General features: G+C 43.7%; 2 protein-coding genes across 2 annotated transcripts; both read right to left on the bottom strand.

Moving 5' to 3' along the window:
- Positions 1-12,074: 12,074 nt before the first annotated feature.
- Positions 12,075-32,249, bottom strand: LOC141099841 (polycystin-1-like). Its single transcript, XM_073587882.1, has 12 exons — positions 32,148-32,249; positions 31,558-31,689; positions 31,192-31,367; positions 21,377-21,510; positions 20,783-21,292; positions 17,682-19,600; positions 16,775-16,915; positions 16,548-16,685; positions 16,020-16,299; positions 14,713-14,920; positions 13,952-14,108; positions 12,075-13,866 (listed from the first exon to the last, which is right to left on the bottom strand). Exons 1-12 carry the CDS (start codon positions 32,247-32,249, stop codon positions 13,672-13,674), a joined length of 4,092 nt encoding a protein of 1,363 aa, XP_073443983.1. The 3' UTR covers positions 12,075-13,671.
- Positions 32,250-38,448: 6,199 nt separating this feature from the next.
- Positions 38,449-60,324, bottom strand: LOC141099892 (polycystin-1-like). Its single transcript, XM_073587979.1, has 3 exons — positions 60,184-60,324; positions 42,471-42,724; positions 38,449-39,386 (listed from the first exon to the last, which is right to left on the bottom strand). The coding sequence occupies exon 3, from the start codon at positions 39,252-39,254 to the stop codon at positions 38,580-38,582; it is 675 nt and encodes a 224-aa protein (XP_073444080.1). The 5' UTR covers positions 39,255-39,386; positions 42,471-42,724; positions 60,184-60,324; the 3' UTR covers positions 38,449-38,579.
- Between the last annotated feature and the right edge of the window lie 11,765 nt (positions 60,325-72,089).

Below are 72,089 nucleotides of genomic sequence, written 5' to 3'. Positions count from 1 at the left end.
CATGTTATCCGGGGATACGGTACCCTTTCTAACCTTTGTGCAATGACGTGCAATCCATACTGGGCCTAACACCGTCTGAGCCTGCCTCATGCTGTATAGACATATATTTTGAATGTGTACGCTATCCATACATGTTATCCGGGGATACGGTACCCTTTCTAACCTTTGTGCAATGACGTGCAATCCTTACTGGGCCTAACACCGTCTGAGCCTGCCTCATGCTGTATAGACATATATTTTGAATGTGTACGCTATCCATACATGTTATCCGGGGATACGGCACCCCTTCTAACCTTTGTGCAATGACGTGCAATCCATACTGGGCCTAACACCGTCTGAGCCTGCCTCATGCTGTATAGACATATATTTTGAATGTGTACGCTATCCATACATGTTATCCGGGGATACGGTGCCCTTTCTAACCTTTGTGCAATGACGTGCAATCCATACTGGGCCTAACACAGTCTGAGCCTGCCTCATGCTGTATAGACATATATTTTGAATGTGTACGCTATCCATACATGTTATCCAGGGATACGGTACCCTTTCTAACCTTTGTGCAATGACGTGCAATCCATACTGGGCCTAACACCGTCTGAGCCTGCCTCATGCTGTATAGACATATATTTTGAATGTGTACGCTATCCATACATGTTATCCAGGGATACGGTACCCTTTCTAACCTTTGTGCAATGACGTGCAATCCATACTGGGCCTAACACCGTCTGAGCCTGCCTCATGCTGTATAGACATATATTTTGAATGTGTACGCTATCATTACATGTTATCCAGGGATACGGTACCCTTTCTAACCTTTGTGCAATGACGTGCAATCCATACTGGGCCTAACACCGTCTGAGCCTGCCTCATGCTGTATAGACATATATTTTGAATGTGGACGCTATCCATACATGTTATCCAGGGATAAGGTACCATTTCAAACCTTTGTGCAATGACGTGCAATCCATACTGGGCCTAACACCGTCTGAGCCTGCCTCATGCTGTATAGACATATATTTTGAATGTGTACGCTATCCATACATGTTATTCGGGGATACGGTACCCTTTCTAACCTTTGTGCAATGATGTGCAATCCATACTGGGCCTAACACCGTCTGAGCCTGCCTCATGCTGTATAGACATATATTTTGAATGTGTACGCTATCCATACATGTTATCCGGGGATACGGTACCCTTTCTAACCTTTGTGCAATGACGTGCAATCCATACTGGGCCTAACACCGTCTGAACCTGCCTCATGCTGTATAGACATATATTTTGAATGTGTACGCTATCCATACATGTTATCCGGGGATACGGTACCCCTTCTAACCTTTGTGCAATGACGTGCAATCCATACTGGGCCTAACACCGTCTGAGCCTGCCTCATGCTGTATAGACATATATTTTGAATGTGTACGCTATCCATACATGTTATCCGGGGATACGGTACCCTTTCTAACCTTTGTGCAATGACGTGCAATCCATACTGGGCCTAACACCGTCTGAGCCTGCCTCATGCTGTATAGACATATATTTTGAATGTGTACGCTATCCATACATGTTATCCGGGGATACGGTACCCTTTCTAACCTTTGTGCAATGACGTGCAATCCATACTGGGCCTAACACCGTCTGAGCCTGCCTCATGCAGTATAGACATATATTTTGAATGTGTACGCTATCCATACATGTTATCCGGGGATACGGTACCCTTTCTAACCTTTGTGCAATGACGTGCAATCCATACTGGGCCTAACACCGTCTGAGCCTGCCTCATGCTGTATAGACATATATTTTGAATGTGTACGCTATCCATACATGTTATCCGGGGATACGGTACCCTTTCTAACCTTTGTGCAATGACGTGCAATCCATTCGGGGCCTAACACCGTCTGAGCCTGCCTCATGCTGTATAGACATATATTTTGAATGTGTACGCTATCCATACATGTTATCCGGGGACACGGTACCCTTTCTAACTTTTGTGCAATGACGTGCAATCCATACTGGGCCTAACACCGTCTGAGCCTGCCTCATGCTGTATAGACATATATTTTGAATGTGTACGCTATCCATACATGTTATCCGGGGATACGGTACCCTTTCTAACCTTTGTGCAATGACGTGCAATCCATACTGGGCCTAACACCGTCTGAGCCTGCCTCATGCTGTATAGACATATATTTTGAATGTGTACGCTATCCATACATGTTATCCGGGGATACGGTACCCCTTCTAACCTTTGTGCAATGACGTGCAATCCATACTGGGCCTAACACCGTCTGAGCCTGCCTCATGCTGTATAGACATATATTTTGAATGTGTACGCTATCCATACATGTTATCCGGGGATACGGTACCCCTTCTAACCTTTGTGCAATGACGTGCAATCCATACTGGGCCTAACACCGTCTGAGCCTGCCTCATTCTGTATAGACATATATTTTGAATGTGTACGCTATCCATACATGTTATCCGGGGATACGGTACCCTTTCTAACCTTTGTGCAATGACGTGCAATCCATACTGGGCCTAACACCGTCTGAGCCTGCCTCATGCTGTATAGACATATATTTTGAATGTGTACGCTATCCATACATGTTATCCGGGGATACGGTACCCTTTCTAACCTTTGTGCAATGATGTGCAATCCATACTGGGCCTAACACCGTCTGAGCCTGCCTCATGCTGTATAGACATATATTTTGAATGTGTACGCTATCCTTACATGTTATCCAGGGATACTGTACCCTTTCTAACCTTTGTGCAATGACGTGCAATCCATACTGGGCCTAACACCGTCTGAGCCTGCCTCATGCTGTATAGACATATATTTTGAATGTGTACGCTATCCATACATGTTATCCAGGGATACGGTACCCTTTCTAACCTTTGTGCAATGACGTGCAATCCATACTGGGCCTAACACCGTCTGAGCCTGCCTCATGCTGTATAGACATATATTTTGAATGTGTACGCTATCCATACATGTTATCCAGGGATACGGTACCCTTTCTAACCTTTGTGCAATGACGTGCAATCCATACTGGGCCTAACACCGTCTGAGCCTGCCTCATGCTGTATAGACATATATTTTGAATGTGTACGCTATCCATACATGTTATCCAGGGATACGGTACCCTTTCTAACCTTTGTGCAATGACGTGCAATCCATACTGGGCCTAACACCGTCTGAGCCTGCCTCATGCTGTATAGACATATATTTTGAATGTGTACGCTATCCATACATGTTATCCAGGAATACGGTACCCTTTCTAACCTTTGTGCAATGACGTGCAATCCATACTGGGCCTAACACCGTCTGAGCCTGCCTCATGCTGTATAGACATATATTTTGAATGTGTACGCTATCCATACATGTTATCCAGGGATACGGTACCCTTTCTAACCTTTGTGCAATGACGTGCAATCCATACTGGGCCTAACACCGTCTGAGCCTGCCTCATGCTGTATAGACATATATTTTGAATGTGTACGCTATCATTACATGTTATCCAGGGATACGGTTCCCTTTCTAACCTTTGTGCAATGACGTGCAATCCATACTGGGCCTAACACAGTCTGAGCCTGCCTCCTGCTGTATAGACATATATTTTGAATGTGTACGCTATCCATACATGTTATCCGGGGATACGGTACCCTTTCTAACCTTTGTGCAATGACGTGCAATCCATACTGGGCCTAACACCGTCTGAACCTGCCTCATGCTGTATAGACATATATTTAAAATGTGTACGCTATCCATACATGTTATCCGGGGATACGGTACCCTTTCTAACCTTTGTGCAATGACGTGCAATCCATACTGGGCCTAACACCGTCTGAGCCTGCCTCATGCTGTATAGACATATATTTTGAATGTGTACGCTATCCATACATGTTATCCGGGGATACGGTACCCTTTCTAACCTTTGTGCAATGACGTGCAATCCATACTGGGCCTTACACCGTCTGAGCCTGCCTCATGCTGTATAGACATATATTTTGAATGTGTACGCTATCCATACATGTTATCCGGGGATACGGTACCCTTTCTAACCTTTGTGCAATGACGTGCAATCCATACTGGGCCTTACACCGTCTGAGCCTGCCTCATGCTGTATAGACATATATTTTGAATGTGTACGCTATCCATACATGTTATCTGGGGATACGGTACCCCTTCTAACCTTTGTGCAATGACGTGCAATCCATACTGGGCCTAACACCGTCTGAGCCTGCCTCATGCTGTATAGACATATATTTTGAATGTGTACGCTATCCATACATGTTATCCGGGGATACAGTACCCCTTCTAACCTTTGTGCAATGACGTGCAATCCATACTGGGCCTAACACCGTCTGAGCCTGCCTCATGCTGTATAGACATATATTTTGAATGTGTACGCTATCCATACATGTTATCCGGGGATACGGTACCCTTTCTAACCTTTGTGCAATGACGTGCAATCCATACTGGGCCTAACACCGTCTGAGCCTGCCTCATGCTGTATAGACATATATTTTGAATGTGTACGCTATCAATACATGTTATCCGGGGATACGGTACCCTTTCTAACCTTTGTGCAATGATGTGCAATCCATACTGGGCCTAACACCGTCTGAGCCTGCCTCATGCTGTATACACATATATTTTGAATGTGTACGCTATCCATACATGTTATCCAGGGATACTGTACCCTTTCTAACCTTTGTGCAATGACGTGCAATCCATACTGGGCCTAACACCGTCTGAGCCTGCCTCATGCTGTATAGACATATATTTTGAATGTGTACGCTATCCAAACATGTTATCCAGGGATACGGTACCCTTTCTAACCTTTGTGCAATGACGTGCAATCCATACTGGGCCTAACACCGTCTGAGCCTGCCTCATGCTGTATAGACATATATTTTGAATGTGTACGCTATCCATACATGTTATCCGGGGATACGGTACCCCTTCTAACCTTTGTGCAATGACGTGCAATCCATACTGGGCCTAACACCGTCTGAGCCTGCCTCATGCTGTATAGACATATATTTTGAATGTGTACGCTATCCATACATGTTATCTGGGGATACGGTACCCTTTCTAACCTTTGTGCAATGACGTGCAATCCATACTGGGCCTAACACCGTCTGAGCCTGCCTCATGCTGTATAGACATATATTTTGAATGTGTACGCTATCCATACATGTTATCCGGAGATACGGTACCCCTTCTAACCTTTGTGCAATGACGTGCAATCCATACTGGGCCTAACACCGTCTGAGCCTGCCTCATGCTGTATAGACATATATTTTGAATGTGTACGCTATCTATACATGTTATCCGGGGATACGGTACCCCTTCTAACCTTTGTGCAATGACGTGCAATCCATACTGGGCCTAACACCGTCTGAGCCTGCCTCATGCTGTATAGACATATATTTTGAATGTGTACGCTATCCATACATGTTATCCGGGGATACGGTACCCTTTCTAACCTTTGTGCAATGACGTGCAATCCATACTGGGCCTAACACCGTCTGAGCCTGCCTCATGCTGTATAGACATATATTTTGAATGTGTACGCTATCCATACATGTTATCCGGGGATACGGTACCCTTTCTAACCTTTGTGCAATGACGTGCAATCCATACTGGGCCTAACACCGTCTGAGCCTGCCTCATGCTGTATAGACATATATTTTGAATGTGTACGCTATCCATACATGTTATCCGGGGATACGGTACCCTTTCTAACCTTTGTGCAATGACGTGCAATCCATACTGGGCCTAACACCGTCTGAGCCTGCCTCATGCTGTATAGACATATATTTTGAATGTGTACGCTATCCATACATGTTATCCGGGGATACGGTACCCTTTCTAACCTTTGTGCAATGACGTGCAATCCATACTGGGCCTAACACCGTCTGAGCCTGCCTCATGCTGTATAGACATATATTTTGAATGTGTACGCTATCCATACATGTTATCCGGGGATACTGTACCCTTTCTAACCTTTGTGCAATGACGTGCAATCCATACTGGGCCTAACACCGTCTGAGCCTGCCTCATGCTGTATAGACATATATTTTGAATGTGTACGCTATCCATACATGTTATCCGGGGATACGGTACCCCTTCTAACCTTTGTGCAATGACGTGCAATCCATACTGGGCCTAACACCGTCTGAGCCTGCCTCATGCTGTATAGACATATATTTTGAATGTGTACGCTATCCATACATGTTATCCGGGGATACGGTACCCCTTCTAACCTTTGTGCAATGACGTGCAATCCATACTGGGCCTAACACCGTCTGAGCCTGCCTCATGCTGTATAGACATATATTTTGAATGTGTACGCTATCCATACATGTTATCCGGGGATACGGTACCCCTTCTAACCTTTGTGCAATGACGTGCAATCCATACTGGGCCTAACACCGTCTGAGCCTGCCTCATGCTGTATAGACATATATTTTGAATGTGTACGCTATCCATACATGTTATCCGGGGATACGGTACCCCTTCTAACCTTTGTGCAATGACGTGCAATCCATACTGGGCCTAACACCGTCTGAGCCTGCCTCATGCTGTATAGACATATATTTTGAATGTGTACGCTATCCATACATGTTATCCGGGGATACGGTACCCTTTCTAACCTTTGTGCAATGACGTGCAATCCATACTGGGCCTAACACCGTCTGAGCCTGCCTCATGCTGTATAGACATATATTTTGAATGTGTACGCTATCCATACATGTTATCCAGGGATACTGTACCCTTTCTAACCATTGTGCAATGACGTGCAATCCATACTGGGCCTAACACAGTCTGAGCCTGCCTCATGCTGTATAGACATATATTTTGAATGTGTACGCTATCCATACATGTTATCCAGGGATACGGTACCCTTTCTAACCTTTGTGCAATGACGTGCAATCCATACTGGGCCTAACACCGTCTGAGCCTGCCTCATGCTGTATAGACATATATTTTGAATGTGTACGCTATCCATACATGTTATCCGGGCATACGGTACCCCTTCTAACCTTTGTGCAATGACGTGCAATCCATACTGGGCCTAACACCGTCTGAGCCTGCCTCATGCTGTATAGACATATATTTTGAATGTGTACGCTATCTATACATGTTATCCGGGGATACGGTACCCCTTCTAACCTTTGTGCAATGACGTGCAATCCATACTGGGCCTAACACCGTCTGAGCCTGCCTCATGCTGTATAGACATATATTTTGAATGTGTACGCTATCCATACATGTTATCCGGGGAAACGGTACCCTTTCTAACCTTTGTGCAATGACGTGCAATCCATACTGGGCCTAACACCGTCTGAGCCTGCCTCATGCTGTATAGACATATATTTTGAATGTGTACGCTATCCATACATGTTATCCGGGGATACGGTACCCTTTCTAACCTTTGTGCAATGACGTGCAATCCATACTGGGCCTAACACCGTCTGAGCCTGCCTCATGCTGTATAGACATATATTTTGAATGTGTACGCTATCCATACATGTTATCCAGGGATACGGTACCCTTTCTAACCTTTGTGCAATGACGTGCAATCCATACTGGGCCTAACACCGTCTGAGCCTGCCTCATGCTGTATAGACATATATTTTGAATGTGTACGCTATCCATACATGTTATCCAGGGATACGGTACCCTTTCTAACCTTTGTGCAATGACGTGCAATCCATACTGGGCCTAACACCGTCTGAGCCTGCCTCATGCTGTATAGACATATATTTTGAATGTGTACGCTATCCATACATGTTATCCGGGGATACGGTACCCTTTCTAACCTTTGTGCAATGACATGCAATCCATACTGGGCCTAACACCGTCTTAGCCTGCCTCATGCTGTATAGACATATATTTTGAATGTGTACGCTATCCATACATGTTATCCGGGGATACGGTACCCTTTCTAACCTTTGTGCAATGACGTGCAATCCATACTGGGCCTAACACCATCTGAGCCTGCCTCATGCTGTATAGACATATATTTTGAATGTGTACGCTATCCATACATGTTATCCGGGGATACGGTACCCTTTCTAACCTTTGTGCAATGACGTGCAATCCATACTGGGCCTAACACCGTCTGAGCCTGCCTCATGCTGTATAGACATATATTTTGAATGTGTACGCTATCCATACATGTTATCCAGGGATACGGTACCCTTTCTAACCTTTGTGCAATGACGTGCAATCCATACTGGGCCTAACACCGTCTGAGCCTGCCTCATGCTGTATAGACATATATTTTGAATGTGTACGCTATCCATACATGTTATCCAGGGATACGGTACCCTTTCTAACCTTTGTGCAATGACGTGCAATCCATACTGGGCCTAACACCGTCTGAGCCTGCCTCATGCTGTATAGACATATATTTTGAATGTGTACGCTATCCATACATGTTATCCGGGGATACGGTACCCTTTCTAACCTTTGTGCAATGACGTGCAATCCATACTGGGCCTAACACCGTCTGAGCCTGCCTCATGCTGTATAGACATATATTTTGAATGTGTACGCTATCCATACATGTTATCCGGGGATACGGTACCCTTTCTAACCTTTGTGCAATGACGTGCAATCCATACTGGGTCTAACACCGTCTGAGCCTGCCTCATGCTGTATAGACATATATTTTGAATGTGTACGCTATCCATACATGTTATCCGGGGATACGGTACCCTTTCTAACCTTTGTGCAATGACGTGCAATCCATTCTGGGCCTAACACCGTCTGAGCCTGCCTCATGCTGTATAGACATATATTTTGAATGTGTACGCTATCCATACATGTTATCCGGGGATACGGTACCCTTTCTAACCTTTGTGCAATGACGTGCAATCCATACTGGGCCTAACACCGTCTGAGCCTGCCTCATGCTGTATAGACATATATTTTGAATGTGTACGCTATCCATACATGTTATCCGGGGATACGGTACCCCTTCTAACCTTTGTGCAATGACGTGCAATCCATACTGGGCCTAACACCGTCTGAGCCTGCCTCATGCTGTATAGACATATATTTTGAATGTGTACGCTATCCATACATGTTATCCGGGGATACGGTACCCTTTCTAACCTTTGTGCAATGACGTGCAATCCATACTGGGCCTAACACCGTCTGAGCCTGCCTCATGCTGTATAGACATATATTTTGAATGTGTACGCTATCCATACATGTTATCCGGGGATACGGTACCCCTTCTAACCTTTGTGCAATGACGTGCAATCCATACTGGGCCTAACACCGTCTGAGCCTGCCTCATGCTGTATAGACATATATTTTGAATGTGTACGCTATCCATACATGTTATCCGGGGATACGGTACCCCTTCTAACCTTTGTGCAATGACGTGCAATCCATACTGGGCCTAACACCGTCTGAGCCTGCCTCATGCTGTATAGACATATATTTTGAATGTGTACGCTATCCATACATGTTATCCGGGGATACGGTACCCCTTCTAACCTTTGTGCAATGACGTGCAATCCATACTGGGCCTAACACCGTCTGAGCCTGCCTCATGCTGTATAGACATATATTTTGAATGTGTACGCTATCCATACATGTTATCCGGGGATACGGTACCCCTTCTAACCTTTGTGCAATGACGTGCAATCCATACTGGGCCTAACACCGTCTGAGCCTGCCTCATGCTGTATAGACATATATTTTGAATGTGTACGCTATCCATACATGTTATCCGGGGATACGGTACCCTTTCTAACCTTTGTGCAATGACGTGCAATCCATACTGGGCCTAACACCGTCTGAGCCTGCCTCATGCTGTATAGACATATATTTTGAATGTGTACGCTATCCATACATGTTATCCGGGGATACGGTACCCTTTCTAACCTTTGTGCAATGACGTGCAATCCATACTGGGCCTAACACCGTCTGAGTCTGCCTCATGCTGTATAGACATATATTTTGAATGTGTACGCTATCCATACATGTTATCCAGGGATACTGTACCCTTTCTAACCATTGTGCAATGTCGTGCAATCCATACTGGGCCTAACACAGTCTGAGCCTGCCTCTTGCTGTATAGACATATATTTTGAATGTGTGCGCTATCCATACATGTTATCCAGGGATACGGTACCCTTTCTAACCTTTGTGCAATGACGTGCAATACATACTGGGCCTAACACCGTCTGAGCCTGCCTCATGCTGTATAGACATATATTTTGAATGTGTACGCTATCCATACATGTTATCCGGGGATACGGTACCCCTTCTAACCTTTGTGCAATGACGTGCAATCCATACTGGGCCTAACACCGTCTGAGTCTGCCTCATGCTGTATAGACATATATTTTGAATGTGTACGCTATCCATACATGTTATCCGGGGATACGGTACCCTTTCTAACCTTTGTGCAATGACGTGCAATCCATACTGGGCCTAACACCGTCTGAGCCTGCCTCATGCTGTATAGACATATATTTTGAATGTGTACGCTATCCATACATGTTATCCGGGGATACGGTACCCTTTCTAACCTTTGTGCAATGACGTGCAATCCATACTGGGCCTAACACCGTCTGAGCCTGCCTCATGCTGTATAGACATATATTTTGAATGTGTACGCTATCCATACATGTTATCCGGGGATACGGTACCCTTTCTAACCTTTGTGCAATGACGTGCAATCCATACTGGGCCTAACACCGTCTGAGCCTGCCTCATGCTGTATAGACATATATTTTGAATGTGTACGCTATCCATACATGTTATCCGTGGATAGGGTACCCTTTCTAACCTTTGTGCAATGACGTGCAATCCATACTGGGCCTAACACCGTCTGAGCCTGCCTCATGCTGTATAGACATATATTTTGAATGTGTACGCTATCCATACATGTTATCCAGGGATACGGTACCCTTTCTAACCTTTGTGCAATGACGTGCAATCCATACTGGGCCTAACACCGTCTGAGCCTGCCTCATGCTGTATAGACATATATTTTGAATGTGTACGCTATCCATACATGTTATCCGGGGATACGGTACCCCTTCTAACCTTTGTGCAATGACGTGCAATCCATACTGGGCGTGAGAACGGCTGGCGAGCTGTTAAGCAAGCTACAGCACCTGTCCAGACAAGTACAGGGATTCCCTAGCGAGGAGACTTATTTGATTGTTTTCTATGTTGGGACAGCAATTTTTGGGGAGCACTATACTCTGGAGAATGATAGATGGGGCCCACCATACACTGGAACATTCCAAAGGTGGACATCAGACACTGGAGCAGCATTTACAGGGCCCATTATACACTAGAGCATTAGAAATGGGGCCCATTATGTTTGGAGCATTATTTGGGCCCATAAGACAGTGGAGCTTCATCCATGGGGACCAACATATACTGTAGCATTATGTGGAGCTCATCATATACTGTTTCAAACATTATATGGGACCAATGATTCTGTATGGAGAAATAGATGGGCCTCGTCATGAGATGTAAAAAGTGAGGTATTTTTCATTGTACTATACCGCTATTTCTCTGCCGTATCGGAGCATGATGAGTTGTGGTATGTGTTAAAGGGGCGCTCTTTCGCCCAGGGCACATGAAAACCTGCAGCCAGCCCTCCCCCCCCACAACTTTAGCCAAATAACCCCCATTTTTCAGTGCGTAACTTGTATTATGAAGTTAATTAAGGTTGACAAGCTAAAGTAAGAAGTATTGATGCTTTTGGCATTCAAATGGGCACGGTAGGTGTGTTTCCTGTCCTCCTCTCACTGCCGACTTTTATTCCCCATTGACTTACATTGGGTTTCGTGTTTCGGGACGACCCCGACTTTTCCCTATAATCGGACGATCTTGCTCGACCCGACTTTTGGAAAAGTCGGGTTTCACGAAACGAAACGCGACCCTAAAAAAGCAAAAGTCGCTCAACTCTACTTATGACATTATTATGTTTCTTGACTCTTAGTTCCTCTTACCAAGCAGAGTGAGAATATTTTCTTGAATATCACTTTCAACTCTTTGACCCTTGTTGCTTTCGATATTTATCACATAGATCATCTTCTTAGTGAAGTTCAGGACCTTGAGAAGCACTGCTGTATCCAACTCTAGTTGATGGTACTTTGGGTTATATCCATAGTTACATAATTAGTAAGATTGAAAAAAGCCATAAATTAATCTGATCAATACCTATTCTCTTGCTAGCCAATCTTTCTTATAGGAAAATTCCTTCAAAACTCAGAGTAAATGCATATAATAACACATCCATATGACAAAGAATACTGTAACATAGAACTGTGGACACATGAAGATGTGCTGTAGCATGATCGAGACTGGACAGAAGCCGATTATCTGTCTGGCAGCTAGCTCTACCGACTCCTCTATACACAGTAACACTTGCTCTGCCCATTGCTCTTTTGTTCTTTATGACAGCGCTGCTGTCAAACACCTCTGGCCGTAGGTTACTTACCTCATGGAAAAGAAAATGATTGGCAGCCCAAAATCAGACATATTAGATCTTTATCTTCTTTACATTTTCTGTCGGAAGAGGGTCAAGAGGCCACCATACAAATTATACTGTCAGCAGAGCCTCTAATGTGTATGTGGGACTAAAAAGAAGGTTCTAAAGAGTTAATGGATTCAAGAGTTACTTACATTGGGAAATGAGAAGTTAATGAGTTTATCCGTGACTAATTTATTTTTATATTATGGGCCTAAGAACTAATAGGCCGTTAGTTGCTAACTACCTGCCTGTTGTGCCTGCTGCCTATCTTCGCTGGTTCAGAGCAGTCACAGACCGCTTCTGCTAGTGATTCTGCAGTTTCTCACGTTGATAGAGTAGCTGCTTTGTTTCCGCTCTGCTCTGTTGACAGGGCGTGACTGAAAATGTCATGCCGATTGACATCCGAATGCCTGCTGCCTAACTGTGTGAAGCTGACTGCCAATCCAAGTGACATTGGCAGTCACACCCTGCCGACAGAGCAGCTTGGAAGAGGAAGAACTGCTCTGTTGACACGGAGCAGCAGAATTGCTGGCAGGAGCGGTCCGTGACTGCTCTAAGCTGGCGCCGGATAGAATTGTTAGGTAGTTAGTAACTACCTGCCTGTTAGTAAAATGCAGAGTAAATGCATAGCAAATTAAATAAAATACTGTAAACTCATAGTAAAATAAATAAAATAGTCACAGAAAACACCTTTAATGTAATGGGTGAGGTTCTTACATGATACTAGGAAGTGGTGGGTCTTTTCATTCCAAGATCCAGCAAGCATAGAAACGTTCCCAGCTGCTCCTTCTATTTATAAGACACTTGTCTACTTTTAGTAGTAATAATGGGGTAGTTGATGAAGTAGTCAATGCTTGTGTGCATGGTTTGGTGGGAGAAGTGGTAGTCATCTGAGCATTGTAAGGGGGGCACTCGTAACATAAGGGCTAACATTAAGAGGAAAACCCATGTACATTGTAGGATACCAATTAGGGCATAGTCAAACACCATGATATATCTACCAGAATAAGGTGTCCACAGGCATATTGAGCAGCTATGGTGAGGTAATATTTCTGGAACCAGGGGAACAATGGGAATAAAATGAGAACAAAACTAGTCACATTTGGCTGGGTGACAGGTCCTTTTTAGGATGTTGGAACCTTGTTTAGATTTGGAGGATGCAACATATCACAGTCCTGCCATCACATATCACAGATACACATACCACACACTGCGTCAAAGCTGCACTGAAAGCAGCCACTTCCCACAGATTGGAGACATTACGAGAGCACAATGCATCGGTCACGCTGTTACGTAGGTGGATATGGTACTTATGCTCCTCACTAGTCACAGCATTGTCCTGTGTAGACATGCAAGAAAAGTAAGCAAAAAACCATGATAATTGGCTTGCACTATTTCCATAAAATTCCACCTGTGTTTCTCACCAGATTCATAGCTGACACAATTTCCAGGGCATGCTGGAGCAATGATGTGCTGTCCCCTACTACCTGCATGTGCGCCAACATGGATTCACTGTGATTCCTCAACCACTGAGCCATTGAGACTTCTTGGTATAAGAAGGGTACCATAACTGACAGAGAGCTGGTGGTGAGAGGAGAAAAGAACCAAAATATCAATACAGCAGTATATGGTAATAATGGCTTTTATGCTACACCTTTACAATGGAATTAACATGACCATTATTATTTAATATAAGACAGGAGAATGATATTGTCAGTATTAACATTCAAATTAGAACCTTCCAGTGCACCAAAGAAAGCTTAACTATTCCAACATTTTATTGTCTGGAGTAGAGGTGGCAAACCTATGGCACACATGCCAGAGGGGGCACACAGAGGCCTCCCTGTGGGCATGCGCACCATCAGTGGACTGGGGCCGGCGGGTGGGAGCCCAGCGACGCAAGCTCCTACTTTAGCTAGATGTGTATCCAGATGAAGTGTATTACAATGCATGTCCGTCTGCCGCAATACATGGTGCTGGTCAATCAGAGGCCAGGAGCTGACGTCGGCATACTTACGTACAAAATACTTACGTGTAAATGAGTCCTAACCAGAATTTATATTTTTTTACTGACTACATGTTAAGTGATCAGACTGAAACCTTCCACAGGATTTACAAATCCAGACAAAACAGAACAGAATTGAGGATTTGAAGCATAGTGAATGGTGCGTGCTGTCCATCTCACCAGTTTAATGCCATTGTCCGACCTCCCTGCATGTCTTCCACTTCCATGTGTATTTGAATATCTCCACCCTTAGGTGCTGCAGGCACCCAAACACTGTGCGAGCTCTTCAAACCGCGATATAAGAACAGTTTTCGACAATTCGTGACTGAGCAAGTTTGTACTGACAGGAGATAAAATAGCTGACTGCCCGTATCTGGGTCCTTCCATCCTGGGAAAGAATAAGATTCATAATTACAAAGTTTTGTATTTAAATGAGAAGGAAATGAGTATGGAACTAACTATGTTTTAAGATGTTCTTACTGTAATTCAAACTGGCTCCGGAAAATGGTATTTTCTTTCATTTAGGCTACTTTCACACTTGCGTTTTTTTGCGCTGCGTGCGCAGTGCAAACGTGCTTAAAAAACGCGTTTTCTTGTTTTTTGCGCATGGTTTTTACAAAAAAAGCATGCGTTTTTAAACGCTGACGTGCGCATGACTATGCGCACGTCAGTGCTGCCATAGACTTTAATGTGTTTTTGGGTGAATTCCGTGCGCATGCGTTTTTTTGAGACAGGTCGGACGCACAAAAAATGCAACAAGTTGCATTTTGTGTGCCTGGGCGCACACTACAAAAAAACGCATGCACATACAAACGTGTACAAACGCATGACAATGCGCACCCATGATAAATATAGGAAAAAGAAACACATGCGCATGTTTGCGCAAAAACGCAGTGCAAAAAAACGCAAGTGTGAAACCAGCCTAACTCTATTTTTCTCACAACCTTGTGTAAGGTGGCAGCTGGACAGGTCGTGGATGAGAGGTTTGTGTCCCCGAGGTGCCAAGCCTCGGTGATGTAGGACCTGTAAAAGCAGGCTCCAGCACATAGTGTTCTTAGATGTTTTAATGGGCCCAGATTATGGGTCCGGGTTTTTACGAGGAGCTGAAAGAGCTGGGTGGGATCAGCTGCTTACTTACCTCCAGTCCAGGTCTTGGAATGTGCGATTTAAGGCAGCTGGGGCTGTGTCACATGGTCTGTGTGTGTTGCAAAGTGAGGAGGCCTTGTATGTGCTTCTCAGACTCTGGTGAAGTCTGAGTGAAGATTTACCATTCAAACGAGTGAGCTCGTGCTTTGTATGGACTGGTTATTTTCCATTTTTGTGTTTTACTTTGTTAACCAGATGGTTTATGGAATTTAATAAACCGCCTGTTTTTTTGAACCAATGAACTAAATCCATGTGTGTGAACAAGCGCCTACCACAGAGCTGATCCCTCACACTTGCTACATACTTAGTATGTTAATGGTCTAGTGACAGTGACTACTGACCTGTGCAGTTATATTCCAGAGGGGTATCTCGCCACTTTATAGTAGTTTGGGGAAGTAGTGAGCATTGGCCTCCAGTTGGAGGATGGTTTGGGGTTAGCGTAATGCTGCCTTCACCCCATCCTGGTGCCATCTGCTGCATAACATGAAGGGTGAATGTATAACCTTGAGTATCCTGTAAAACCCCTTTCTGAATGACAAGTCTCTGAGAAGAGCTAGTAGTAGTTGTATTCTTGTCCAAGGTCAGAGGATTCCCATAAGAGTCAACAGCGCTCCACCTAAACTGTATAAAAAAAAATGATTTATTTATCTAAATATAAGTACAAGAAAGAGTGATCTTATTCAAGCAAGTGCTAGATTGCCTCCTTGGGAAGAAAAAGAGCCATTGTGGACAAAGACTTTTCAACTAATTGTCAAAAATGCATACAATAATGGCAGGGTACTGTACTGTATATCCACACACTTCTATATTCAAATTTCCCAACAGAAGTTAGAAAAGTTATAGAAAGGATTATATCAAGAATTTCTCACCACCGTGTCATTATCACACTTGTCACATTCTCCATACAGGATCACAGGAATCCTATTGCTGATATAAGTTGAGGGGAATAAATTACAAGAGAGGCACTGGACAAAGACAGGGAACACAGAGCCGGTACGAATAAAAACCTGTGTAGGAAGAAGAGGGTTACGGTAACTACAGCTGTACAAGACTGTAAGTGGAATAAAGAATATGGTAACTTTGAGATTGTACTTACTGTCTGTCTGGCAGTTGCTGGGGTTCTGCCTGGTTTTAAAATAGTCAATGTAAAGCTATATGATATATTTACACAGAGTTTAGACCAAATAATTGTAATTGTTGGAAGACCAGGCAAGAAATTCAGAAAACATGATCGGTCCTGTGGGATATGGACAGACAGTTGAAAGTTAGGAAATTGACTGTATACCAACACGTTCTAGTGTTCTCATATTTATAATTTCTCTGCACCTATAATAACTACACTGTGACACAACATAAAATAATTTTTTTTAACAAATTATAATTTTACTACACAATACAGATGTGTTCACCTATGCCTTTCAACAAATTTCTTAAAGGGAATCTGTCAAAGATTTTTGTTATTTAATCTGAAATCAGCATGATGTAGAGACATACTGTATACCCTGATTCCAGCAATGTTATTTACTAGGCTGCTTGTTATAGTTTCAATAAAATCAGTGCTTTATCAGCATGTGATTATTCCTATTCGACTAGTTGTGTCATGACATGTAGTTCCCCTTCTCTGTGTAACCCCACCTATATTCTTGGTTGGTAGGTTTCTGCCTATGCACAGTGTACATAGAAAGCTGCCAATCAGTGGTGTGAGCGGGGATATACAGAGCTCGGCATTCAGAGAACTGCTAGATCTTTAGCAGAGAAAACAGGAATATTACAATAACTACACTATACAGCTCTTTCCCTACATCACTCTGCTCTCTGATAACATAGCAAAAACCTAAGAGAGTCCTCAACAGGCTGCAATTTACACCCAAATGTAGAGCAAAAAACTACTGCCAGAATATCGCAAAATCATCTCAGACCAACAGGAAAGGTAAAGGACACATTTTCTGTCAATTGAGTATTGTCTACTTTTATATGGCTTTAGACAAATCCATCCCTCTTACCTCAGTGTTCGGTTCTGAGCTCCATTCATACTTCATAATTGAGTCATCTTGATCAGGATCATAAGATTTTGAGCCATCTAGAGTTAAATCAGTTTCCGCTGGCCAGATCATTTTTGATCCTCCATGTATCTGGGCCACTAATAAACTATGAGTAACTTCAAATATATGTGTAATGTCCTTTGTCAGTAGAGTCCCTTGAAGAGTGATTGTAAAACGTAGCCAGTACATCCCAGTATCTAGTGAATGTCCAGGAATGGTCAGCAGAGCATTAGACTTGTCTATGGTTGGAAGACTTATTGCTTGGTTATCTGATCTCCTGTAAACCTGCCATTGGTATATTATTTTATATTTGTGGCAGTCTCTTAGATTTACAGCAGCCTCAAAGTTGCCACCATCGGCCCTGTATATTACTGATGGTGATTCCACCAACCAGACAAGTGGCTGTTCACAATCTTCTGCCCTTATAGTTACTTTTTTAGATGCATGGACAACGCTTAGCAGGTTAAACACAGTCACGTTAGTCATAAATTCACCCACGTCATGGTAGCAATATTCTACAGAGCTCCCTACAGCTGTAATATTTTTTTCTCCAAACGTCCATTGGAAATGTAAGTCAGAGCCATCAGATACAATGACCATAAATGTTAGACATTGGTACAAGAAAGCCTCTTCACTGCTAATCTGTAGAGTAACACTAGTCACTGGTTCCTGGACAATAACCAGAGATCGCGTTATGGAGAAACAAACATGGTTGCTGACATTGAGGACAATATGAAGTGTTCCCAGTTCCAGTGGAGTGAATTCTACCTTTTGCCCTGACTGTGTAAGGACAGGTTGAGTTTCTTGTTGGAAATCCCATTGAAAATTGTGGAGATAAGTGGATTCAACTTCTGCAAGTAACTGCATGGTCTTCATAACTGGCCAAGAAGGGGAAAGGCCAAGGATCTTCAGACCTTCGCTATTGTCCAAGACTTTTATTTGAATTGTATAATTGGCAAGGCTGACCCTATTATATGCAGATGACACAACATCATATTCACCTGGAAAAGGAAAGCTAAATTGGCTGCATGGTTGAGAAAATAAATGAGATAAGTTCAGTTTTGGAAAAGCAAATGTGAAGGTCACATTCGTGCCATACTGGATAGTCGGGCAGAATGTAACCTCTTGCCCAGCACAGATTCTATTTCTTCCTGTATTGACCTTGAAACCAGTTATTGCATCCTGCACAAGCAGTATATGGGAAATCATGGCATTACTGATTGAGTTGTAGGCTCTAAGTGACACCTCATACACACCAGGTTTCTCAAAGATATGTGACACATTCTGTGTGCTATACATGTAATTTTCACTGAATCCTGTCAACCTCCATTCCCAAAACAGGTGTGCGCCAGGATGTGCTGAACCACACAACAGAACAATTGTATGGGATGGTACTGCTGTATTATTATATTTTCCATTGATGATGATACTAATATTTAACAATGATTCTTGTATTATCAACTTGGATGACACAGTGACAGAACTCAAAGCATTGGTCACTGTGACAGTGATGACCTTCAATCCCTGTGTGAGATAACTTAAAGCCATTGACCTATTTTGGCCAGAAAGAAATAATGCGTCCTCTCCAAAATCCCATGTAAATTGCATATTAGTGCCAGATTGGACATAAACAGTCAAGTTCAAAGGTGTCCCAATAGCCACACTTTCAATAGGCGTTTGTATGGCTACACCACTTATTCGTTCTATCACTTGCAATCGAGTTTGTGCATGCACCCTTCCTAATGCATTCTCTACCCAAACCTCTACAAGCAAGTCACCCAGTTCTAATGGATGGATAGTGATGGAGGAGTTATGGATTTCCAATGGTACAAGCATCAATATCCAATTGAAGATAAAACTGGATCCTTTGCTCACCTGAGCTGTAAGAGTAAGAGGCTCACCAATGCCAGTAAACCCATTAACTTGGGCATTCTCTTGCCATATGCCTACACCTTGTACTTCTTCTTGAATATCCATCATAACAAAAGCATTAGCAGAGCTTACTGTATTGTTAGCCTGGACTCTGACCATGAAGCTACCAGGGTAGAAAAATATGTGTGATATGTTTGATGTTGCACTTAAGTATGGACAGGACTCACACATGGACCAGAAATATTGTACATCATCACCACTAGACAAGGTAGCATAGAAATTGACAGTTTGTTCAGAGTTTGCTATCACAACATCAGAACTCAATGAAAGGTCTACTATGGGAGCTTGTATATACAATGAATAAGTAATTTCACGATGGCTTACATTATTTTTGGCATAGACAATACCTGTTAGGTTGCCAGACCAATGAAAAGTGTGTTTAACACTTTGTCCAAAGCATAAAGGGGAAGAATCACCAAAACTCCACATAAAGTGAGCAGTCACTTCTGGTGTAACCCTAGCAGAGAACATCTTCTCAACACCACGTGGAATTATAGCTTCAATATCATGCTCTAAAGACACGGAAACAATTGGCAGCTGAACAGCCACTAAACACCATGCTTGATGTTGGCTCACTTTGTTCCAGACTATGACTGTCACATTGTATTGACCTTCAAACATAAATGACATAGTGGCCTCAGGAGATGAAGTATTTATCAGGAGGTTTCCCAAACCAAAATCCCACCGATACCAGTAATGATGCCATTTGTCTGGAAGAGGTTGTACCAATGCATAGAAGAAGAACAGCTGGGATACATTTGCTGCTGTGGTTGATGTATTTATGATTACATTGATAATTTTATCTTCAACTGTTATGTCTTTGCTGTAAAAATTACTCTCAGTATTTCCAGACATAACTATTTTAACTGTGTAATTTCCAGCAGATAGATAGGTGTGCCACACATCTACCATTCCTTCACTGTGGATGAATGGACTTCCATCTCCAAAGTCCCAGCGAAATATTTGTAATTTGGTTGGCATAGAGAGGTATGCAGTCAATTTTGTAGATATTAAGCTGGTGATAATTTCAGGTAGAATATTAATAACTTGTATTCTGTATATATGTACACTGAGTGATTCATAGGCAGAGCTGAGAGCATTTCTAGCAATTACTGCAACAGTAAAATTACCCCATTGTCCATATTTATGGCGGACTGATGCCCCTGACTGATTAATGTAGGATTTGCCATCTCCCATATCAAAGGTCCAAGTAATATTTGTGCCCTGGGTTACTGAGCAGAAGACTGTGATTTCTGTACCCAGCTCCGTAGGACTATTGCTTCTTACTTGTAAACCAGTGATCTGATGCTCAATGGTAACCATCAAGGTTTCATTTACGTGGCTGAGCTCATTACTTGCAGTAACCATGATCTTGTAGCTACCAACTGAATTGTAGATGTGTTTTACTTGCTGATCTCTGCTTTCCACAACTCTGGAATCATCACCAAAATCCCAAGTGAAGGTCACAGCAAACGATGAAGGCATACATAACGCAGAAAGCAGGGCAACTCTATGCAGTCCTAGAGATGAATGGTCAACTTCAAGTGTCAAGGATGTCAATGAGGAGACAACTTGTAACTTTACTGAACATGTGATTTCTGATCCATCTTGATATGCCATCACTTTAATTTCATAATTCCCTGTGAAAGTTAAACACAGGATTACCTCATTATATGTAAGGAATACATCTAGACACTACATGCCATTAAAATTTTCTATTTTACCTGGCTGGGCATATGTGTGCATTTCTGTTGTGTTCATATTGGTCAATGGCTCCTTAACGGTTTGTAGGTGGTGGAGATCAAATGAGGGAGAAAAGTTTCTGTGTAATAGTGGGCTACCATCTCCAAAGTCCCAACTATAGAAAAGCAAAATGTATAACCAGCTATGCTTAAAGACAGGTCACACATCTAAAAAGAAGCCAAAAACATTAGGTATACAGGATATCACAAGACCCAACATAAATGTTTTAACAAAAAAATCTGTGCAAATGCTAGAGCATATGAACTGAATACATGACCTCCAGCTAAGGATAGATGTGACACCCCAGAGTCCGGTTGTCACAGTGACATTGTCTCCCTCTAAGAGGTGAAGTCATGCTTGGAGGCAGAAGGGGACCCCCATGCCAGGTCGCATAGATTAAAGCACAATTCCTGCTGCAGGTCAGAAAAGGGAGCTGCCTTATAAATTCTGACCAGCAGAGGGGGTTGGTGAGTCAGCTAGAAGTGAGCTGAGGGGGTTGTCATGGAAACGGGAGCAGCTGTGTGCTGTGAGGAAAATGACAATTAAACGTGAGGTAAAAAGATCTTTCTGGAAGATCCAGTCAGTTCAAGACAGGGAGCTGATCTGCGAAGAGGGAAAGGACACGAGCAGAGACGGGGAGGCTCTGTGGAAGCTAAAAAAATGCATATAGCAGACCCCAGAGCGAAGTGCTAATAGAGAGAAAAGGGACGTCAGAGTCCTTGGTGTCAGGAGCTGTATGTCCTGATCGCCGAATTTGAAAGTACAGGGGATTGTAAATCCCTGTGCGACACTGGACACCTGAGGGCACGGCAGCGGATAAGGAGCCCGGGGCCGACGGTGAAGAGAATGGTACCCGTGGATTAGGCTCACACTGACAGCCATACAGGTTAGTGAAACCATCACGAATAGAGGGTCGCAGCTTAGCTATAAACAGTGGAGACCCACACAACAAAGCGCAGAAAGGAAGGTCTTAACCCCCACCTGGCAAGGTGGATCCCCTGAATGCCTCCAGGCGAGCCACACTCATACCATCACCTGTATGTGGTACTCCAGATTGCAACCAGTTACCAGTAAAAGGTAAAGAAACTGAACCTCTCTATGTCCTCCTCTCATTTCTCTGCTCCTCAACGTTCACAGCCATCTTAGCTATCAATCTAACATCTTTGCCCTGGGACTATTGCTCTACCTGTGGAGAGCTATTTTCACCTCAGCTGCGCCACATCAACAGTCTCAGGGGAACAACACCGCAGCGCTGGTCACCTCTGACCAGAATACCACAGGTGGCGTCATGTATTTAATCATCTACAAACTTTATCTTCATTTTTACCACATCTAGCAACATCACCAACAACTTTTCCCCTTCCCTTTCATCATTTTTATTTAATGGACGCCCCAGGGCCACGGACTGGGTCGCTGCCGCCGTGACTCCATCCCCCGTTGAATTCGACGGGCCCGGTACCGAGTACCCTACGGCCCTGCACAGCGCGTGCTCTCTCACGCCCTCATGCTGGCGCCGCGAGCGCCCCGGGCGCTCCAACTGGCGACACGAACTGGATTTAGCGAGCCTAGCAAAGCTGTGTAAAGAAGCCTCGCAAAGCTGGTTACTGTGCATCATATACTTTAATAAATTGAGTGCTAAAGATTTGACTGAGCTCTCAAGTAACCACCAAAACTGCATCACACAGTGTGTGCGAGCAGAGAGGGGCGTGCCAGTGAAGCTGGAGCTGCGCTTTATTGTGAGCAAGTGAAAAACAGGAAGAAAAATGCCCAACTCGGTTGAAGATTCAGCGGCGGTCACAGCAGCAGCCTCCATAATGCCGCTATCAATGCCATATATACCAGTAGCAGCCTGGTTACCACAGTACTCAGGGGAGTCGTACTCCCTGAGTGATTTTAAAGAAAGACTATGTAGTTTGTTCAAAGTGTACCCCCTGTCAGAAAGACAAAAAGTCAGTATCCTCATTGGCCAGTTAACTGGTGCAGCCCAGAGGGAAGTAAAGTCCTGGCCGGACACTGATAAAGGGACTGTCCAACAAATCTTGGCCAGACTGAAGAACACTTTTGATACCTGCACTGCAACAGAGATAAAAATTAGATTCTTTGGGTGCAAACAGAGAGTGCAGGAAAGTATACGGGACTATGCCCTTAATCTTCAGGAGGCACTACGGGCCATAAAGCAGGTTAACCCTGAGAGCGTGCAAGATGAAGATAGATTACTAACAGAGCAGTTCATAGAGGGACTCCAGTCTAACAACCAAAGGAAACAGCTGCGCATAATGGCACTATAAAATCCTGAATTGGACTTTGCACACTTTAAGGATAGAGCCATACGGGTGCTACGTGAACCGAATCCTAGCAGCACAGAGCCCTCTAAGCATCCTGCAATTACATACCAGCAGGAGACAGCATCCTTTCCAAAGACCCCTATTGAGACTGACAAGCCATCCCAAGATGATGATTCTGCTGCAGACTTAGTTCTCCAAGTCAAGGAACTAACCAAAAGTGTGTCTGCACTCTCAAAAACTGTGCAGTCCCTGCAAGTGACTCCAAAGAAGAAGATCCAGCTGGCCTCCAGTCCAGATGACATCCCGTGGCGACAACAGAGGAGAATCCCACCGACCAGAGGGACAGACAGTGATCGTTACGACGAGGACAGACAGCCCATCTGTCGCCGCTGCAACAAGGCGGGACACCTAGCCAGATCCTGTCATTTAAACAAGCAACCCCTGGGGCAAAGGGCCAACCCTCAGGAGTAAGACAACCAGGCCCACCAAATAGGCGAGACAAGTACGTAGGAGGACGACCAGTCTTGCCTGTCGTGATTGACGGTTTTCCGATGAACACTTTACTGGACACCGGCTCCCAGGTGACAATGATACCATATGTTCTTTTTAAGCAGTACTGGGCAGATTCAGACATTACTCATAGCCCAGATAAAGACTTTGCCATTTTTGCCAGCAATGGTCAGCCCTTGCCTCAGATGGGATATAAAGAGGTGAACATCAAGATTGGCCGAGTAGAATTGCAATCACAAGGTTTGATTATAGTTGATATTGACAAACGAGAATGCCATCCTATGATCACTTTAGGCACTAATGTAATTGAAAATTGTCTTGGAGAAATTATTGCTTTGTTACAACAGGTAGCCGAGACCGCCAGCTTCAGTCAGCAATGGGTCCTGCAAAAGGAGATCAGAGCCCTGATGCAGAGACAACAGGTGGAAAAGTCGGCAGTGTCAGAGTAAGTGATCCTTTTCCCATTGCAGTACCTCTCAGAAGTGAAATGTTAATTTGGTGTCGGGCAGCAATAGGCCTAAGGGGTCAAGATTACCAAGCCCGGGTAGAACCCTTGTACTCTGATAGTAGGCCCACTATCCTGACAGCCAGAGGGGTAGCTGATGTCCGCAAGGGGAGAGTACCAATACGCATCTTAAATTGTGGGGAGAGAGAGGTCCAGGTACCCCGGTATGCCACCCTTGCTAAATTGTTCACTGTCAGTAACAATGCAATCGAGACACTAGAGCCCTTGCTTCCATCTGACAAGGTGGAAGAGAATGGCTCTGAAGGGCAGGAGGATTGGTGTCAGCGGCTACACATAGGCACTGACTCCACCCCTTCACACCAAAAGCATGGGGCTTACCGGGTAGCTCGAGAATTTGAATGGGTCTTCAGCAAGCATCCTCTAGACTTTGGGCACGCAAAAGGGGTCCAACATCATATCCCCACCAGAGATCATCCACCCATTAAAGAGAGACACCGGCCTGTACCCCCAGCACACTATCATTGTGCCAAGAGTATGTTATGGGAGATGAAGGAGGCTGGGGTAATCAGAGATAGTTGTAGCCCCTGGACAGCTCCATTAGTCCTCATTAAGAAGAAAGATGGTACTATGAGGATGTGTGTAAACTACAGGCGGATTAACAGCATTACACATAAAGAAGCTTACCCATTGCCTAGAATTGAGGAATCACTAGCCGCACTGAGAACTGCTAATTATTTCTCTACCTTAGATCTCACCAGTGGGTATTGGCAGGTTCCTGTGGCAGAGGCAGACAAAGAGAAGACAGCATTTACAACACCAAGGGGCCTCTGCGAGTTTAACTACATGCCGTTCGGGCTCAGCAATGCGCCAGGAACATTTCAGCGGTTAATGGAATGCTGTCTTGGACATAAAAACTTTGAAACCGTTCTGCTGTACCTGGACGACATCATCGTCTTCTCCAAAACCTGCGAAGACCATTTGAAGCACCTGGCCGAGGTATTTGTAGCCCTGTCAAACTTTGGCCTGAAAATAAAACCGTCCAAATGTCACCTTTTGAAACCCAAGGTGCAGTACCTAGGCCATATGGTGAGCGCGGAAGGTGTGGCACCCGATCCTGACAAAATCACCGTTATCCGGGACTGAAAAAGACCCAGCACTATTCATGAAATGAGGCAATTTCTTGGCTTATTAGTAGGCTACTACCGAAGATTTATCAAGGACTTCACCAAGCTAGCAGCACCACTGCAAGATCTTCTAGTGGACCAATCCAAGAAGGCCAAGAACAAGAGTCTTCCGTTCGAGTGGAACAAAAGGATAGAAGAGTCCTTCACCAAGTTGAAACTGGCCCTCACGTGAGATGAGGTGCTGGCCTACCCTGACTATGACCAACCATTTGTACTTTACACTGACGCCATCAACGTGGGATTGGGAGCAGTGCTTTCACAAGTGCAGAAAGGCAGAGAGAGAGAGTGATTGCCTGTGCCAGCAGGAAGCTTCGTCCCACTGAAAGGAACCCCGCCAACTACAGTTCCTTTAAGCTGGAGTTCCTCGCCATAGTCTGGGCGGTAACAGAGCACTTCAAGCACTACTTGGCTTCAGCAAAGTTCACCATCTACACGGACAATAATCCGCGAACCCACCTTGAAATGGCAAAGCTCGGGGCACTTGAGCAGTGATGGATGGCCAGGATGCCCAATTCACCAGACGGGGGAGAAGATCGAAAAGAACTCGAAGAAATCAAGTTACCAGCCTTCCACCATCCAATTGAAGCCCATCGCTCCCAAGGAGTGAGGAATAAGCGCTTTGTCGTACGAGAGGTAACGTTGAACCCATTATCCCATCATGAGTGGGCAGAGACACAAGATAGTGACCCAGCTGTTCGCCTAGTAAAGGAGGGGCTGGCACAAGCTGATGCACACCCTAGTCCAGATGACCCACAGGAAGCACAGCAGCTGTGGAAGGAAAGAGGCAAGCTGTTCATCTACGAGGGTAAACTGTGTTGGAGGAACATCAACTCGCGCACACATGAACTGGTCTGGCAGGTGGTAGTCCCGAAGAGGGATACGCCAATGGTCTTGGAGGCATACCACAATGGAGCAGGACACTACGGTTGGAAGAAGTTGGAGGTCCTACTTCGTGAAAGATTCTACTGGGTTGGCATGAGGAGTTCCATTGAGAAGTGGTGCCGAGAATGTGGCCCATGCAACCTGCGCAGAAAAGACCGTAACAGCCAGCGAGCCCCATTACAACCGATCATCACAAAACAGCCGCTTGAATTGGTAGCCTTGGATTATGTGAAGTTAACTCCAAGTAGAAATGGCTACACCTATGCTTTGACCATCGTGGACCATTACTCAAGGTTCTTGGTAGTTGTGCCTGTTAAAAACCAAACAGCGAAGACAGCAGCCAAGGCATTTCAGCAACACTTTTGTTGACCGCACGGATACCCTGAACAAGTGCTCACCGATCAAGGTCCAGCCTTTGAGGCAGAAGTGTTCCAGGAGTTCTGTAACATGTACGGTTGCAAGAAAATCAGAATGACGCCGTACCATCCACAGACAAATGGCATGTGTGAGAAGATGAACCAGGTGGTCATTGACTTATTGAAGACTTTACCTCTGGAAGAACTAAACCAGTGGCCAGAGAAGTTGCCAGATCTGGTAGATCTATATAATCATATACCGGTAAACTCCACAAATTGCACTCCGGCCTACTTGATGAGAGCGAGACCTGGCAAGTTACCCATTGATTTGGACATGGGAGTCTTAACACCAGAGACAACATCACCAGATGCAGACTGGGATACAGAGCGACCGCAACAATACCGCAAAGTACAAGAATGTGTGGAGAAAAGTTTGTCCCAAGCAAGACAGAGGCAGGAAAGGAATTACAATCAACACGCCCCTGTAGTTCCCTTGACAACAGGAGAACAACTACTCAAAAGAAAGAGACGTGTTCACAAACTAGATGACCAGTGGGAGGCAGAGCCATACACCGTTATACCTTCAGACTTTAATAACACCAAGGTATGCATCATCAGCAAAGATGGAGGAGAAACCTTAGAAACAGCCTCAAGAGATCATCTAAAGGTGTGCCCTGATCAATTGAAGGACAAGAAAGAAGTCCAAGACACTCCACGGCCCACAGTAGAGATGGAAGAAAAGATCCAAACTATCCTTGGAGAATTTCCTCGGATGTGGACACAAGTAGATCAGGCAATAGTAGTACCAGTCCAAACCTACTGCACCAGATGAAGAAGAGACTCATAATGAAATGGCTCCAGTAACAGATACCACATCTGCAGTGGAATGTGGAAATCTGTCCCCTGCTAACAGCGAATCTGACAATCTCATGGTGAGTCTAGGAGTAGAGTGAAGGCAGTCTAGAATACCTATTTTACATAAGTCTACTTATAGCGTAGTGACTAATGCACCAACAGTAGACACCAGAGAACAGGTCAGGTCATCAGAAACACCTATACTGCGTAGATCCACTCGTAGTGCTAGAGGTCAGATCCCTGCCCGTTACAGAGATTACATAATGTAAATAAAGTAATAAGAATGTATAGTTGTAACCGTTAAGCTTGAGAGCCTACAGAGACTTACTGTATGAACCTTTTAAAGTATTCGCAATAACCAGTTAAAGGACAATTGGGCCACAGGACTATGTGTGGTCAGAACTGTATTTGTAAATAGTTACTCCAAATAGGCCTTGAAAATAAGCCGCTGGCGTGGCCGAAAAACAGACCCATCTAAAGAGTGCCCTGTAGCCACGCCCAGGGAGGACACACAAAGTGGGTTATGGCGGTTCCCACCAACCAAACTCCAGGTACAAGCACAAAGACAATTCCTGGACAGCAGCGTAAGGACTGGTCGCTGCAGTAACTGTGGTATTGTTTCTTTTTCTTGTCTGGTTTTTGATAATTTTTACATTATTAAGACTTTGTAGATTTTCATTAATTGTTGTTGTTAACAATTGTTGTTATGTTTCCTCAGTCCAGGAGTACTGAACTTAACTGAGGGGGAATGTGACACCCCAGAGTCCGGTTGTCACAGTGACATTGCCTCCCTCTAAGAGGTGAAGTAATGCTTGGAGGCAGAAGGGGACCCCCATGCCAGATAACATAGATTAAATCACAATTCCTGCTGCAGGTCAGAAAAGGGAGCTGCCTTATAAATTCTGGCCAGCAGAGGGGGTTGGTGAGTCAGCTAGAAGTGAGCAGAGGGGGTTGTCATGGAAACGAGAGTAGCTGTGAGCTGTGAGGAAAATGACAACAGTTAAACGTGAGGTAAAAAGATCTTTCTGGAAGATCCAGTCAGTTCAAGACAGGGAGCTGATCTGTGAAGGGGGAAAGGACATGAGCAGAGACGGGGAGGCTCTGGGGAAGCTAAAAAACTGCATATAGCAGACCCCAGAGCGAAGCGCTAATAGAGAGAAAAGGGACACAAGAGTCCTTGGTGTCAGGAGCTGTATGTCCTGATGGCCGAATCTGAAAGTACAGGGGATTGTAAATCCCTGTACGACATTGAACACCTGAGGGCACGGCAGCGGATAAGGAGCCCGCGGCTGATGGTGAAGAGAACGGTACCCGTGGAATAGGCTCACGCTGACAGCCATACTGGTTAGTGAAATCATCACGAATCGAGGGTTGCAGATTAGTTATATACATTGGAGACCCACACACAAAGCGCAGAAAGGAAGGTCCTTACTCCCACCTGGCAAGGTGGATCTCCTGAATGCCTCCAGGCGAGCCGGACTCATACCATCACCTGTATGTGGTACTCTGGATTGCAACCAGTTACCAGTAAAAGGTAAAGAAACTGAACCTCTCTGTGTCCTTCTCTCATTTTTCTGCACCTCAACGTTCACAGTCATCTTAGCTATCAATCTAACATCTTTGCCCTGGGACTATTGCTCTACCTGTGCAGAGCTATTTTCACCTCAGCTGTGCCACATCAACAGTCTCAGGGGAACAACACCACAGCGTTGGTCACCTCTGACCAGAATACCACAGGTGGCGTCACGTATTTAATCATCTACAAACTTTATCTTCATTTTTACAACATCTAACAACATCACCAACAACTTTTCCCCTTCCCTTTCATCATTTTTATTTAATGGACGCCCCAGGGCCACGGACCGGGTCGCCGCCGCCGTGACACCGTCCCCTGTTGAATTCGACGGGCCCGGTACCAAGTACCCCACGGCCCTGCATAGCGCGTGCGCTCTCTCACGCCAGCGCCGCGCGCGCCCCGGGCGCACCATTGACAGGCGAGGAAACGCTCTGATTTTGGAAATATTGCCTTACTTAGGAATTTTGTGAGATTTTTTTAAGGCAACCTGTCATCATGATTTTTCAACAGGCATTGTCAGGTTGTCAGTGTTAAACTGATAAAAATGATACTTGGGGTTGAGAAATACACCTTGTGGTTCTTGTGTAATCAGTGTTAGAAGTTTTCAGTTAATGAGATGCCCGTGCTCTGGGGTGGGACTGTAGGCAGAGTCTTATTTTCCTGCTCTAAGCCAGAGAAACCAAGGAAAGACCTGCCCACAGGCCACCCCAAAGCACAAACAGGTACCTCATCATAGAGACAGACACAGACTGTTTGTGCTTCAGGGCAGCCAGTGAGCAGGTATTTCTTTGGTTTCTCTGGATTAGAGCAGGAAGATAAGACTCTGCCTACAGTCCCACCCCAGAGCACGGGCATATCATTAGCTGCAAACTTATAACACTGCTTACACAAGAACAACAAGATGGATTTCTTCACTCCAGCTATTATTTTAATCAGTTTAACACTGCCAACCTGACAATGCCTGTAGTTTACTTATCTAAATCCTGCTGACAGGATCGCTTTAAAATAAGACTATAAATATGGAAGGAGACATTAAATGATCTACATAAAATGTCCTATAATTACTTGCGGTATCTTAAGACACTCTATATTTTGAGTCCCATTGTCGTAATTAGTGGTGGAAAGTGAACTCACTCGCTCTGTGTTTTTAGATTGCTATAGCTGCTAGTGTATATACAAAGAGAAGTGTATTTGTGTAACACCTTCTTAGGCTAAATTCACATGCCACAGTATTGTCAAGGATTTGATCCGCATTAAATCTGGAATTAAATTTATAATTAAATCTGCAATTTGACTGCAATTAAAAGGACATGCTGAGGTCTAAAAATCTGTCAAGTATGACCAAATCTGAAACAAAACAGATTGACAACATGTGAATTGCCTTTTTATAATCCCATTCATTTATATTGGACTGTATTTAACCACAGATTTGTAATGTGGAATGCACAATCCAAATCTGTGGCAAAGTGAACTTGGCCTTATTGTTTATTTGGCTTCATGGTGATATCTTTAATGAAGCTGCAATATATCAATTGTAGAGGGAAGCATTTCTTGGACAATCTCTTCTTAAATGTTTTGCTTTGGCATGTGACCACTGCATCTAATCACTGACCAGCTGCAGCCTCCACTATTTCATCAGAGTGATGATTGAAGCTAAAAGATGAATATTACAAAATCCGCACCTTATAGTCAAGTCAGATGACCTTTCTAATTGTAACTTGAAAGACATTTCATGAGTCTTATTCACAAGCAACAAAGAAGAAAACAGAAAGAGCTCAGCATGGAGTGGAGGATCAATCGCATGTACGTGACGCACCAAGGTCACCTCCTGAGAACTGACTGGGTTCTCTGCAAAAACCTAGGAAACAGATAAAAAAAATATACATTTTAAGGTATACATTTTACATGTACAAAAGCAATAATGACAATCACCATAATAAGTAAAATAAAAGGCAGAAACTTCCAAAGTGTGTCCTTGAAAATTAACTACACTGATCATTTTCATAGTCTGGAGGACATTTCTCTGTAAAATGTAGGGGAAATCTTACCTTCAAATTATAAACCCCAGGAGTTCTGAATGTTACAGTGTAATTCGGACCTTTGTATGAAAACTTTTTATTATTATCGATCATCCATGTGAATGTAACGGATGAGCCACGAGATAGTGCAGCTGTGAAAACCTGAGAGTAAGGATAGAAATGTCACATGTTTAAAGAAATATTGATTATGACTTAGTAATGTGCCGCTGAGTCACATTACAGAAATATGGGAGTTTAGTGAAGGACTCTGATTTTTTACAAAGAAGTAAAATTACATTATCGAAAATAAAGCATAGACCTCTTGTGAGAGAGTATCGCAAAATAATGGTTTGTGTTTTGGTTCAAAAAAAGCTTGTTATCAAGCTCCATACATCTGTATTCACCCATGGAACCAGCATATTCACTTAGACATATTTTCCTTTTGAAATAATGCTTCTAGGGGAGAATATTTCGCTCATGATTCTATTTTTTCCTTACAAAATCTGAAAGCTTAACTTCCATTTTAATTTGGACTTAAAATGGGTCAGTAGGGCCCTATGGAAGTTGTAGTATGGCTTTATGCAACTTAGGCTATGATCACATTTTGAAACGGATCCAACAGTTATCTTATAAGGACAAAGAAGATGATTACTTGACAATTCACGTGTATCAATTTCAGTAAGATGACTACTGGGCATGTGAACTGTCGAGTAATCATCCATCTGAAACTGATCCAGTAAACAAAAATTGGTTCCATTTCCAATGGAAGAAAAACGGATGACTATTTAAGGCTGGTTTCACACTTGTGTTTTTTTGCGCTGCGTTTTTGCGCATACATACGCATGCGTTTTTTTCTATATTTAACATGGGTGCGCATTGGTATGCGTTTGTATGTGTTTGCATGTGTTTTTCGTGCGCTGCGTTTTTTTCCAGTGTGCGTGCATAATTTCCAGAAGCTACATGTTGCATTTTTTGGTCCTCCCAACCTCTTTAAAAAACGCATGCGCACTTATGCGCACGTTTTGTGCAAAAAATTAACATTGGAGTCTATGGGTGCGCATACGTGCGCATTGGCATGCGCACGTATGCGTTTTTTTGCGCATGCGTTTTTTAGGTCAAGATTATTTGGACACATGATAAAACCCACCCCCTCCAAAAAAATCATGTCTATATAAAAGTAGGTGTCTGCCAGAACTGCACCACAACTATAGAGACAGCCGGGAGAGCAGAGAGACTGCAAAAGAATACACCAATTTTCAGTTCCAGCTTCAGCGGCAAGAATGTGAGTATTATTACATGTGTATGCCTGTCCTTTTAAATTGTATATGTACTAATGCTTTGTATTATTTTTTCATGCAGTATGTCTTCGGAATCTGAATATTCACCATCCCGGCAGGAACTGGCGCAAGCAGACCGTGAGGTGATTATTTTCGTGCGTTTGGTAAGTATATCTTGCTGCTTCTCAAAATATCCAATTTTTTTTTTTCCAGACATCGTCATCTTCAGCGGACGCGACTAGTGAGGGCGAACAGCATGAGCACCAAGCCAAGTACCGGTGGTGATACGGAATGTAAGTATCAAATGATTTGTAATGTCCTTTATTTTTTATCTTCTATCTTTCCTCTTTTCTGGATTTTTTTTAACTTTTAATTCACACAAAATTCAAATATTCTAATGAATGTTTTTTCTCTAGGTTCCACAACGGGATGAAGACGTCTATGTGGATAATGAGCACCTTATCCGCCTGGTCCAGGAGCGTGCCCCGTTGTGGGACAGCCGTGACCAGCTGTACAAGGACAATGTGGTTACCCGGCGGCTATGGAATGAGGTGGCCGCAGCTTTGATGGATGGCTGGGACAGCGCCCCTGCAACCTCCAAAAAGTCGTTTAGTAAGTATTTCCCTGCTCTGTTATGCCGCAGTGACTATTGTCCTTGATGGCACTGTTGTGTTCCCTGCTAGATATATTCTAGCAGGAAACCCAACAGTGTCATCTGGCTCAACAGTGACTGCTTTGGGTATTGTATTGCTGTATTGTGCTGCATTGACTCTTTTTCGTGATGGCACTGTTGGGTTTCCTGCTAGATATATTCTAGCAGGAAACCCAACACTGTCATCTGGCTCAACACTGACTGCTTTGGGTATTGTATTGCTGTATTGTGCCACATTGACTCTTGTTCGTGATGGCACTGTTGGGTTTAATGATAGCATATACAGTGGGGCAAAAAAGTATTTAGTCAGTCAGCAATAGTGCAAGTTCCACCACTTAAAAAGATGAGAGGCGTCTGTAATTTACATCATAGGTAGACCTCAACTATGGGAGACAAACTGAGAAAAAAAAATCCAGAAAATCACATTGTCTGTTTTTTTTTTCATTTTATTTGCATATTATGGTGGAAAATAAGTATTTGGTCAGAAACAAAATTTCATCTCAATACTTTGTGATATATCCTTTGTTGGCAATGACAGAGGTCAAACGTTTTCTGTAAGTCTTCACAAGGTTGCCACACACTGTTGTTGGTATGTTGGCCCATTCCTCCATGCAGATCTCCTCTAGAGCAGTGATGTTTTTGGCTTTTTGCTTGGCAACACGGACTTTCAACTCCCTCCAAAGGTTTTCTATAGGGTTGAGATCTGGAGACTGGCTAGGCCACTCCAGGACCTTGAAATGCTTCTTACGAAGCCACTCCTTCGTTGCCCTGGCAGTGTGCTTTGGATCATTGTCATGTTGAAAGACCCAGCCACGTTTCATCTTCAATGCCCTTGCTGATGGAAGGAGGTTTGCACTCAAAATCTCACGATACATGGCCCCATTCATTCTTTCATGTACCCGGATCAGTCGTCCTGGCCCCTTTGCAGAGAAACAGCCCCAAAGCATGATGTTTCCACCACCATGCTTTACAGTAGGTGTGGTGTTTGATGGATGCAACTCAGTATTCTTTTTCCTCCAAACACGACAAGTTGTGTTTCTACCAAACAGTTCCAGTTTGGTTTCATCAGACCATAGGACATTCTCCCAAAACTCCTCTGGATCATCCAAGTGCTCTCTAGCAAACTTCAGACGGGCCCGGACATGTACAGGCTTAAGCAGTGGGACACGTCTGGCACTGCAGGATCTGAGTCCATGGTGGCGTAGTGTGTTACTTATGGTAGGCCTTGTTACATTGGTCCCAGCTCTCTGCAGTTCATTCACTAGGTCCCCCCGCGTGGTTCTGGGATTTTTGCTCACCGTTCTTGTGATCATTCTGACCCCACGGGGTGGGATTTTGCGTGGAGCACCAGATCGAGGGAGATTATCAGTGGTCTTGTGTGTCTTCCATTTTCTAATTATTTCTCCCACAGTTGATTTCTTCACTCCAAGCTGGTTGGCTATTGCAGATTCAGTCTTCCCAGCCTGGTGCAGGGCTACAATTTTGTTTCTGGTGTCCTTTGACAGCTCTTTGGTCTTCACCATAGTGGAGTTTGGAGTCAGACTGTTTTAGGGTGTGCACAGGTGTCTTTTTATACTGATAACAAGTTTAAACAGGTGCCATTACTACAGGTAATGAGTGGAGGAAAGAGGAGACTCTTAAAGAAGAAGTTACAGGTCTGTGAGAGCCAGAAATCTTGATTGCTTGTTTCTGACCAAATACTTATTTTCCACCATAATATGCAAATATAATGAAAAAAAAACAGACAATGTGATTTTCTGGATTTTTTTTTCTCAGTTTGTCTCCCATAGTTGAGGTCTACCTATGATGTAAATTACAGACGCCTCTCATCTTTTTAAGTGGTGGAACTTGCACTATTGCTGACTGACTAAATACTTTTTTGCCCCACTGTATCTTGCATCATACACAATTGTTAAATATTGTTTGTTTGTTTTTCCAACAGTGAACAAAGTCCGAACACGTTGGCGCTCGATCAAGGACCGCTTCAACGCTGATGTTCGTGCTGAGGGGCAGGTTCGCAGTGGTTCAGCGGCAAGGACCAGAACAAAATACCGGTACTATCAAGCTTTGCAGTTCCTAAGACCGGTCCTTGCCACCAGAGCGTAAGTATTATAATTTTTTGTTTTTATTTTTATTAATCTGTGTTTTTCTGTTCCACAGCTGATGCTTCTTGTAAATGCATGATAGTAATGTTTTTCCTTTCTTCCACAGCACCTGGAGCAGCAACTGCAACCTGGCCCTGGAGCGGTCCTTCATCGGACGACCTCGGACCCGTCTCAGCCATCCGACATCCAGGAAGCACCTTGCACGTCTGCAACACTGACAGCTGCTGACCAGGAAGCTGGTCAATCAGGTGTTTCCCTGTCCCAGGTCTCTGCCACTGGTTATGTGGGCACTTCCCGCCAGCGACAGAGGGCTTTGGACAGGAATGTCTTGCCCGAGTTTATGCACTTGAGCGAGGCCTTTAATGCCAGCCTCAAGTCGCTGTCAGACAGAGTGGAAAGCGGTTTTTCACCATGGAACGTGGTTTTAACCACATGGAACAGCGCTTCCAATCTGTTGAACAGCGCCTTGACCGTCTGGAGGCCGTCCTCAACAGACCAGCACACCATTTTTTTAGTAAAATTGAAAAGGGCATGGCAGAACACCTTAGTCCTGAGCAACAGCTGAGTGTGCTGCAGGCCTGCAACAATGCTTTCTTGCAGGCTATGCAGCAGAATCGGTACGGGCAGCAGTCAGTGGTGTCATTTCCAACTGTGCCACCATTGACTCGCTTCACCTCACTACCGACTTGTGCTGCATACCACTGCATGGACACCTCTATTCAAAGCCTGGACACCCACCGTTACACCACCACAAGTCTGAGTGCTGCTGGTCACTTAACCGACACCACCATGGCAAGTGCTGCTCCTGTCTGTAGCACCACCGCCACCCCAATGCATGCTTGGAGCACAGCCACCGTGACCACTCCTCAAACGTGGAACAGCCCTGCCGCCAACACTATAGCATGTACTAGCCCTGCCACCACCACTCCGCAAACCTGGACCATCACTGCCACCACCAGTCCTCCTGCAAGGACGAGCACTGCCACCGCCACCACAGAGCATCAGCTGCAGCAACAGCAGCAGCAGGCACAACAGCAGCAGCCACAGCAGCAGACAGGGGACCCACATTCCTTATTTGCCCCAAGTTCCAGGCGGGGCCAACAATCAAGGCGGGCATTGGGTCTAAGAAGGTCCAGGCAGGCCAGTTTAAGGAGACAAAAAACAGGACCACTGTCGCTGAACCTTTGTCCTCTCCTCCTAGTGTGTCTAGCTCCATTCCCATCACTGGCCTCCCTTCCCCCACAAGTTTTGTTGCTCCTTCCCCTAGAACACCATCATCTACTATAAGCTGTTCATCTTCACTGCACACCCTCAACTTGCAACCATCTGCCACCAAACGCAGAAAAAGATAATGTTTTTTATAATTTGTTTGGTTAAAAATAAATTTAAATTTCTGGTTTAGCATAACAAAGTTTGATTGATATTTTTTGCGCCACCTACACACTGCGCCGTACACACAATGCGCCTTAAACTTTGCAAGGTGTCATAAAAAGTGTTTTGAGGATGGGCTGTTTTTACCATCCTCATTTCACTTATTGTGATACTAGGCCAGGGGGATTATAGATATACCTTGTAATTAACAACATACTCTTACTAAGTGTGTGTTGAATCAACTGATGGGTAAAATACACATCATATTGCCAATACCCAGGCCTAGTATGATAACTATTTATCAATCATGGGCAGGTGAATACACATATGATGTTTAACCTGCAGCGTCGCTTACGTACCAATATATTTCACACAGACTAGCGATGCTGCAGTTTAACTCATATGTGTATTTACCTGCCAGGTGTGAGAACATCATGAATTCACAGGTATACATGGGAAGTTGTTCATTTTATTGGAGTGTAAAATGACATAGTGCACTCGGTACAGGTCTCAAAACAGATTTTTTATTAAAATACACACACATGAAAACATTTTTACACCATTTCATCTTGCCAGTGCACCCGTCCTACATCAGAGATAAAGTAGGCCGCAAATTGGTCCCTCATTTGGCCAACTTCAACGGATGACCTGATAGGGTGCTGAGTGAATTCAGGCAATGGGTTAGGAGCAGCATCATCGAGTTCAAAGGTCGGGTGCTCTTTAGCCATCACAAAATTATGAAGAACCACACACGCCTTCACCACCTCATCCACTGTTACAAGTTTAAGATTAATGGCTGTGCCGAGAATTTGCCATCTGGAGACAAGAATCCTAAAAGCACACTCTACAGTTCTTCTGGCCCTGGTCAGCCTGTAATTAAAGATTTTTTTGGTGTGGTCCAAGTCACGGCTGGAGTAAGGTTTCAGTAGGTTTGCGCACATTTGAAAAACCTCATCCCCAACCATTACAAAGGGCAGTGGCGCAGCTTCGGTGTGGGGAAGAGGCCGTGGCATAGGGAAATTAAATTGGTTGCCATACAACCTCCGGCCCATATCTGAGTTTTTAAAAGCCTGGGAGTCATCCATGTTGACACGAGAAAAATCAAGCAAATGTGAAGAATTCGGCGGTAGACAGGGTCTATATATTACCATACCACATCGCCACTGATGTCTCATTGGTGGTGTGTGTTGCAAGATTGTTATCTAGTTTTTTTTTGGTGAAGACAAACAATGTGCAAAAAAATGCACACAAATGCATAAGAAAACCGCATACAAATGCTGCGTTTTTTTGCTTCATGTGGACGAAAATGCTGCAAAAAAACGCAGTGTTTGTATGCGGTTTTTTTATGCGTTTGTATGCGCAAAAAATGCAAATGTGAAAGTAGCCTAACAAATCCATTTTCCATAGATTTCAGTATTAAAAAACTGATCCAGTTACAATCAGCTTCTTTAACCGGGCAAAAAAGTTGTATCTGTACAATTTTTTTGTCCTGCTAAGACAACTGATTGCTGGTGGATCCATTTAAAACAGACAATTATTACTGGACTTGTGAAGTTAGCCTTAAAGGTTACACAGAGCTATATTATAGTAGTATTTCTAAGACCTAAGGTGGATTCGAAATTCATGATCTTTCATTAAATAATGACATTAAATAATATTAATGGATTGATGAAGAGACTTGCTATACTGCCTACATACCTGAGTCTGGTTTACTTGTATGTGATTAGGTCCATTGGAGTGAATTTGGAGTTCCTGGATGGCATCATAAGCCTGAACTTGCATGTTGAAACTTTTGACGCTGACTTCACTGGTCAGCTGGATGGAAAGTAGAGTGCTTTGTGGATTGTTAAAATGCAAAAACATCCCAAAAAATCCCTCATCCATTGAATGGGCAGTGCAAATCGGCAAAGAAGATGCAATGTCGGAAGGACATTCCTGCTGCATAATGGAATCTCCGCTCTGCAGGGTTGTTAACCAGTAAACATGGACAAGACTTGTACTCCGAGCACTGATAACAACCAGATTATCCTCCTGAGTTGGCAGATGTAAGGAGTCATTGTGAGGTGTAGGGTAAATAATCTGCACATCAGTGATTGGACTTAGAATACTGACTTGACAAGTGGCTGTAGTCGAACTAACGGCATTTGTCACCATGGCACTGATTATGTATCTTCCAGTCTGTGGAAAATCCCATAGCAACGGTGAGACCACAAGGCTCTGTGCCTCTGAACCATACATCATATGGAGGTCACAAACCACATCATCTACCCAGCCACCCAAAGCTGTAAGAATAGACTCTTTCAGCCATCCTTGACTTGTCATGGTAATGTAACTTTGCCGCCAGAGTGAATCTGAACTAGAGGTGCAATGCAAGAAAGACCCTTTGACACCTGTGTGCTGTATGGAAAGAATATCATCAGGGTGTACAGTGAAAGACTGGTGAGACAACAGGACCTGCAAGAGAAATAGATTTAGAGTTAATCCAATGATGTCTCACAATATTTAACTACTGCAAAGAGAAGAAAAAATAGCAATACAAACTTAGATCTTTAATGTAAAATATGTCTTACATTTCAAAAGAGCTCATGGCCCTCATAACAAATTTACAACATGGCTACCCAAAAAGTACAAAGAACTTTGAAACCCTTCAGGTTACTTGGTCTGAGTACTACTACAACTTGTGCACCCACTATAGTTATTCTTCTGCATTTATTCCCTCTTTATAACAACAATGACAAATTGTAGCCTCACAATATGTAGATGTGACGACTGCCTCTGGCTGATTTTCAGTGACTACTTTTTTTTATTTCCCTTCCCTAAAATTTCCTGGGGAATTCAGCAATATTAATAGTATTGTCCAGCGCCTCTTCTGGAGAAATGAAGCATTACAGAGTGCCCAGTGAGATAATATATGCATGGTTCTCAGGGAGAGAGTTGTTCTTTGTAAATAATGTCCTTTTAGGAAATTATATCAGAATTTCCTAAATAACAAAATAATAAATTGCCTTAAGATCATAGTATACTAAAATCAGACTGTATAACAACTGCAAATGTAAGATGTTTATTAAAGAAGTTTATAGAACACTAGCTGAAGAGCCCGGCGCTGCCCGGGCATAGTAACTAACTGTGGTTAGTTATAGCAAATTATAATTATCCTCCATCCCATAGGCCCGTGCCCATATACACATCATACATATCCTTCATCCCATAGTCAAGTGCCCATATACCCATCACACATCCTTCATCCCATAGTCCCATGCCCATATACCCATCACACATCCTCTATCCCATAGTCCCATGCCCATATACCCATCACGCATCCTCCATCCCATATTCCCGTGCCCATATACCCATCATACATATTCGCCATCCCATAGTCGAGTGCCCATATACCCATCACACATCCTTCATCTCGTAGTCCCATGCCCATATACCCATCATACATATCCTCCATCCCAGAGTCCCGTGCCCATATACCCATCATACATATCCTCCATCCCATAGTCCAGTGCCCATACACCCATCACACATCCTCCATCCCATAATCAACCATTATGACATCATAATGAGCGGCGGGGCTTGCGACCTATGATGACATCAGCATCGCCATGGCAACCATTATGACATCATAATGAGGGGCGGGGCTTGATACACACACTTTTTCCCCATTATGTAGATAGGGGCAAAATTGTTTGGTGAATTGGAATGCGCAGGGTTAAAATTTTGCCTCACAACATAGCTTAGGACACTCTCAGGGTCCAGACGTGTGACTGTGCCAAATTTTGTGGCTGTAGCTGCGACGGTGCGGATGCCTATCCCGGACATACAGTGGGGCAAAAAAGTATTTAGTCAGTCAGCAATAGTGCAAGTTACACCACTTAAAAAGATGAGAGGCGTCTGTAATTTACATCATAGGTAGACCTCAACTATGGGAGACAAACTGAGAAAAAAAAATCCAGAAAATCACATTGTCTGTTTTTTTTCATTTTATTTGCATATTATGGTGGAAAATATGTATTTGGTCAGAAACAAGCAATCAAGATTTCTGGCTCTCACAGACCTGTAACTTCTTCTTTAAGAGTCTCCTCTTTCCTCCACTCATTACCTGTAGTAATGGCACCTGTTTAAACTTGTTATCAGTATAAAAAGACAACTGTGCACACCCTCAAACAGTCTGACTCCAAACTCCACTATGGTGAAGACCAAAGAGCTGTCAAAGGACACCAGAAGCAAAATTGTAGCCCTGCATCAGGCTGGGAAGACTGAATCTGCAATAGCCAACCAGCTTGGAGTGAAGAAATCAACTGTGGGAGCAATAATTAGAAAATGGAAGACATACAAGACCACTGATAATCTCCCTCGATCTGGTGCTCCACACAAAATCCCACCCCGTGGGGTCAGAATGATCACAAGAACGGTGAGCAAAAATCCCAGAACCACGCGGGGGGACCTAGTGAATGAACTGCAGAGAGCTGGGACCAATGTAACAAGGCCTACCATAAGTAACACACTACGCCACCATGGACTCAGATCCTGCAGTGCCAGACGTGTCCCACTGCTTAAGCCTGTACATGTCCGGGCCCGTCTGAAGTTTGCTAGAGAGCATTTGGATGATCCAGAGGAGTTTTGGGAGAATGTCCTATGGTCTGATGAAACCAAACTGGAACTGTTTGGTAGAAACACAACTTGTCGTGTTTGGAGGAAAAAAAATACTGAGTTGCATCCATCAAACACCATACCTACTGTAAAGCATGGTGGTGGAAACATCATGCTTTGGGGCTGTTTCTCTGCAAAGGGGCCAGGACGACTGATCCGGGTACATGAAAGAATGAATGGGGCCATGTATCGTGAGATTTTGAGTGCAAACCTCCTTCCATCAGCAAGGGCATTGAAGATGAAACGTGGCTGGGTCTTTCAACATGACAATGATCCAAAGCACACCACCAGGGCAACGAAGGAGTGGCTTCGTAAGAAGCATTTCAAGGTCCTGGAGTGGCCTAGCCAGTCTCCAGATCTCAACCCTATAGAAAACCTTTGGAGGGAGTTGAAAGTCCGTGTTGCCAAGCGAAAAGCCAAAAACATTACTGCTCTAGAGGAGATCTGCATGGAGGAATGGGCCAACATACCAACAACAGTGTGTGGCAACCTTGTGAAGACTTACAGAAAACTTTTGACCTCTGTCATTGCCAACAAAGGATATATCACAAAGTATTGAGATGAAATTTTGTTTCTGACCAAATACTTATTTTCCACCATAATATGCAAATAAAATGAAAAAAAAACAGACAATGTGATTTTCTGGATTTTTTTTCTCAGTTTGTCTCCCATAGTTGAGGTCTACCTATGATGTAAATTACAGACGCCTCTCATCTTTTTAAGTGGTGGAACTTGCACTATTGCTGACTGACTAAATACTTTTTTGCCCCACTGTACATACATACATACATACATACACACACTTGAGCTTTATATAATAGATATTAGATTACTGTAGTAAGAAGTAAATATCGCATCAAATAACACTTCATCTATTCTTACTTGGATGTTTCGCCTCTTCTTGCTTGGTGAGAAAAGTAGTGGGATGTCAGCGACTGGAGAGTACAACGGTGGAGTTCCAACATGCCGAGGTGGGTATACGTAGTTCTCAGAGGTATAGCTACTGCAGGGATGGTCAGGACTCAGACAGCTATCAGTAAGGGAGCACCACTGCTTGCCATTGGGACAGACGCCGGTAGTGTTACATAGAGGATGCGGATGGCAGGTAGCAAAAGGCGACTGTTGGAATACACAACCTTTATAAACAAGCAAAAGAGCACAGATTATTATAGAAACAATCACATATTATGCCATAATGGTATTTCATTGGAGTGATATTTCATCGATGATGGCACATAAAATTTGCATACAGTCCAAATGACTTACTTTATGCTATTTACCATGTCAAATGTCCCTGGCAGTTCTATCTATTCATATTAACGTTTTGAATGGCTGTAATAAGGTCACATGTTAGAATCTATATGACAACGCAACCCAGAGCTTTCATGGGTTAAGTGGACTGGATGTAGATGAACATTGAACTATATGATCAATGTCTGGTTGGTCCAGGTATTACAGACTTTATACGAATACTAAAATGTGACCATGTTACAGCTGTCTCTTATGTCAACCACAAATCCATTTCTTCCATCATACGGGGAATCTTACACTGCGGAAGAATACAAGTCCGTGCCTACCTTAATAAGAGAAACAAACCTGTGAAATTATGCTGAAAAAAGATGCTACTAGTAGTCTGACCAGTTGGGTCAGAGGGCAGCATCATAGCTAGCTAGAAATGGGTGTAGAACTTCTTCCATGTATTGTCATGCCCCAAGGATATTGAAAGTACAGGTGTAACTTCAAGTTTATGAACCCCATAATGAAATCAGCATGGAAAACCTGGAATTATCAATCTTTGCCCACTCTTCCTTGCAGCAGTACTCCAAATCATTCATATTGTGAGGGCATCTCTTGTGTACAGTGCCCTCTTCAGGTCAACCCACAGATTTTCAGCTGAATTCAGGTCTGGAACATTCCAAAAGTTTGATCTTTTTCTGGCGAAGCCATTCTTTTTTTATTTGGAGGTATGTTTAGGATTGTGTTAATGCTAAATGGTGAAATATCTCTCTATCTTCAGATTTTTAGCAGGAGCCTAAAGGTTTTTTTGCAAAATTGACTGATATTGGGAACTGTTCATAATTCTCTTCATCTTGACTAAAGCCCCAGTTCCAGCTGCCCAAAAATAGTCTCAAACCATAACGCTGCATCCTCCATGCTTCACTGTGGGTATGGTATTCTTTTGGTGTTGTGCAGTGTTTGCTTTGCACCAAACATACCTTTTGGAATTATAGCTTAAAAGCTTAACCTCAGCAGCTGCAGAATCTCATAATACACCTCAGCCACTGCAAAATCTCATAATAGACACCTTAACTGCTGCAGAACATCAGAATACACCTCCGCTGCTACAGAACCTCATAATACACCTCAGCTACAACAAGACCTCATAATACACCTCAGCTGCTGCAGAACCCCATAATAGACACCTCAGCTGCTGCAGGACATCATGCTTAATAGATATAAATAATTTGATTTTTGCAGTCAGGAGCAGTTCTCAACCCCACTGTAATATTGAGCATTAGCCAGCAAGAATCATAGCCGCTGACTGCAGTGATGTCATAAAGCTATGAAAAAGGTTGTGGGTAACTTATCATATGAGGTTGTGGTCACATTCACAAGTGATATCATAAAGACCATATAGAATGCTGTGAGGGCATACAATCTCTGAGCGCGGTGTCATCAGCGCCATTTTTTGAGTTAATGCTTTAGCATAAACTTCGCTTTGGTCTCGGAAGAGTGCGCTAGCTTGTATTCCACATGTAGTATTGCTTCCATTACTTTGCTTTGATTGTTAATCCACACACAGTAACATTGATGTAACATTAGGTCTTTAATATACCATCATTCCAGCCTCGGGTAACTTAGCCATAGGTACCCGGGACCTGCGTCAGCTCACGGTTGACAATGAGGCATGGCGAAGATGACCGGAAAATCTAGGTATGTGAAATATTGTGAAATATTGTGGAGAGATATAGAATATTTCCCCCGAGAGGAGGTTCCCCGGGAAGGGTCATCCCTGGGGTTTGGTGAGCAATATATCAGGATAGACCGACATTCTTAGTCACGCATCTGTTCCTTGGGGGTGGAGTTATTTTTTCCCCAGTTTGATCTTTCCTTTATGATGTCTACAGGGAAACTAAGCGCTGAGCAGTTTTATATCACCATAATTGAGCCAATTTATGCTAAGATTCTCCTTTCCACATAGCAACATCTTAGCCCGTTCTATGCCCCAAAAGCTATTTTTTCTTATAATCTTTTTATAGGTCAGGCTATAATCCTTGATAGGCTAAGGTCATCTGAAAGAGATCATGGAAGACTTTCAACCAGAGATCGACTAGAGGTTAACATAAATGATGTCACTGCGTGGAGACAGAGGCATTCCAGAACTCCTCAGCATCCAAGAGGACAAGAACAGAGAAGAGCAAGAAGAATGCTCTCCATTAAGATCATCTCTACAGAGCCCTCTACAACATCAGGGGATAGCAGGAGAGCTGAAGTCCACCAAGCAAGTGAATTTACCGCCAGCACCAGTGACTTTGAGTTCCTGCGGCCAAGCCCCATTCAACCAAGACGCAGACTCATGAGGGATGCAGATCCAAACAGGCCTTATGCACTTCTCCACCGTCTATTTTTACGCAGCCGCAGGAAATGGGAGTGATGTTATCGCCCATGCCACAGGCAATGCCACAAGTAGGGGCACCAGCACCACCTGCAGAATATATCAGGAGGAGAACTCTGCAAATCAAGGACCTCCCAATAAGGGAAGTGACATCTCAAGACGAGTCCCAGTCATGTGTTGTCTGCATGAAATCGGGAAGCAGGTAACAAAGCTACGGTGCAACCACAGAGTCCACCAAAATTGCATCTCTACCTGGCTGCAGTCCAACCCTCACTGCCCCCTCTGCTGTACCCACTATTTCCTGTGAAGATCCATTATAAGATGATAATGCTTCAAGAAGGAAATTGTTACACTCCTGTCTTCACTCCTCTATAGCTGCTGCTTCACTCCTCTATAGCTGCTGCTGTTTTCTTCACAAGTATCTTGTCAAGACATGCAATTTGTTGTGAGCCAACAGGAGGTTTTCCATCATGACCTCTCAATGCGCATGGACTCACCGCCTCAAACTCTTGCGCTTACACCATTTGGATAATGAGCTTGATTCTTATCCTGGAAATTCTGCATGGGGATCATCTCCACACTTTTTCTTTAAGAACCCCATGTACTGGAGACTGGAACCTGATGACCACAAGCTCTGCCCCCATAAACGGATCAGGAAGGGACCCATATGGGAATTACACCTTGAAAAGTCCTTGTGACACGGACACACACAGAACTAATAAAATATTAGATATGATGAGAGTCTATTTTTTATATTTGAAGATATTCACATAAGTGTAAACCACTGAAAGAAGTGATAAATTATATATGGAGGGAGGAGAGGAGTTGTATGTGAGATAAAATATCACCTTTAGTATATAAGTTACAATGCACTGATATTAAAAAGACTAGAGTAACTCTATATGATTAAAGTTTGAACATAAAATTTTAGATAAACATTGTGAACCATACCAATTTTTGAGCAATCCTACAGAAGTGATCTACAGTAATAAGACTCTCAAAATATAGTGGCAGGGAATTATTAATTTATTCCTGCCTTAATAGGGTTATAGCCAAGGTCCCTTTAAAATACTTGTCTATTAATTTGCAGAGGTGACCACCAGCCAATATAAATGAAAAGCCTCATCTACAGATTATTGTGAAGAGAATATATGGCAGCGGTGGCGAACCTATGGCACGCGTGCCACAGGCGGTTCACAGAGCCTTCTCTGTGGGCACGTGCACCATCGCCGTTCCACATCCGTGGACCAGGGCCAGCGGGTGAGGATCCCCACGACAGCAGTCCTGACTTAAGATGGATCTGCGTCCTCAGACATACATCCAGCTGTGTGTATTGCAGGACATGAACTTGCCAGGTACAGGCATCACAATACACACTGCTGGCCAATCAGAGGCCAGCAGCTGACGTCGGTATACACGTGACTGGTCGCATGGCAGTTACATCATGCTCCTGCCGTTGCTTGGACACTGAAGCAGCTGCCAGCTTCAGAATACGATGAGGCGGGGAAAAGGAAGGAAGGTGAGTAGCAGTGTTTATTGTGTTTGTCACGGGGTCCTTCTCTGGTATCATCAACAGAGCAAGCGAAGAGTGAACAATTCCAAGACCTTTATTCAGGCAAAAATACGAAAAGGTCCATATTCAGTCCACCACACAAAGGATAAGATAGTCCAGAATAAGAATGCAGTCCAGTATCAGGATAAAATGTCCAGGGAAACGAGATTCCAAAACACTCTAGCACCAGAGGATAAAAATGGATCCTTCTCTCTCAAATGCAGCCTTTTCACCATCTTGTCTCTACCAGAACTGACTTGTTGTCCAGCTGCCGTTCTTCCCCCCACCCCCTTCTTTGTCCAGGGGTAGTCCAACAAGTTGCCTCCCAGAGGAGAACAAAAGGCCTTAGGGATTAATGCACTACAGGGGGTCATCAAGAGACAGATACAGTGTGGCTGTAGGCTTACAATGTAATAAGAAAAACACTATGAAAATAACTGGAATTGTTAAAAATAGGAATATACAAAAAATGACATCCACATAACATATCACACCATCACAACCTCTCCCCCCCCATAATAAGTGAGCACGCCATGAGGTCTACACAGACCTCTGGCCTGCTCACTTTAGTCCACATTGCTCAGTTATTTATAATTCCTTGTACAGTGGCAGGGGTAGGTCGGCCTGGGGAGCCTATGGTTCTTCTTGTCGAGACAGTCCATCGGCGTTCTGCTGTTGGCTTCCCCGCTTGTATTGGATGGAGAAGATGTAGGGTTGTAAGGACAAGCTCCACCGCAGCAATCTTCCATTGTCCCCTGATACGCGAATCAGCCATGTGAAGGGGTTGTGGTCTGTAACAATTGTAAAGTCTCTGCCATATAAGTAGGGCTGCAATTTTTTTAGCGCCCATACGATGGCAAGGCACTCCTTTTCAATAGTGGCATAGGCAACTTCCCGATCCAGTAGTTTCCGACTGGCAAAAGCAACAGGATGTTCTTCTCCGGCAGCGTTCACTTGGCTAAGTACTGCCCCAATCCCAAAGGTGGATGCATCTGTCTGCACGAGGAACCTGCGTTTGTAATCCGGGGCAGCCAAGACAGGAGCAGTGACGAGGGCAGTCTTTAATGCTGAAAAGGCATCCTCGCATGCCGTCGTCCACGTCACATTCCTAGGCATGTTCTTGCGGGTCAGGTCGGTTAGGGGCTTGGCCAAGGTGCTGAAATTAGAAACAAATTTGCGATAGTAACCCGCAGTTCCTAAAAACGCAAGTACCTGCTTTTTAGTCTGGGGTCTACACCAGTTGCTAATGGCTTCCACCTTGGCAGGCTCAGGCCTTAGTGTCCCACCCCCTACTCTATGCCCGAGGTACTGCACCTCAGCCATCCCTATTTGGCACTTATCAGGGCGAATGGTCAGTCCTGCAGTAAGGATACAGTCCAGCACTATGCCCAAGTGTTTAAAATGTTCCTCCCAGTTTGTGCTAAAAATGGCGATGTCGTCTAAGTAAGCACAGGCAAAGTCCTGACATTGTTGTAACAGTCGATCCACCAGTCTCTGGAAAGTAGCGGGGACAGTTTTCATCCCAAAGGGCATTCCTAGGAACTCATAAAGCCCAAATGGAGTAATGAAGGCTGAGCGCTCCCGAGCGTCCTCCGTTAGGGGTATCTGCCAGTATCCCTTGCTCAAGTCTAACGTGGTCACAAATTGGGCACTGGCCAGACGATCCAATAGATCATCAATCCTGGGCATGGGATAAGCATCACTCTTGGTGGCATCATTTAGTCATCTGTAATCAACGCAGAATCGTGTTGTACCATCCTTCTTGGGGACCAGGACGACAGGAGAGGCCCAAGAACTGTGAGATGGCTGAATAACTCCCAGTTGTTTCATCTCCTCCAGTTCGTTCTTTATCATGCCTTGAACAGCCTCTGGAACCCGGTAGGCAGCCTGCTGGATGGGGCGTTGTCCGGGGGTTTCCACATGGTGACTGGTGAGAGTAGTCTTCCCCGGCTTTGAGGAGAAAGCAGCAGCCCTCGGCCTTAGTACGGCGACAATATCGTCCTTTTGTATATCCGATAAATGGGAGCCCAGGGGCACTTGTTCCAGTGATCCTCCCGCTTGGGCAACCTGGAGGAGATCTGGGAGATACTCGTCGGCGGCGGTATCACTAGGGGGGTGGCAGACAGCTAGAACAGGCAGAGATCGGTCGTGGTAGTCTTTCAGCATGTTAATGTGGACGGTTTTCTGTCGTCGACCACTAGAGTCCAGGGCAATAACATAGTTAGTGTCATTAATTTTCTTGACAACCTGATAAGGGCCTTCCCACACTGCTTGAAGCTTGTTGGCAGGGGAAGCAGTAATCATGAGCACTTGCTGTCCTTCCATAAATTCCCGGTTCCTGGCATTATGGTCATACCAGGTTTTTTGTCTGGACTGGGCCATTCGCTAATGTTCTTTAGCGAAGGTAGCTAGCTGGGCGAGATGGTCTCTGAGCTCTAGAACAAGATGGGCATTCCGGTATCTGAGATGTCTCCCTCCAAATGTTCTTTCAGAAGAGTGAGAGGCCCACGGACCTTCCGGCTAAACAGTAGTTCGAAGGGAGAGAACCCTGTGGACTCTTGGGGAACCTCCCGATAGGCGAAGAGGAGATGTTGCAGGTACTTTTCCCAGTCTTTTTCAACGTCAACAAAAGCCCTCAGCATATTTTTTAGGGTTCCATTAAAGCGTTCACATAGTCCGTTGGTCTGCGGGTGGTATGGGGTGGTGCGAATGGCTCGAACACCACAGGTATACCATAGGGACTGGACCAGATCTGACATGAACTGAGTGCCTTGATCCGACAATATTTCACTAGGAAACCCTACCCGGGTAAAGATGGTAACAAGGGCCTCGGCTACCTTTACTGCTGTAATACTGGACAGGGCCACAGCTTCAGGATACCTAGTGGCATAATCCACCACGGTCAGGATATATTTTTTCCCTGACCTGCTGGGGTGGGCCAGAGGACCTATGATGTCGACAGCTACACGTTGAAATGGTTCCTCAGTTATGGGCAGGGATTGCAGGGATACCTTATGTCGAGCTCCTGGATGCCGCATTCGCTGGCACACATCGCAGGTGCGGCAATAATGGGCTACCGACTGCGAGAAGCCAGGCCAGTGAAAACTTTGGGTGAGTCTCTTTTCAGTCCTTTTTTCTCCCTTGATGCCCAGCCAAGGGGATGTCATGGGCCAGTTGAAGTAGCTGTGCCCTGTACTTCTGAGGGACAATGAGTTGCCTGGTTGTTGCGTCAGGGTTGCCCTGGTCACTGCCCTTCGTTACACGATAATACAGTCCGTTTTCTCGAGTGAAGCCATCCCCATTATCTCCCATGTGCCCAGTTTCTGCCTTTCGCCTGAGGGCTGCTAAGGTAGTGTCACCCTCTATTTCTCTCCTAAACTCCTCTCTGTCCCAAGACTCTCCCAATGTAGTAGCAGCGAAAGTATTGCTTACCGACTCTGATGCGGTTCGTGGTGGTTGCTCCCCGGTGGGGTCCGGATGACGTAGTGCTTGAAGGGCCTGTAGTCGGGTGACTGCTCCCACAAATTGGCACTGTAACTCCCCAATGTCGTTCCCAAGGAGGATATCTGCAGGAAGTCCTCCCATAACTCCAATCCAACACAGTTTTTCTCCACAACCATAATCCAAACGCACAGAAGCTCGCTGTATATATTTGCGGGCACCACCCGCCAGGACAATGGGAATTCCCGGACCCTGGTAAATTGCCTCGGGTCGAACCACACGGGGGTCAGCGATCGTCAAGAATGCCCCCGTGTCTCTAAATCCTGACACTTTGTACCCATCAATAAAGACATCCTGCAGGTGGCGTTGCCGTTGCTCTGAGTAGCTAAAGGACAGAGGCCGGAGTCCGTACACTACAGGAGGGGTATCTGTGGTGCCGTGGTCGGTCGTCCTCTCTCGTGGGGGTGGTGGTAGCTCTTCCTCAGGTGTGGTGGAATGTACAAGATGCACTGGACGAGGTGGGGCTACGTGGGGCTCCCTCCGAATCCTGGAGGGACAGCCAGACTGCAAATGTCCAGGTTGCCCACACCCATAACACCTCCTCTCTGTGATACCCCCAGGTCGTGGTCGGAACTGTTGGGGCCTAGGATTGTGAGGCGTGATTGTCATCAGCTTGCGACTAGGTGGAAGGGCAGATATAATTGGAGGGGGACGGGGCATGGGAGCAGGCCGTGGTTCATTGTCCAGAAGCCTCCTCCATTGCGGCCGGATAGTAAGGGCTTCATCGGCCAGGGCTGCAGCTATATCCACGGTACACTGCGTGCGCTCCCGGACCCATTCCCGTACCTCTGCAGGGCACTTGGCAAGAAATTGTTCTATAAGGAACGCCTGTATAACATCTTCCACAGTAAAGGCGTTTTCTGCTTCCAGCCATCTCCGACATGCCTCGGACATCTTATGTGCATACATCCTAAACGATCCCCCCGTGGTGCATGGGAGGTCTCGGAACTTGGCCCTATATGAGTCTGGGGTGATAGCATGGTAATCCAGGATAGTCCGCTTTACAATGTTATAATCCCGATTCCGCAGTGCATCAATGGTTCGGTAAGCCTCCGCCATGCTTCCGTTCAGGAGCCCCACTAACAAACGCATCCAGCTAGAATGGGGCACCTCCATCACAGCACACTGCTGCTCAAAGTCTTTGAAGAACCCCTCGACATCTCCAGAAGCCTCATCAAATGGCTTAAACTCTGTCCGGGTGATCCGTACAGGCTCCCGGATTGTTGGGGTTACACTCCACATTGCGTTACTCCCTTTTTCGAGCTCCATTGCTTCCTGTCTCCGCTGTGCCCGGCAGGCAGCCTCCTCCTTGTACTCCTGAGAGACGCCGGGGCCCAGAACCACCATCTCTTCTTCATACCACACCAACCACTGGCTTTTCTGGATGGGGATCCCTGTCTCCAGTGCTCATCCTTCAGACATCTGGGAGGAGGTGGCCGGGCTAGCGCCCACCAGTAGATCGATTAAGGCCTCTTTAGTCAGTCCCTGGTAGTTCAGGTCCGGGTCTCTGGCTCTCTCCTGTAAACTGCATACAGTCCAATTTCTGTACTCACTCTGTGGGTGGTTCTCCATTGGGTGACGCTCTGTTCATCCCACTGCTGCCACCAGTTGTCATGGGGTCCTTCTCTGGTATCACACAATCAACAGAGCAAGCGAAGAGTGAACAATTCCAAGACCTTTATTCAGGCAAAAATACGAAAAGGTCCATATTCAGTCCACCACACAAAGGATAAGATAGTCCAGAATAAGAATGCAGTCCAGTATCAGGATAAAATGTCCAGGGAAACAAGATTCCAAAACACTCTAGCACCAGAGGATAAAAATGGATCCTTCTCTCTCAAATGCAGCCTTTTCACCATCTTGTCTCTACCAGAACTGACTTGTTGTCCAGCTGCCGTTCTTCCCCCCACCCCCTTCTTTGTCCAGGGGTAGTCCAACAAGTTGCCTCCCAGAGGAGAACAAAAGGCCTTAGGGATTAATGCACTACAGGGGGTCATCAAGAGACAGATACAGTGTGGCTGTAGGCTTACAATGTAATAAGAAAAACAGTATGAAAATAACTGGAGTTGTTAAAAATAGGAATATACAAAAAATGACATCCACATAACATATCACACCATCACAGTGTTTTTTTTCTTTCTATGCATTGAACGGCGGCACTGGCAGGATGGAGGAGATATACCACAATGAAAGGTATATACAAGGATGGGGGAGCATATACCAGGATTGGGGACATAAACCAGGATGGGGACATATACATGGATTGGGGGAGTATATTCCAGGATTGGGAAACATATCCCAGGATGGGGGAGCACATATACCAGGATGAAGGGCATATACTAGGATGAATGGCATATAACAGGATAGTGGGCATATACAAGGATGGTGGAGCATATACAAGGAATGGGGCAGGATATAGTAGGATGCGGGAACATATATTAGGATGGGAGTGTATATATAAGGATGGAGAAGCATATACATGAATTGTGGAGCATATACATAGATGGGGAGCATATACTAAGATGGGGAAGCATTTACATGAATGTGGGTTTCATATACATGGATTAGGGGCATATCTATGGATGGGGGGCATATACATGGATTGGGGGAGCATATACCAGGATGGGAAAGGAGCATAAATCAGTATGGGGGGCATATACATGGATTGGGGGAGCATATACCTGGATGGGGGAGGAGCATATATCAGTATGGGTGGAGCATTTACCAAGATGGGGGGAAAGCATATACCAGGATGGTGGCACATATACCAGGATGGGGGAACATATGCCAGAATGGGGATGCATATACCAAAATGAGGGGCATATACCAGGATAGGGGTGCATATACCAGGATGGGGAGTGCATATACCAAAATGAGGGGCATATACCAGGATAGGGGTGCATATACCAGGATGGGGAGTGCATATACCAAAATGAGGGGCATATACCAGGATAGGGGTGCATATACCAGGATGGGGAGTGCATATACCAAAATGAGGGGCATATACCAGGATAGGGGTGCATATACCAGGATGGCGAGTGCATATACCAAAATGAGGGGCATATACCCGGATGAGGGTGCATATGCCAGGATGAGGGGCATATACCTGGATGGGGAGTGAATATATCAGGATAGGAAGCATATTCCTTTATATCTGCAGTCTGGTACCTCTTGTCTGTTTATGCTCTCTGCTGCCCCCGCCTGCTCTTTGCTGCCCTCGCCTGCTCTTTGCTGCCCTTGCCTGCTCTCTGCTGCCCCTGCCTGCTCTCTGTACGAGTTGTGTTTTCTAAACTAAAACCTCAGTATTCAGTTAAATTACTGTGTTGGCACTTTGCGATAAATAAGTGGGTTTTGAGTTGTAGCTTGGGCGCACGGTCTCTAAAATGTTCGCCATCACTGATATATGGCAAGAAAGAATGCATGTGTTATAATAGATCCTTGGATAGGCAGGCAGGAATTACAATGAAGAGATTGAACAAATATGGAGCTAGTATTCATTAGTAGGTGTTATAATGTGGCTAGGAAAGTAGAAACTTACTTTAATGAATCTTCATGTTAAAATGTCACAAGGTAGTGGAGAATTTGACGTGTTTCAACCATACAAGTAGTAAAATACCGTAACGTGCTTTTGGGGTCTCATGATAAACACAAGTATTTATCAGGCTTATCAGGGAAGGTGACAGCTCCTGTATAAATCCATTGACTCACATGTGATGTCTGTAAAGGTTCTCTAATGTGTTATCTTCTCCATCCTGCCTTAACTTGCAGTGAGAGGAGCTACAGGCTGTACTGCAGCAGAGGATACCACAGGTAGGCATCCCCGCACAGCAGCCATGAACGTGGTTCAGTTAGCAGGACAAAAGGGAGAAGAGGGGGGAGTCTGGCTATGAATTCCATACAAGGGAATTGTTATATCCTTCAAACAACAGTAGTTAGGAGGGACAATCCCACAGGGCAGTTAGGAAAAACTGTGCCTGGTTTCAATATGGATGCGCCTCCTAGTACCATTGAGACTAGTACCATTGAGACTTTCCTAATTACAGAAATTGGCACGATAGTGGCTGGGGGTAAAGACAGATCCGAGACTATAGGTCACCAGCTCCAGGCCGGTCTCTTGCTCTCTGTTACTCTTCACAGGAAGAGAAAGTGGCAGTGATGTCCGGAGCCGTAGCATAGGAGAGAATATAGAGAACATGATCAAAGAAAAAGCCCAGATTGCCCCTCACCATCTGAGGCTTCGTCTTCATCTACATTCACCATAGAATCGTCTGCATGGGAAGATCGCAGACATAGATGCAGAACAAGAAAATACCACAAAGACAGTCGTATCAAGTAGGTTTTCTACTATGGCTTATATTCTCACTCAGCGATTTCCTGAGAAAGGGGCTGAGGTTTTCAATTATTTATACAAGATTCATAGCGCCTATAAGCTCCATGGAGGTTCAGCTTGGTGGCACTATGAAGAAGAGTTTAGGCGTCGGTTGGCTTTGTCCACTCTTATAGGATGGGCATCAAAGGTAACCAACATATGGATACAGCTGATATTGTCACAGCGTCCGCAGTCACGCTCTTCCTTTCACAGGGGAGCACCGTTAACTTCAGCAGTGGCACTGCGCCCCACAGGAGATTGCCCCTCTTCAATGAGGGGCACTGCGAGTTTTATGCTACATGCAAATTTAGGCTCGAGTGCACAGTGTGAGGAGGTGCGCATTCGGCAATCCGCTGCTTTAGATGAGTTAAACAGCCTGAAAAAGCTGGAGTACCCAACACAGAAGAAAACGCCAGTGCGTATCCAAGAGATTTTTGGATCCCTTTTCAACCCTCATCCAGCGGTATGTTTTCCAAAAATTTAAAATTAGTTTTGGAACCCCCCCGAGGAGACAAGGGAAAAATATTAAAGGAAGTTAGGGCATCTTGCATGGTAGGCCACTTTTCTTCCCCCCTCTTTTCTAATCTGAGGGTGTGTCCTCTGGGTCTGGTTCCAAAAAAGGAACCAGGAAAGTTCCGTCTAAAGCATCATTCATCATACCCTCCGCGTGATTTGGTTAATGATGCAATTTCAAAGCAGGAGGCAGTGGTATAATACAGTTCTTTCGATGTGGCAGTGCAGTGTGTGAGGCGTTATGGGAAGGGTGCGTTGCTGGCCAAGTCAAATACAGAGTCAGCTTTTCGCCTGTTGCCAGTTCATCCATCATGCTACCATCTCTTAGGTTGCATCTTGAATGATTGTTACTTCGTGGATATGTGTTTGCCCATGGGATGCTCAATCTCTTGCTAGTATTTTGAGTTATTTTCTTTATTCCTTAAATGAATGGTAAGGTTTGAGTTGAGCATCCCATCAATCATACACTATCTGGACGACTTCCTCTTTATTGGTCAGGGCAATGATAACACATGCGGTTATATATTGCACATTTTCCACCATTTATTGGATAGGCTAGGGGTACCGATTGCTGAAGAAAAGACTGAAGGTCCAGTCACAAACCTTCCCTTTTTGAGTATTGAGCTAGATACAGTGTCGATGGTCTTCTGCTTGCCAAATGAAAAATTAGTGAAGTTGACATCTCTTATTGATCAGTTTGCAGAGGCTAAGAAGGCCAAGTTAAAACCAATTCAATCCCTTTTAGGTTTGTTGGTTTTTGCCTGTAGGATAATTCCTATTGGCAACATTTTTCCAGGCGTGTGTCACTGGCAAAAAAAAAGACATAGATAGACCCAAGCATTTTGTGAAAATTTCTAGGGCTATTAAGGAGAACTTGTTGGTATGGCAAAACTTCTTACACACGTTTGATGGTGAATCGATATATCAAGAGAACGAAGTGTCAAATTTTGAATTGCAGTTAGTTATAGACGCAACAGATCATTGTGGTTTTGGTGCAGCTCTCGGTTTGCAGTAGTGTAGGTTGGATTTACCTCTAATAAATAACGTTACTTTGTTGGAATTGTTTCCCATTATTGTGGCAATTGAGATATGGGGTCACGTCCTAGGGAATAGATGTATTTGTTTCTGGTCTGTTAATCTATCTGTAGCTAATGCAGTCAATTCACTGTCATCTTCTTCTCTGCCAGTGCTAGCTTTGCTTAGACACTTAGTGCTTAGGTGCCTCCTGCTGAATATATGTGTAAGGATTCCGGACTTTACGTTGTGCCTGTTTTGCCCTGATCCAAGATGGAGTCTTGTATCTCCCCTGTCATGGAACTTCCTGTCTGTCCTGATTATTTAAGTCTGGGTCGTGTGCTCCTTTTTGCCTGAGTATTTTGTTGCCGTTGGCTCCTGAGTTCCTGCCCGTCTGCTGGTGGACTCCCTGCTGCTGCTGCTCATTACTCGGTGCTCTGCCTCTCCTCGTTCTGCAGCCTACAGTCTTCTATGCATCTCCCTGATGCTGTCTTTGCTTAACTACTGTCTGGACTGCTAGTTGGAGCTATTCGGCCCTGGAACAGCTGTGGCCAGTAAGGAATCCTGACATCATCATCTCCACTAGGTCTGTGTTTTTCTGGGCTGTGGTGCTGGACTTGTGCACATTGTGACCTTCTCTGGTTAATGCCACTTCTATAAAATGCTGGACTTCTACGTTAAAGTGCCATGTGCATTCCCACCCTTATGATTGCTGGACTTCTACACTTTAGTGCTGTGTGCGTGCTCATTCTTAAATATCGCTGGACTGCGTCATTAAATGTGGTGTGCTTCCTCACATACTATCTGCTGGACTTCTACGTTTAGTGCCTTGTACACACCTGCGTTATATTACTGTTGGACTGGTTATATTAGCGGTTGTGCCCCGCTCTTCAGTTACTCTCGACATTTCTATATCGAGCTGTTTTTGTTACCATTGCAGGAAGTGCTCTGCTTTACTTTCATCATTCCATATTGTGCTGTGTTTTCTTTACTATTGCAGGAAATGCTCTGTTAGTTTTGTCACACTTGTTAAATATACTTATTTGCATCAACTTTGGTCTCACTTTCATATTATCCCACGCAATCAGATTCCGTGGTACCCATATAATTGCTACAATATGGTTTAGAGCTTGACACCTGCCGGGAGGGGATAATAAAGTCACGGATGCTTTGTCTTGTGGAACTTTCAGGGATCTACGTCCATGTGCGGCAGAAACAGGTTTCATTGGTCCCGGACCACAATAAAGCCATTAGATGCTCTATTTTGCCCGGTTAAAGTTGTTAGAGTGTACATGTTTAGGTCCCCTGCTTGCAGGCAAATTTTGGTTCATGAATCGGGTACTTCATTGACATTGTATCAGTTTAAAGCCATATTCAAAGTATGCATGAAACAGGCGGGTGGGGATGCTTTACAGTTAGGGGTGCACTCTTTTAGAATAGGGGCAGCCACGAAAGCAAATGCCTTAGGCTTTGGCAAGGAGGCAACAAAGAAATTGGGTAGATAGAAGTCTTCATGTTTCCTTACATGTGTGAGACCGGACTTGTTGTGAAATGATTGGGAGCAAGTATTGTTTTGATGTTTTATCGTTTCAGATGTATCAACTCCGCATATCAGGATCATCGGCAATTCGTATATACTGTATATTGGACAGAGAGACGGGCGAGCGTGCGCACTTTGGGCCTGAATTTAGGTCAAATTGATACCGTTTTACATTGGGAAGGTTACCGAGATTTGCGGTGGTTTCAAATGCTGGGTCGTATTGAAACAATAAGCAAGATATATAGGAATCCAGCTGCGTTAGTAATATATGCAAGTGGTAATGAATTGGGGAAAATAAAGTTGGCCAAACTCACTGGTCTAATAAAATTGCCTTCTACTAGGTTTAGAAAGTTGTTTATTGTTCATGCTATACAAGATCATCCAGGTTGCGGTACTGTATATAGAAGCAGTCTTCCATAGAGATATTGTTGAGCAAATGCACCCCTGCTGGTTGTATATCACCTGCTACTGCTTGTTTTTAGTGGGGAATGCTACTAAACCTCAAGCCTGATTTTGTGGCCATATCATATGCAAATTAGCACCTCTTGAATTTACATATAAGTTTATTTTTGTATGAAGGCACTATAAAGCTACTAACCTATTCTGTGCACACTGTCACTGTAGGTTGTGGTGTCCATACATATTACTCTAGAATCCCTATCAGAGGGAGCACTTAGATAATCCCAATGCCTCCTCCTAAGCCCAGGTTTCAAAATTTCATATTTTAGGTTCAGAATGCTATTAACCTCATATCTGCAGGTTAATAGTTTTTATTCACGTGACAGGTTCCCTTTGAATTTGTTTATGCATTATACATACAGTGGGGAAAAAAGTATTTAGTCAGTCAGCAATAGTGCAAGTTCCACCACTTAAAAAGATGAGAGGCATCTGTAATTTACATCATAGGTAGACCTCAACTATGGGAGACAAACTGAGAAAAAAAAATCCAGAAAATCACATTGTCTGTTTTTTTTTCATTTTATTTGCATATTATGGTGGAAAATAAGTATTTGGTCAGAAACAAGCAATCAAGATTTCTGGCTCTCACAGACCTGTAATTTCTTCTTTAAGAGTCTCCTCTTTCCTCCACTCATTACCTGTAGTAATGGCACCTGTTTAAACTTGTTATCAGTATAAAAAGACACCTGTGCACACCCTCAAACAGTCTGACTCCAAACTCCACTATGGTGAAGACCAAAGAGCTGTCAAAGGACACCAGAAACAAAATTGTAGCCCTGCACCAGGCTGGGAAGACTGAATCTGCAATAGCCAACCAGCTTGGAGTGAAGAAATCAACTGTGGGAGCAATAATTAGAAAATGGAAGACATACAAGACCACTGATAATCTCCCTCAATCTGGTGCTCCACGCAAAATCCCACCCCGTGGGGTCAGAATGATCACAAGAATGGTGAGCAAAAATCCCAGAACCACGCGGGGGGGACCTAGTGAATGAACTGCAGAGAGCTGGGACCAATGTAACAAGGCCTACCATAAGTAACACACTACGCCACCATGGACTCAGATCCTGCAGTGCCAGACGTGTCCCACTGCTTAAGCCTGTACATGTCCGGGCCCGTCTGAAGTTTGCTAGAGAGCATTTGGATGATCCAGAGGAGTTTTGGGAGAATGTCCTATGGTCTGATGAAACCAAACTGGAACTGTTTGGTAGAAACACAACTTGTCGTGTTTGGAGGAAAAAGAATACTGAGTTGCATCCATCAAACACCATACCTACTGTAAAGCATGGTGGTGGAAACATCATGCTTTGGGGCTGTTTCTCTGCAAAGGGGCCAGGACGACTGATCCGGGTACATGAAAGAATGAATGGGGCCATGTATCGTGAGATTTTGAGTGCAAACCTCCTTCCATCAGCAAGGGCATTGAAGATGAAACGTGGCTGGGTCTTTCAACATGACAATGATCCAAAGCACACCGCCAGGGCAACGAAGGAGTGGCTTCGTAAGAAGCATTTCAAGGTCCTGGAGTGGCCTAGCCAGTCTCCAGATCTCAACCCTATAGAAAACCTTTGGAGGGAGTTGAAAGTCTGTGTTGCCAAGCGAAAAGCCAAAAACATCACTGCTCTAGAGGAGATCTGCATGGAGGAATGGGCCAACATACCAACAACAGTGTGTGGCAACCTTGTGAAGACTTACAGAAAACGTTTGACCTCTGTCATTGCCAACAAAGGATATATCACAAAGTATTGAGATGAAATTTTGTTTCTGACCAAATACTTATTTTCCACCATAATATGCAAATAAGATGAAAAAAAAACAGACAATGTGATTTTCTGGATTTTTTTTTCTCAGTTTGTCTCCCATAGTTGAGGCCTACCTATGATGTAAATTACAGACGCCTCTCATCTTTTTAAGTGGTGGAACTTGCACTATTGCTGACTGACTAAATACTTTTTTTCCCCACTGTATCTATTTATGTATAGCCATCTCTCTCTTTGCAATTTACCAGTAAGATGATATTGAAAAACACACCAGGGGGAAGCAAATGTTGTTCCGGAATGCAAAATGGCCGTAGGACCTGGATTCGAGCCTGGTATTCATGGTGAAGAGGTTGGATTCCAAATTCAAGAGACAAAGGAAATCCAGAATGGCTGAACCAAAGACCAGGAAATACCATCACCTGCAACAAATGTGGAATAACAGGGAAGAAAACAAGGAAATAATATCCATATCAGGTGAATATGTACATTATGTTGCATTTTTAAAACATTATGAGCTATAACGATAAGTTTGCAACATGTACAAATGTGCAAAATGTTTGGAAAAAATTTAGGCAAGAAAGTGGGAGCATGGACGTCATAGACTTACTTCAATGTCACTTTTAATGTCTTCATGTAAAGAAGATAATGTGACGTTCTCTGTGTCAGCCTCATCGAAAACAGGAACACCTACTAGGTAGACGGGGGCATCAGTGAGGTGGACTAAAAAGAAATATGCACAAAGCAATGAGAGCAATAAATGAACCGTCCAGTTACAGACTTTTATAACCAACAAAGTATAGTTTGGCTGAACCCAAAATGTTTTTAAATTTACGAAACAACAATTCCAATAAACCAATTGTATTACACAGAATGAAAATTAAGTTAATCAAACTTCATTATAACCCAGAAAAGGGAATTAATGTTGACGTCTGGTGTTCCCGCAGCTTCGACACGTAAGGGTATGTTCACACTGGGTGTTTATGCTGCTTTTTTCTGCAGCAAAACCTGATTTCTTGGCTGCGGCAAAACGCATGCTTGGTGCATTTTTGGTGCGTTTTTTTCATGCGTTTTGGGGGCTAACTTGTGTCTCTTTGTGCATGCTAATAAAGTTGTGTGCCCCCAGAGAAATAAAACTACTTCTTGTAGAACCGTACCTCTTCTGTAGATCCTTTGAAAAGCCGGCAATTCATGTGACGCGTACAGTAATATCACAGCATGACAGGTTAGAATAGAATAGATAGAATAGATATATACACATAGAATACATACAGTGCCTTGCAAAAGTATTCGGCCCCCTGGAACTTTTCAACCTTTTCCCACATATCATGCTTCAAACATAAAGATACCAAATGTACATTTTTGGTGAAGAATCAACAACAAGTGGGGCACAATTGTGAAGTTGAATGAAATTTATTGGTTATTTTAAATTTTTTTTAACTCAAAAACTGAAAAGTGGGGCGTGCAATATTATTCGTCCCCTTTAACATAATACTTTGATGTGCCACCTTTTGCTGTGATTACAGCTGCAAGTCGCTTGGGGTATGTCTCTATCAGTTTTGTACATCGAGAGACTGAAATTCTTGCCCATTCTTCCTTGGCAAACAGCTCGAGCTCAGTGAGGATTGATGGAGATCGTTTGTGAACAGCAGTTTTCAGCTCTTTCCACAGATTCTCGATTGGATTCAGGTCTGGACTTTGACTTGGCCATTCTAACACCTGGATACATTTATTTGTGAACCATTCCACTGTAGATTTTGCTTTATGTTTGGGATCATTGTCTTGTTGGAAGACAATTCTCCATCCCAGTCTCAGGTCTTTTGCAGACTCCAACAGGTTTTCTTCAAGAATGGTCCTGTATTTGGCTTCATCCATCTTCCCATCAATTTTAACCATCTTCCCTGCCCTGCTGAAGAAAAGCAGGCCCAAACCATGATGCTGCCACCACCATGTTTGACAGTGAGGATGGTGTGTTCAGGGTGATGAGCTGTGTTGCTTTTACGCCAAACATACGTTTGGCATTTTTGCCAAAAAGTTCGATTTTGGTTTCATCTGACCAGAGCACCTTCTCCCACATGTTTGGTATGTCTCCCAGGTGGCTTGTTGCAAACTTTAAACACTTTTTATGGATATCTTTGAGAAAAGGCTTTCTTCTTGCTTCTCTTTGATAAAGGCCAGATTTGTGCAGTGTATGACTGATTGTTGTCCTATGGACAGACTGTGCTATCTCAGCTGTAGATCTCTTCAGTTCATCCAGAGTGATCATGGGCCTCTTGGCTGCATCTCTGATCAGTCTTCTCCTTGTTTGAGATGAAAGTTTAGAGGGACGGCCGGGTCTGGGTAGATTTGCAGTGGTATGATACTCCTTCCATTTCAATATGATCGCTTGCACAGTGCTCCTTGGGATGTTTAACGTTTTGGAAATCATATTGTATCCAAATCCAGCTTTAAACATCTCCACCACAGTATCACAGACCTGCCTGTTGTGTTCCTTGGTCTTCATGATGCTCTCTGTGCATCAAAGAGAACCCCGAGACTATCACAGAACAGGTGCATTTATACGGAGACTTGATTACACACAGGTGGATTATATTTATCATGATTAGTCATTTAGAACAACATTGGATCATTCAGAGATCCACAATGAACTTCTGGAGTGAGTTTGCTGCACTGAAAGTAAAGGGGCTGAATAATATTGCAAGCCCCACTTTTCAGTTTTTGAATTTCCACAAAAATGTAAAATATCCAAGAAATTTTGTTCTACTTCACAATTGTGTCCCACTTGTTGTTGATTCTTCACCAAAAATTTACATTTGGTATCTTTATGTTTGAAGCATGATATGTGGGAAAAGGTTGAAATGTTCCAGGGGGTCGAATACTTTTGCAAGGCACTGTAGCGATATAGATGTCAGTGACACACACACACATATATATGTATATATTACATAGACGGAAGAAAATCCAGCAATTCAGCAGCCACGTAGTGTAAAATCACAGCAGGAGCCGATAGGATAGAATAGATGGATTACATACAGTAAATACACATAGAATAGATAGATATATAGATGTCAGTGTCATAAACAATTAGTACAGTGTGTGCAGCTTACTGTACATGTATTTAATTAATAAAAGATTATTTTAAAAAAATGGTGTGGGCTCCCGCATAATTTTTGTAACCAGCAGAGGGACAGCGGATGACTGGGGGCAGATGTGTATAGCCTGGGAAGGGGGTAATAGCTTCACTAGCTATTAATATCAGCTCACAGCTGTGTACTAAGCCTTTACTGGCTATTCAAATGGAGGACCCTAAAAAAATGACGTAGGGTCCTCCTATAATAAATAACCAGCCAAAGCTATGCAAATAGCTGCAGGCTGATAATAATAGCCTAAGTCAGGTCTGTCTGAGGGACAGCGACATGCGTAGGATCAGACGGACCTGAGGGTATGATATACACATGGGGTCTTTGTGATAACTTCTATTGTAATTTTCTTTAATGTATTAATGTATTATTTACCTAAGGTGCCTATGTGATGGGAACTGCATGTGATATACATGATTCACTGCGGAGTGGACACGCGTGCATAGCCAGGCGGCATGTCATATAGAGATTTTGCACTTTATCCATCTGTTTAGTGGCTATTGTTTATATAGCCTTATTTATTATATCTTCCTATTTGGCATCTGATTGTGGATTAAATTAGATTATATTACGCATGTTTACTCATATGTGAGGATTATTTGTAGGATGTTTATACATGTGATGTATGATATACAATTCTGATTAGATCTATTTCCATGCCCATGTTGTTATGTGCGGTGTCCACTCAGTGGTATGTTAACTATTACTACTTGTACCCACGATTGTCAATTTCATATCTACCCAATATGTCAGGTCTGATCTGTCTTTGCATGTTGTCATTTTAATTGTGTTTTTAGGTTGTATGTTTTTCTGTCTGTCGGGCATTTATGTTCAATACAGTTTTTTTAATTTTTCATTTTGGCTGAGTGTGCACTGGTTCCGGCGCTTCTGTTCTTCTCCTTTCATATCTTCACTGTTTGGCGCAGAGTAGCACCCGGTCATCCTCATCGTGCATATTTAATGTGGTGCCCACCGTGTTTTTCACATTTATCATCAATTACCAGATGATAATCAGATGGTGCATATATGCAAGTGTGCAACTGCAAAGGAGATGTGAGATGAGTTACAGAAAGTGCATGAAAGTTCAAATCTCAGCAGTAAGCTTTATCTCATGAGAAAGCTGTAACAGTCCAAGCTAAGTTATGGACAGAATATGCAGGACTATATCAGAAACACCCTAGAGATTGTGGAGCATCTCAGGGGTATTGGAAAAGAAAGATTTTCATGTTGCTTCACTTCTATTCAGTGAGAAAGTTATCACACACTCGTGACTGCACTAGATGCATGGCCAGATGATGAGCTGACACTAGAGTATGTTAGCGGTAAACTTGTGGATGAATTCAAGAGAAAAACGCAGCATGTAAGCAGCAGTAATGAAACCAGAGCAGAAACAGCATTAAAGACACAGGATTTCCCTAAATATAAGAACAATGTAAGAAAAACTCGTGAATGTTTTGTCTGTAAAATCCTGGCCACCTTAATGCAGACTGCAGAATTTGGAAAGAAAGAATGAGTCAGCTTAAAAAGCAGAACAGTCATCAAAGTGTTAAAACAGCTGTAAAGGAAGATTCTGCATGTTTGAAACTGCATTTAATGCCAGTACAGGCCCATCTGCAAAGCATATATGGTGTATAGATTCTGGTGCAAGCAGCCATATGACAAATAACAAGGATTTCTTCATTGACCTTAATGAAAGCAAGTCAGAAAAGGTCATCTTAGCTAATGGTCACTATATGACTTCAGAAGGGGTAGGAGATTGCTACCTCCACTGTCCAGTTTCCTCAGCACAAAGCACAAAGATCCCACTAAAGGATGCTCTCTGTGTTCCCAGCCTTGAAAGCAAGCTTCTGTCAGTAAAGAAGCTCATGCAAAAGGGGAAAGTAGTTACTTTCAAAGATCACAGTGGCATAATTTCAAAGAAGGGTCACACTCTTGCAGAAGGAAAAATCCAAGATGAACTTTATCAGCTAAAATGCAAAGAAAGAGTGTACAATGCTAGAAAAGATCTACATAAGAACTGTATCCATGTATGGCACAGACATCTTGGGCACAGAGACCCAGAAGCAGTAAGGAAGCTCGCTCAATTTGCAAATGGTATTGAAATCAATCAGTGAAGTCAAATGATGAAGTGCACTAGCTGTCTTAAAGGGAAGTGTCCAGAAAATCCTTTCCTAAAATAAGCACCACTAGATCTGCACAGCCTCCGGATCTGATACATACGGATGTATGTAATCCAATGAGTGTTGAAACTCCTAGCAAGAAGAGATATTTTCTCACATTTATTGATGACTACCCCAGATATACAGTCGCCTACCTGCTACACAGTAAGGATGAAGTTCCACAGAAACTTGAAGAATATCTTGCTATAGCGTTTAACAAATTTGGAAGAATGCCAAAAGCCCTGTGTGCAGATAATGGAATCGAATATACAAGTGATAAGGTGCAAACCATTTGAAAAAGAATGGACTTGTGTTCCAGACTACCATTCCATACAACCCAGAACAAAATGGCATTGCAGAGAGAAAGAACCGTACTCTCTGTGAAAGTGGAAGAAGTATGTTGTTTGATACAAATCTACCTACAACATATTGGGGAGAAGCCAACATGACAGCTTGCTATCTTCAAAACAGAGTGCCAGGTAAAGCCAAAAATAAAACTCCATATGAGCTATGGAACTGCGAGAAACCTAACCTGAAGCATCTCAGGATATTAGGAAGCAAAACGTTTGTGTATGTTCCCAAAGAAAAACGTTCCAAGTGGGAATCACATGCAGAGCAAGGAGTCCTGGTGGGCTATAGCAAATCTCAAAAGGGATACAGAATCCTGCACCCAGAGAGCAACACAGTAACAACCAGCAGAGATGTAGTGATAAAACTCTGTATCGCTCAAATTCCATGAAGTTACACCAGTTATTCAACCTAAGAAACAAAAATCTCAATCACCAAACCCAGACACCGAAAAGGAAAACACTGAAGTGTGGATAAGCTCTGAAGCCCACCCGAGGGAGGTATTAAAAAGGGTGAAGAGCACCATGTTTATAAAACGCAAAAATATCTCTATGGACTTAAGCAGTCGGAAAGAAGAACTTGGAACTCGAAAATGAACAAAGTTTTGATAGATGAAGGATTTAAAAGATCTCAAGCTGATCCATGTTTGTATACGAAAAATGTAGCGAAGGAGTGGATGTATATTCTCCAATATGTAGTCGATGTAGTCAGTCATGTCTCATCAGGATGAAAAAGAAATTGCAAAGCTAAGTGAAAACCAGCACTTTGAGACTAGAGACCTTGGAAATGTGACATATTATTTGGGAATCCAAATCCAGAGAGATGAAGATGAGAGTTTTCTTCTCAACCAAAGTTCTAAAATTTCCGCAATCCTAAACCAGTTTGAAATGTTAGAAGCCAAAGGTGTTTCAGCACCAATGGATCCATTCTACTTAAAGTTGGAAGGAGAAGAAGATCTGCTACCCAGCAATGAGAGTTACAGACAAGCAGTGGGGGTGCTTCTGTACATAGCAATCACAGCCGACGTGTATGCAAGCCACGCCAAAGTGAATGGAATGCAATTAAGAGAATTCTTCAATATCTTAAAGAAACTCAGCGGCTAAAGCTTAAGTTATCTGCATCAGGAGATCTCACTCTCAGAGGTTATGTGGATGCAGAGTGGGCTGGAGATTCCAGTGATCTGAAATCTACATTTGATTACTTGTTCAAGTTAAGAGAAAATTCAATTTCTTGGTCCAGCAGAAAATAAGTGTCAGTCGCATTATCTTCTACAGAAGCAGAATACAGGTTGGGCCATTTACTGTATATGGATACACCTGGGTGGGCCATTAATAAAGTTGAATCCAAAATGGCCAACTTCAAAATGGCCGCCATGGTCACCACCCATCTTGAAAAGTTTTCCCCCTCCCATATACTAATGTGCCACAAACAGGAAGTTGATATCACCAACCATTCCCATCTTATTTAGGTGTATCCATATAAATGGCCCACCCAGGTGGATCCATATAAATGGCCCACCCTGTATATGTTTGCTGCTTATGCAAGTCAAGAAGTAATTTTGTTGAAACAACTTTTGGAGGATTTCGGCAAGCCATTAGCTCAACCAACAGTAATCTATGAGGACAACCAAGGATGCAATAAACTTGCCAGCAGTGAGAAGATTAGTGCAAGGGCTAAGCACATTAATGTAAAACATCACCACTTACGTAACTTAGTGGAAGGTGGTGTACTCGAGCTTGTTTGTTGCTAGTCTGACAAGATGATAGCTGATGGTATGATAAAGTCATTATCAAGAGCCAAGTTTGTGGACTGCAGAACCGCAATGGGACAGAATAAGTAGTTGTTGAGTGGGGATGTTGGAATATGTTTGGTGCAACAGCTCCGTTCCTGTCTATGAGTGTTTAGTGTTTAGTTGCTAGATTTGTATGCTGTTTATAAAGTTAGAACAAAAATAAAACTCCCATAGGCTCACACATTGATAGCATGTGACTTTATTTTCATGTTTTCCTGTGTCTGTGTATGACAGAAGCAGCCTGCTGTAGATGCTGCACAGATAAAGACACACAAATTATTTATTCCTGATCTATTAAGCTTATCATATATTGTTCCTGATTGTTCCTGAATAAAGAAGCTCTGTTGTCACACGTTTAGAGAGTAGCCTGAATAATCCACTGCCAACAGGCGGACACTGCCTAGAAGATAACTCTGCCTCCAGAGCTTATTTTACACAAAGGGGGAGTTACCAGTGTGATGTCTAATGGCGGCTCTATGCTTTCCTTATCTCACAGCAGAGCTGTGTGTTTGCTTATACTGTACCTGACATACCTGCACGTTCCTCTCAGACTCCATCTCACAGGCAGACAGGGTTGCAATATTGTTGCAGTACAGCAGAGCTCAAGAGCTGACATCTTTGAATCCTGACAGAGTGCAGTATATAAAGCATAGCTTTTTGCTAATTGAAGGTGTTTAGAAAAATGTTTAATATTTAAATGTGTATTATTTATTTATTTTAGCACATTTCTCAGTGAAACGCTTTAAAGACTGGTGATAGTTGGGGGCTCTGTTGGAGATCTTACATTGAGGCGCGCATTTTTCGAGTCACACCATTGGCCAGTAGAGTAATAATATACATATAGAATTGCCCATACCCCTATGTGCTGTACAGAGAATTGGATATAAACTTGTGCTAGCCACAAAACAGTGCCCCCCTGTGTATTAACTATATAATAAGACACATTTTCCTCTTTCGGTAATCTCTGCTGCGTTAGCAGAGTTTCCCTTTGATTTCCAAGGAACACATATACAGCACAGTTTTCTTTAGCTCCTCAGAATTGCACACACACAAAAAAAGTTATGCAGTGATCATTACAAAACAGCATTACATCCGTGTGCCAGTGAATATTTGAGTAAGGCTAGTGGACTGTGGGCCATAGATGCATGGTGCCAACAATTAACTTGGTCAAGGTATTTAAATAAAGAACAAGAGCACCAAACTGAATCTTTACCCTAGATGACCTAAATTCATAACTTATGCCATGTGCAGTACAAGAATTACATGATCAACAATTCCCTTTCAAGTAGCTACAGGTAGAGTATAATAACTTGATACTTACCACCACCTCTGCTTTGGCACAAAGATGGGACCTTCTCTGAACATGAACTCCTCTGATAGTTTTTCATAGGTATTAATGGCAAAAGTATACACTCCTCCTGTACATTCTGGTCATCTGATGTAGGCACATCCAAGGAAATCCGGTCCTGTTTTCTCAGAGACTGTGACATATTTATCCACACTGGAAAGTATCTAGAAGAGAAATATCGTACGTCTTCATTCAGTTGTGACTTTTCACTTACGTGTTCTATCAGTGCTTTTCACAAATAGAACTGATACTCATTATAGCTTATGGAGTAGTTCATAAGTCCTTGGATTTTTATACACCTAATGGTCCACATGTCCGATTTTGATCCAAGTCACTTATCAAACTCGCTAATGCATGTCTATGGGTCTGTCAAAAAAAATCGAATAGGGCTTGGATGCTGTCTGGACACCATATGTGTGCTGTCTGTTGTGCACCGATTAATTTATGGAGAAACCTCAATCAATTTTTTTTTTTTGTATAGTAGAAAAACTAATGAAACTCATGGTAAAAACTGACTGCACAAAAACTGATGAAAATCTGATCCAAAACACTTATGGAAATTGGTCAGTTATTTGCAAAATTTGCTGTATAATTGAGACTTTGACATAGACACTGGTTTAGCAGCACAATTTTGCAGTAATATGCAGTATGTCTATATTTACACACAATAGTTTACATTATTTTCTATAATATCCATTGAATAGGGAAAGCGAGGTAAAACACTTGGATCTATACTTATAAATATTTATATGCCATTTTAGGAAGGATTAGCTAGACACAAGACTGTAATGGTTTTATAGTTGCATCTTACAGTGAAGTAATACAGTGCACAGATGACCAATTGCAACTGACTAAACTCCAACCACTCCTTTTCTGTTAAATCAAGAAAGGTAAAAATATGTATTGTAGCCTTATAACTGTACACTCTACATCATAATATGACTATTCTATGCTACTAAACAGGAGATAATGGTTATCCAAATCCTTGGTTTTGAAACAAACAAGAAAAAATAAGACAATAAAACAAATCAAATCATGTGTAATGCGTGGGAAGGAGTGATGAGCGGGTATACTCATTGCTCAGGTTTTCCCGAGCATGCTCGGGAGATCTGAGTATTTTGGCGTGCTCGGAGATTTAGTTTTCATCGTCTCAGTTGCATGATTTGTGGCTGATGGACAGGCTGAATACATGTGGGATTTCCCTAACAAACAGGCATTCCTCACATGTATTCAGGCTGTCTAGCAGCTGTGTCGCCAAAAACTAAATCTCTGAGCACGCCAAAATAAGACACCCGAGCATGCTCGGGAAAACACGAGCAACAAGTTTACTCGCCCATCACTAGTGGGAAGTAAACATTAAAGGGGTCTTCCACCATGTGACCAAAATCTGATCAATAGGGATATGGCCACTAGGTGGGAGAATAAAATTTTAGAAATATTTTAAATTATGTAAATCCATCCAACTGTGATTGTTTAATTTTCTTTTGTCTTTTTGTAAAAAAAAATACTGTCACTTATAGCTTATTAGTTTCACAAGATAGGAAGCGAACTTCAGACAGACAAGTCTTGGGTTCACTATTTTTCACTATTCTATAATGCTGTAGATAAGCCCCCAATCCGACCTGAAAGATAAGAAAAATAAGTTTTACTATACTCACCCGAGGCGCGGTCCTGTTCGAGGGGTGTCGCTGGGGTCGGCGCCTCCCATCTTCTTGCGATGCCGCCCTCCTGTTGAGGTGATCCTGTTGAGGTGATCATTTGCATATTCCCAGTGCCTTCTGGGATAAGTGAAGAGTCTCCGCAAGCTCAACGATCACTGGGTTTTGGCCGTTGCAGCTGAAAAGAGGAAATCGGAAAACCAGGGGAAGAGTCTTGAGGTGATCATTTGCATATTCCCAGTGCCTTCTGGGATAAGTGAAGAGTCTCCGCGACCTCAACGATCACTGGGTTTTGGCCGTTGCAGCTGAAAAGAGGAAATCGGAAAACCAGGGGAAGAGTCTTGAGGTGATCATTTGCATATTCCCAGTGCCTTCTGGGATAAGTGAAGAGTCTCCGCGAGCTCAACGATCACTGGGTTTTGGCCGTTGCAGCTGAAAAGAGGAAATCGGAAAACCAGGGGAAGAGTCTTGAGGTGATCATTTGCATATTCCCAGTGCCTTCTGGGATAAGTGAAGAGTCTCCGCGAGCTCAACGATCACTGGGTTTTGGCCGTTGCAGCTGAAAAGAGGAAATCGGAAAACCAGGGGAAGAGTCTTGAGGTGATCATTTGCATATTCCCAGTGCCTTCTGGGATAAGTGAAGAGTCTCCGTGAGCTCAACGATCACTGGGTTTTGGCCGTTGCAGCTGAAAAGAGGAAATCGGAAAACCAGGGGAAGAGTCTTGAGGTGATCATTTGCATATTCCCAGTGCCTTCTGGGATAAGTGAAGAGTCTCCGCGAGCTCAACGATCACTGGGTTTTGGCCGTTGCAGCTGAAAAGAGGAAATCGGAAAACCAGGGGAAGAGTCTTGAGGTGATCATTTGCATATTCCCAGTGCCTTCTGGGATAAGTGAAGAGTCTCCGCGAGCTCAACGATCACTGGGTTTTGGCTGTTGCAGCTGAAAAGAGGAAATCGGAAAACCAGGGGAAGAGTCTTGAGGTGATCATTTGCATATTCCCAGTGCCTTCTAGGATAAGTGAAGAGTCTCCGTGAGCTCAACGATCACTGGGTTTTGGCCGTTGCAGCTGAAAAGAGGAAATCGGAAAACCAGGGGAAGAGTCTTGAGGTGGCTCATCTTTCATCGTTTTTAAGAAATCTCAAGATGGAAGAGACCACGAGCCATTTGGTGAGCTGCATTTCTTGCTACATGTTCACAGATTTACCAGTGGAAAAGCCAAACTTCACATGCCACAAATGCAAGCTTGTGTCCCTGTTGGAGGAAAAGTTGCAAAATCTCAAAGAGAGGTTAGCTACGTTGAAGATCATTAAGGAAGGTGAAGAGTTCTTGGACAGAGCAGAATTATCTCTTCATGTTACAGAAAGAGAAGAAATTCGAAGTGCACCTGAAGAAACAGAGGAATGGAGACATGTGACCCAGAGAAGCAGGAGGATCAGGAGGCAGTCAGCACCCATACTGCTCAGAAACCAGTACCAGGCTCTCACGCAGGAAAACGATGAAGAAATACATCAGGATAAGACTTTGCCAACAAACAGCAACCTTGTACGCCTTCAGAGTCCTCCTGGATGGAGAAAGAAAAATGTTGTGAAGAAGAAACGGAGAGTGGTGGTCATGGGGGATTCCCTGTTGAGAGGAACAGAGGCCGCTATCTGCAGACCGGATATAACTTCAAGAGAAATGTGCTGTCTTCCAGGTGCAAAAATTAAAGATGTGTCTGACAGGATATCAGGACTC

Source organism: Dendrobates tinctorius, unplaced genomic scaffold (assembly GCF_039654945.1).
Source record: "Dendrobates tinctorius isolate UK_male_01 unplaced genomic scaffold, ASM3965494v1 ptg000103l, whole genome shotgun sequence".
Taxonomy (NCBI): Eukaryota; Metazoa; Chordata; class Amphibia; order Anura; family Dendrobatidae; genus Dendrobates; species Dendrobates tinctorius.
The sequence above is the reverse complement of the archived record's forward strand: the minus strand, read 5'-3'. Positions and strand labels throughout refer to the sequence as shown.

What these genes read in the sequence shown, in the direction of transcription:
- LOC141099841 (XM_073587882.1), bottom strand. Translation starts at nt 32,249, where the DNA reads ATGGATGATTACTCGACAGTTCACATGCCCAGTAGTCATCTTACTGAA. An exon ending in CAGCAACTGCCAGACAGACA is followed by an intron (nt 16,686 to 16,774) that starts GTAAGTACAATC and finishes CTTCCTACACAG; the next exon opens with GTTTTTATTCGTACCGGCTC. An exon ending in CGGACAATGGCATTAAACTG is followed by an intron (nt 14,109 to 14,712) that starts GTGAGATGGACA and finishes TCTCACCACCAG; the next exon opens with CTCTCTGTCAGTTATGGTAC.
- LOC141099892 (XM_073587979.1), bottom strand. Translation starts at nt 39,254, where the DNA reads ATGACAAGTCAAGGATGGCTGAAAGAGTCTATTCTTACAGCTTTGGGT.